Here is a 60,556-nt window from a genome sequence, read left to right as displayed (position 1 = left end):
TGTACTTCCACTAATTCAATAATCTCCCTTCTCTGCATTCTCTGACTGCATTCTGTAACTTTATAGCTCAGAAATGTGGCGCGATCTGTGACTGTGCCAGTGCTTTTACTTTGAGAGAGTGCCACCGACATGAAAAACAGACAGACGATGGACAGATGGGCAGTCTGAGTGTAAGAGAGCTTTTTTTCTGTATCTGTGTGTAGCCTGATCCGAACCCATTCCGCCCCTACAAACAGGCGCGGGAGGCCCGACCGCACCGCTATGCTAATCTGAAATGCTGCAATGCCAATAGTGCGGCATGGTGGGCTGCTCCTTACTCCTTCACGCCTGTGCATTGAACGTAGCACTGCTGGACCGCCGCCTGGGAAACAGATGGCAGAGAATAACACTGTCACCCACCCTGAACACTGACATCCTGGGCCAGGCCTCTGCCACGCACTTTGCTATCTGTCTGTATGTATCTCATCTGAAATCCCCCCTCCTTATCCTCGCAGAGCCACCTCCAGATTAGGAGATATTCATGAGTGAAACTGACTGGACAGCTGAGCCTCATTAGCCAAACATACGCTCCCCATTTTACGACGAGTCGGTTTGAGTGGCCCAGGCAGGTCTGATGGCTGCGTGTTGCTTTGGGTTGCGGACAGGGGGACAGATGACCAGTGAGCCCCCAAACGTGAGCTGGAATAGGATGAGGTGTCTCCTGATTCAGTGTCTGGATTAAACAATTAGACAATTAACTAGTTAAGAGGGGTCAAGTGGTCCTTGGATTAAGACCAATTGGAAATGCTGAATTACTTTAGATTAGAAAAAGATTACAAAGTGAACATAATGTTCTAACGCTGATTTACAACACGCTAAGCTTCCTAACGCTCACGCAAAGCTGACATTTGATAATGAAGCCGCAGCTCAGGTCAAGTGGCCAAAAAGATGTAGTAGTAGTAGCATTTATAATAAGGCTACATTCAAAGTTCCCATAAAACCACAGAAGATGTTTGTTTTTTAACATATATATCTCCTGCTGATCATCATCTATAGGCTACTATCCAGCACAGCAATAACAAAGTCAAATGTTTTCAGAATATGTTAAAATATTCAAAGAGTTGATAGCTCATCCTGCACTCGAGGGCATCTTCAGATTCTGTGCCCTATGAAATGCTTTCTCAAATTCTTATGTCCCTCCCTATGAGTTAGTTTCTGCTAGTTACCAAGTGGCACACATGACCTACAAGCTAGCTAGCACTCATCGGTCTTTACTGTTGTTCCTAATTGGGACTGTATGCAGCAACAACAGTCACCACTTGACCTCAGCTCAATCAAGTATTTACCGTCTCTCAGCTCTTTGTTTTTGTTTAGTATAATTCGGACCAAGCTCTAATTAGCATCATTTCCAGTTGCAGTGGTATGTTGTATTGAACCCAACCCAACATAACCAGAAGGGAGCTGATGAGTAGTGATCAGTGATTGAAGGAGCATACATCCCAATTTAACCAGATGTCTACGGTTGGCTCCCTTTGTCATGGGTCTAACTCTCGATTTTCCTCGCTTTCGTTTGGAGACTGTTTGTCTTCATCTGAGCGTTGAATTTGTTTCTTTTTCTTTGGATTTTCACTTATTTTTGAAGTTGTATCTGTAGTCATCGATCTTTTCTTTGTTTGTTCAGCCATAGTAGATTACCGTTCCTCGGAATGCTTACAGAAACCGGCAGTGCAGCCACTGAGCTCCGCCTACCCTCTCTGGCAGACCAACCACTGCTGGGTGATGGAAAACGCGTCACTAACTGGGCGCCGCTTGTGTTTTTTTTCCGCGAATGTCTCCACAGACACCCCGTCCATAAAAATACGATATACCGCAAATGCAAAGGCTGTCATCAGTGGGCCATAGGCTCAATCACCATTGTGTTACCTGATTCGGTGACAGATAGACACTTAAAAGACATTTATTTAAATGAAAAAGATCGAGATTCTTACTTTAAATCAAACCTGATATTGGACATGCTTTTGTCAGTTAGCCATGAATGCTAATGTTGCTCCATATCTGCTAGTTAAATGGTTGAAAATGAAAATGTTATCACAGCTTGTTCTCCCTGCCCCTAAGTAGCCAAAAATCAATTAGTGCAAATTTAAAGAACAGGATTGAAATTAAAACAAGATGTTGGATTTTCCAAAGGCAAAATAAAGTGTTTGGAGAGAAAAGGAACATTGATGAAATTTGTGATTGCTGTTCATCATCGTAGGAAACTGGGATTAATTACTCGCCGCCTGTACGTAGAATTAACACAGAAATAAATTGTGGCATGCTGGTAGGCAGGATTGAAACTTTGCCTAATGTTACTACAAACTTTAACAATGAATACAGGACTATAAAGTGATAAATGACCTCCGACATGCCAGCAAATGTACCATGTAACACAAAGGAGAAGAAACAGACTTTTACTGAAGTCACAAGGACAATTGTTCAGTCCGTTTTTTCCTCAGAGCGGTTTGAGGAACAATCTTTCCCTGAAACTCGCTCCTGTTCAAAGGCTTGTCAGCAGCATGGGTCCTTTTTAATATCAGCCTGCTAGCCCTCTCCGCGCCCCCCCACCAGCACTTCTAATCTGGTCGGGAGGAAGTGATTTGATCTCGGTGAAAAGCGAAGCATCTGAAAATCTTATAGATTGGGACGGGAAGTGCGGCTGTTTGACCTTGTGTGTTCATGCTGGTTTCGAGAGTGGGAGATGGTGACAGCAGGTGTTTTGCCTCCTGGCCCTCTTGATGTCCCGTGGCAGCACTTTCATCTGTCTGAGGCCACGGAGGCAAACACAGAGAGTTCTAGAGGAGAAAGTGACAGGATGTTTTCCTGGAAGTCAGGTTTATGGGCAGGAAAGCCTCAAGCTAATGCAAACAGTTCATCAAGGGATTATTTCAGTCGAAGGTAGGGTCATATTTTGCAATTATGGTCACCATTTCCATCGGTAATAATGACGCTCTACTGACCAAAGTAATTCCGAAGATTTTGATTGATTACTGCAAAGATTTGTAGAAAATAGAAGCAAGCAGAACATCTTACAGGTTGTAAAAAATTTGCCAGATTGTTATGACACTTAAACTACCTGACCAGTGTCTTAAATAGTCTTTTATTACTGTGCAGGAAACCGTGTGCGCACACAAAACTACGGCAAGTACAGAAGGTCAAAATTGAACCAGGATCTAAGTCAGTTAACTGTGATGGCGTTCTAACGTCTTTCAAGAGATTTGTGCTGCATTCCCAGATTTTAGCAATTCCCTTTTAATATCATTATTACCAATTATACCCAATAACACAGAATTAGTCCCTTTATAAACCTGATATCTGGCCAGTTCACCCAAATCACTAAAAGATGCAACACTTTCCTCTTTGTTGTTATTTGCTTTACTTTCTGCAACATAGACAGGCAGTAAAATCTGTTCACACTGAGGTCGTCGCTGTGTGTTAATTAAGGTCCGGTTTCTAATGTAAATAAGATTGTTTTCTGTTTCCACGGAAACCTTGAAAACAAAGACCCGAAACTACCCCTGGGTATGCGCACTGCGGACATAGGTGAGGACAGCAGACGAGCAGCGGACAAGCAGCCCTGCCTACTCCCTGAACAAAGTATCCAGAGCCATGTAGAGAGAGAGTGGAGGTCCAATATGCTCCATGATCCGCCATTGTGATGTCACAATGCTCTTTCTCTATGGCTGTGAAAGTACCGTCATTCAGTCACTCAGTCAGTCACATACAGACCCATGTGTAGGGCTGACCCCGGCAGTCAGCCAAAAATGTCTATGCAACAGTGTCAAACCTAAAACTAAAAGTGAAGCCCATCGGGACAGGCTAATTACGACCTCCACTGGAGTCGAAGCATGAGCAGGAGCTACTCATAAAAAAGTTAGCCTATTGCTCTTTGAATACAAACAACATTTGGTGAGTCGGAACATTCTAGGGACAATTTGGTTGGACTGACCCTTTCAATACAGCACAAATAATTTCAAGTATTGTTGAGAAGTTCTCTGATCAACAGAAAGATACTGTAAACACAATGTGGGCGTAATGAGTCACTACAAAATGATGGATTCTCCCAATGTTGCTCCACAGTCATTTGAGACAAATTTTATTCCACCAGTTAAAATATATGAAAATATTTCAGGCAACACTGAAAGTTTTAAAAAGTATAATGCGTCTTTAATTAGTTCCCATGTATAAATTAACACCTCTGAACCAGAGGGGGTCAAAGGAGTGTAACATGTCTTCTCATGCAGGTGACTCATATTCCCGGCTGCCGCTTCCACTTCTCAGTTGGCGTTTGAACCTTTTCAGACCCGCTCGAAGTGCAAAATGTCAGAACACCCCAGTGACATTTTCCATGTTTCATTTTCCTCTGGACCTTGACTGGAGTCCCTGCAGTGTCTGATATCTCTCGCCTCCCCTGTTTCTTTGTAAACTGTCACGCCACCGGTGACGCCGTCCTCACCTGAAAACCATCTCAAACCAGACCACCAATGATGCCCTTGACTCAAAACTGTTGTTCCCTGTACACAAAACGTTTGGGGAGTGTTGACTCAAGAGCTAATTTTACAAAGGAGTCTTCTCTGCCTTTATGGCAGGAAACTGGTCCCCTTTTTTTTTTCCACAGGTGGCTCCACATCTGGAGGCTCCAGCTGCAGGAGAGCGTGGATCCGGAGGAGCAGATGGATGGATGCTCTGTGGCTGGTGGAAGTCCTTATTACCGTCCACATCCTCCAAGAGGAGCCGGGCTATAAAGGCCATTAATCCTCGGCTGCTTCAGGGGTCGTATGTCACTTCTAGTCCATCACTCCCTCGTCTGCCACGCCACCTCTTTCACACACACACACACACACACACACACTCACACTCATGCAACGTCTAGAAGGCCCAGAGAGACAGATTTGTTGTGATGGCTCTGGGTTAGCCATGCGTGAGGAGCCAATTGGATGTTTTCATCACACGGAGAGGTGCACTGACAACAGACAGAGTGGTAACCTCAACAGGTCAGTCAAAGTGTCTCCTCAAATCAGGCAATGAGTATGTTGGAAACCAAAAGAATTGTATTTCCAAGTAACTGACATCTAGGAAACTATCTCAATATACTTTATTCCACATATAGCAAATGAGTTTTTCGTAACTTATTATCCACACAAAAAGAAAGGGAATTGTAGCCCTCTCTGCAGCAGAGAAAGGAAACAGCAGTTTTAACCTTTAAAGGAGAGCAAAACTTCTTCGACGTCAAGCCAAAAAAATTCATCAAAGTGTCACCATATCCTGTGGGAGTGAAAAACTGCAGCTCTTGAATGGTGCAAAGTGCGGATGTGGACTGGGCAAAGATAAGCGAGCAAGAATCGAGTCAGAACAGGAGAAAGTGTGTCATCCTTCCCACTAAAAGCTTACACAGATTTCACTGAAAGTGTTGCTAACACGAAACGCTACCTGATGATTAATTAGAAACACATGCGACTGATGGAAGTACGAGCTGAAATTTGTATGAAACATTATGAGCTCATGCCAAATTTATATAAAAAGGACAAAATGCAAATTATGGCCTTTTTAATGATTTAATTGTGATATTTCATTCAGTCAATAAAGGATACAGCTTGATCTACATACATGCTTGTTAACTACTATGTATCGCAACTTACGGACAATAAAAATGCTGTCCCTCCCTCAAACATTGATAAGCTAATCACAGCTTTGGAACCTAAACTACAGTAGACATGGCAGGCCTATCAACATTTAGATGTATCGACATGTAGAAGGGGTGCATATTTTGTTCTAATAACAAAATAATCTGACCCAACAGCATGTTTATCCGCTTTAACATGAGCTACAAACGTTAGCATGCCCAGCTAACTCCCTAAACTAGCTACAGTAGTAGGTAGTAAGCTAGCATTGCTTCCAAGACCTGAGAGCATTTCATGAGATAGCAAAGCTTCATTTTCTGGGGTTACCAGTTATGTTGAAGAAAGATAACTGACAACAAGCGCATAAAACTGAGAGGAAGCTAGCCCTGCATGCTATCCAAGTGTAGTGAAATGTTAGCAGCTTTGTCCTGCTAACAAACTTTGGGAGTTTACACCCATCGACCCCAGCACACATCTGACTAAATTGCTTAGCAGTCATCATCAAAGTCTTTTCTATAGTGATGTTAACAGTGAAAACAAAGCCTTCTGTTTTAAACATATGAACTGGTATTGTGTAAGCTAAGCAGCCAAACCAAATACGTGGTGTAATTAGCTCTGAACTGAAACACAAGAACAGTGCTGTTTCTTTCATTCCATTCCTTCCACATGGATCATAAACTCATACTGACTTCTTGCCTTTGTCATGCAGCTTTAGCCTCAGTCTTCTAGTATGAGCATGTGTAAGTCCCGCTTTAGTCAGCTGAAGACCTTAAAAAATGAGTTTTAACTGCTAGCTACAACTGATAAATAATGACAGCATCAGATGCAATTTAAGCTAGCAAAATCACTAGCTAGCTTTTCTTCCTCTGTCTCAGATCAAGAAGCTATTGATTTAAAAAATCGTGGGTGGTACATCTGCCTGGTTGTCATTTAAAACTGCACACGTACGATGTAAGAATGGAAACTAGACATGCCGTAACTACGGGGGGCAGACGGTCAATTACTTTACAATGGTGGCAACATAATGTTTCATGTTTTTGAGCAGATTTATAAGACTAATATCTGAACAACAAAACGGTCATGCCCAACCAGGTTAATTAACGCCATTACCGTACAACAATAGAAAACATCTTGAGCTACATTAGAAAATCCTGTTGTCCATTGTTAACCAGTCACTGTACAGCGACCATCAGTCCTCAAGCAGAAACAATCTGTCCCTGGGGATTTTGAAAGCCCAGGACACAGCAAAGTAGTGATGAGTGAACCAGCTGTCCTTTCTGCCTCTTAAGCCCCGTGTGGAAGTGCACACACGCACAGTTTACCTCTCATCTGCCTGTCTGCTTCCCAGATCTCCCGCTTGTTTAATGTGTGTCTGTTTCGGAGGGAACAGAGTAATCTTACTTCAATGTCAAACGCAGCACATCCACTCTTATCCAGCTCCCCTGTGTACGAGCTCCTGTCTTGGGAAACACGATACCAAGTCAAAACAGCAGAGCAGAGGTAAGTTATGGGCTGAAAGTGAACTGGGATTCCTTGGAAGTGCTCAGTGACACACAAGAAAAGATGTTGGCCCTCTATTTTCTTTTGCAACAGGCAGCTCTTGGCCTGTGAGGTCCACATAATTGGTTTTGTTTGAGTCATTTTTTACCCCAGTTTTCATCACAACTGTGGTTTAAGCGTCACTGCCACACTATGAGTCCTACATGTTGCAAAACAAAGTGTTTCAGAGACGGGAAAGTATTATCTCAAAAACTCCTCACTGTTGGCAGAGCACCACACCATGCACTCATCTGCACGTATTCTATGAATGAAACCTCACACTGACCTCCAGCTGTTACTACTGAAGGAAGCAGAAGTCATTTTAATCTACTAAAGATTCAGCTTACTGGGGAAAATTGAAGCAGAACTTGTGGCCTTCTTGACCCATTTGGCTGCATGACCTATTAGACTTCATGTCACGTGACTTGGATCAAAAATGTTCCACGTTTAAGTGAATTGGAAAAGTTTAAATAGCCTAACACTGTGTGGGTGTACGGTAAAAATGTTGTCAAAGTAAGACAACTTGTCCAAGTTCCAGAGTGTATAACAACACCCTAACCTCACTAACAGGGCCCACTTGTCTCATCCAGTCGAGGCAGATGGCTGTTCAACATGAGTCTGGTTCTGCTCGAGGTTTCTGCCTGTTAAAAGGAAGTTTTTCTGCCAATGTGCCGAATGTTGCTAAGTGCTACTCATGGTGATTCATGTTGGGCCTCTCTTTAAATAACAGAACAAAGAGTCGGTCTAGACCTGCTCTGTTTGTAAAGTGTCTTGAGATAACTCTGGTTATGATTTGGCACTATACAAATAAGATTTGATTGATTTGACTTGTATCTTTTTTTATACCTGAATCACTTTGAGGAACCACTTTTTACAGCGGGAGGACCACAATTAAAAAGCTTTCAAAAACAATTGCTGTTTTGGTCATTTCAGTTTTGACCGAACAAGTGCAAAAATAGAAAATTTATAATCAATTATACTTCAATTTCTTTCTTTGGAATTTTACTTTAATGACACAAGTTTTACCCAACACACTCACACAACTCCCCTCATGTGCTTCCCAGAACACAAAGTCTTATTATTTCTGTTAGATGTTTCACCCCCTCTCTCCCTGCATGTGGTTTGGTTATAGTTAAAGATTTTGTTCAGGAAGTTGAGTCCGAACATTAATGCAGGTCATAAATCAGCTGCTCACTGCTGGATTATGGAAGAACATTCTCTGAAGCAGGCGTTTGGAGCGTGTCCAACGCATGAACAAAGAGCTGCCTATCTCTCCCCCTGCTCGGGCAATGCACTTGTTAAACTCTGCTGGACGTTTGTCTTTCTTGGCTTCCTGCAGGCCGGTATCGCACTGCAACCAAAACTTTCGTCTTGCCTTTTAAATGCTGTTTCTGCCCCTTTCTCTCTCGCTCTCTCTCTTTATAATTTGCTGGTCACAGTCAGGAGTCAGCCAGCTGGGACCTGGTCAGTAATTGGAGTCTCTGCAGTGACTGGCTACAGCACGGCTCCAAACGATGCACAGGGGAGGCTTCCTAGGAAAACTCAATAAGCTCTTCACACTTAAGTGTACTCATCATTATGATTTTTCCACTGCGGTGAACAGTACACTACTTGTTGGCAACGTCTTAAAATAGGTACGAGAAAAGTAAGACTATAGAAGCATTGTTTGCCTCTGTTTGGTGTATTTCTTTCATCTCACCTCTATTTTAAATCGTCCTTCATTCATTTCCCACGGCTCGGCTTTGTTGTTTAAAATGGGTCAAGGTCCTTTCCATTCACAACATTGTCTTTCCCAGTCTGTCAGCCGTTACAGACGTTCAAAGAACATCAAAGAACAGAACACAATCAACTGCAACACAATACACATTATTTCTTCTGTTTTAACAATGGATTTATGATTTAGATAAACTATACGTGAAGGGAGAACATTAAGTATTGATTATGTTTATGTGAACACAGGATGGAGTTTCAAGCTAACAACTGAAGCATGGTGGATAAAGACATCAAACACAGCAGGTTGGTCAGTGGCCCAAAGCTTCAAAATATGACCACGAGTCGCACAGGGGCTGGAAAGATCCAAGCTGTCAGAGGGCAAGAGACGATGTACCCCCTGGACTGGACCAATCACAGGGCTGCTGTTGGTAACCATACAGTGTAATTTCTGGACGCTGTCCTCTAGTTTACGTCTTTGATGTGGCTTTTAAGTCAGGTGACGTCTTTAATAAATCAGGACAATGGATCGATCAAACAAACCCTTTGACTTTTATCCGGGAGACCGTTTGATTCTTTATAAATGAACATTTAAAACATGAGCTACATAATGTACTTACGTTATTTACGCCAAATACAGTGTGTTAGCTACATAACTAGCATACATACATTGGTATAACCCAAACCTTGTCTTTTTTCCTGAGCTTACCAAGTAGTTTTGTTACCTAAACATATCCACACTGCAACTGTTAAAGTAAAATGATAAGCAATCAAAATGCCAATAATGCTAGCAGCTAATGCTACTTATAGCTGGACTGATCTCCTGTTGCTAGAGCCAGGTGCTGTTTTATCGACTGGTACATGCTCCAGTAGAGTGTAAGGGATAAACCAAGGTTAGTTGGAGCACTTAGCACCTCCCTTAAACTTCATGAGACAGAAAACCCCCTTAATTATTCAAAAAGCATAAAATTCTAGCCAGTAAACTCCACCTCACATAACTGAACAAACAAGCTAAAGTCATGTTTTTTTCTTTTAACAGTTAAAGGTTGATGTTAAGTCTTAAATGTGTTCAAGGCTTAACTCAAACACACTGACTGCTTATAGTCTGACATCCTCTGCTTTGACGGGGATATCGACTGAGCTGCACTCCAGTAATAAAGGGCATTAAACTGCGATGCCCCCGACCACTTTAAAGATTATGTGCTTACTTCAGAGCCCACTGGGCACCGAAGTGAGAGCATAAACAAAGTGTTAATTGCAAAAAATGGATTCACTGCCAAGTCAGCGGTATGGCTGGGCTGCTGCTACTCCACAAAGGTCTGACCCCCTTCGGCTGACGCAGAAAACAGTCTGCAGATTTCATGTGAAGGAAAAAAAAAGATGAAAGGGAATTGAGTCCAAACTGCCTTTCAAACATTTATATTGTTCTGCCTCTGGAGATCTGTCAAAGCTGTGGAAAGTGAGCTGAGGCGTCCACTCTGCAGAGGAAACAGGTCCCTTCGGTGCAGGTACGGCTCTCAGGAGTGGGAGTATACGTTTCAACCTTAAGATGCTGCTTCTTATAACGCACGACAGCCAGACCGCATCATGAATCAAGGCCGGTCGCGATCATTTCCTGATTAAGAGCCCTGAAAATTCAGACCTCTCTCACACCTGGTGAAGCATGCTGAGAGCCCTGACACGCAGGCACTTGGGTGACACTGTGATGAATGAGCGAGTGATGAAACACAGAGGCTCCAACAAGCAGTGCCGCCGCCCCTCAGGAGGACAGAACGTATTACATTCACAGCCTCCAGCCTTGGACAGACGTCAACGTGATGTTGCAAAACTGCAGAGAGCGCTGCACATCGGTCGATTGAGTCTTGTTTCCTCCACTAGTGCTGACAGCTTCATGTTCATTATTAAGCAAGGCAGGTTGAATATGATATCGAAACCTCCTGCAAGAAAGTGCAACTGAGCTGCTGAAATTCAAGAAGCTTTCCCCGTCTGTCTGCGCTCTTTGGAGGGAAGGAAGCAGAGGAGCTGATTGGCTGCTGAGGGGCCCATGTCGCCTAATTAAAAAAGGAAGAGTGATGACTCGGCTCATCCTCTGTGAGTTATCGTTTCTGGGCGTCTCACTATGCGGTGACTCAGCGCTCCATGTCTTCCTCTAGATAGTGGCTCCCGCTTCCTGACAGGACAGTTCCTGTGCCACGCCGCCCACCCCACATCATCAAGACACTGAGGAGCAATACTTGTTATGAAACAGTCATGATGATGCAACACTGGGAGCAATGCTGCCTTAAGGAGTATAAACAAAACATTTGGCTGTGGATTGGCAGATATCTCCCCTCAGCTGAAGATTTAGAGCTCTGTGATTGAATCTTAGCCTGCGCAGGAAGAGGTGGGCGATTTCTGAGATGTTTGAGGTGCAAAAACAATGTTGCTTGTGCAAAATGTCCATAATTCACGTGCTGCTCTTGGTCCACATAAAGTTAAATGGGTTGGGAATGTATTTAAACAAGGAGGTCAACACAGTCACATTAATGCAGTCCACTGCTGCAGCACTGAACCGCAAAACCTGACATTAATCCTGAGGGTAATGTGGCCCTTCCTGTGGCTAATGAAATCTGAAGCTTTTAAACGGCTGCACCTAATGACACTCCCTGACAGTTTTTGAATTAAGCAGCCATGACTAGCGGGACTGGACTAAATAGCACACAGATGGCCGACACCAAAGTTTTGTCCACCCACCCCCATGGTTGTTTGCCCTTGGGCTGTTGCATGCCATGCCGTACCTGCTCGAGCATTAAAGGAGCAGAGGATTTCGACTTACACTTCAGGAACCTTAATTTAGCAGTAGTAGATATGAGTTGAAATGTAAGGGATGATTTGGGGTTGCATGTTAACCACAGTTTTAATACCTACAAACATGTTTCTACACAGCTTTTATTGTTATTTTTACATTAAAGGTACTTTGTGGATTAAGGCCTAAATAATGTCTATGTGTCTTTGCTACTTGCTTCTGTTTTCTTGGTACTTTTCTTGGCAACTATCAGTAGAAAAACTAAACAAACTGTGGCCTTTATACTTTCATGCATGCATGTGCATCTTGCATGTATACATGGGACAAAAACAAAATAGGGACCAGCTCATCAAAACATTGCTCCATAGTTTGGGATGCAGCTTGGACTTTTTGCAAATATTCGATATGTCAATATTTTCCAACCCTTTTTGCCGATTGCTGATTTCGATACCGACATATTAGGCACATGTTTTTTTCCCACCTAATTGCAGAGAACATCAAGTCTCCCCTGTAGTGGAATTAATATTATGCCTCCACTCTTATTGTAGTGGCCACTTCTTCACGCTTCATGCTTCAGGCTATGTATGTTTGATCACTCACGTTTCTGAGCGCACCTGAATGCAGCATCCCCTCCCGAAACACGGCAGTGAGGGAGACATGCCCGGACTTGTTTACTGCACCTACTACGGAGACATCAGTGATCGCAGACGGACTCTTTTTATCGTGTGTGTGTCCATGAATATGTAAGTTAGTTTTGCACTGATGTTTATGTCACACTCTGATAGCGTCGGCTTTGGCCTTGAGTGTATTTTCGGCGTGTTTGATGTTGTTAAGTCCGGTAAAATGACAAGAATGTGAGTTAACTGTTAGCTTGGCTCGAGTTTCTGTGACTTTTTAGTCTTTATTTGTATATTGTTGCTAACTTTGTGCAGGCAGTGTGAGCGCACACTCGCAACGAGTTAATGTTGTAGCACTACGTCAAGCTTTTTTAGGGAATAATTGAGCATTTAGGCAGAATTAAAGTGTTGTTTTATCAGCGGAAAATAGCGGCAGAAAAATGACACATCTGCCGATGCCGATATGAGATTTTCAAGCCATTATCTGCAGATACCGATTACATGCTGATAATATCGTGCATCCCTATCCATAGCACTACTAGTGATTAAAAACTGCATCGGTACCTTTAAGTTGCATGTTATAAATGGCATGTGTTTGATCTACAGAGGAGAGGAGTTGTCAACAGTTTAGTTAACCATTAGCATGGGTGATGAACATGCAGGCCAAAAGGAAGGGCCCTCTAAATACATTAGCTAAATCTAATCTGGATCATGTTAATGGATGTGTTATGAGAGTTAAAAACAGTTCTCCAATATTGCAGCCTTGGTTGGTCAGTGGTAGGCTGACTCCAGCTCTCTGACATACATGGGCTATGTTCCAAAAGCAATTCATTATAATGATTTACTGTGTCCCAATACATGTGTCTACAGCAGTATGGTAAAAATACTACAATGTCCGACCACATCAAGTCGTATTTTGCAATAATTCACGCCAGCCTGCTTTTTTTTGCTACAGTGACCCTGATCCTCTGAATTCAGATCCACTGAGCAAAACATTACAATATTCATCGCTGTATGGATTGCGCAGGATGTATGAGCAAAGGGTCAAAGTTCAAGGTGCAATCATATCACCGAATAAGTGCAAAACGCATACTTTATAAGAGCTACCGCAGTATGCACTATAGTAATAAAAGTATTTGATTTGGAACACAGCGTTGACCGATGTTTCACCTTCCTGTTTTCTTCTTCATCTTTTATGGCTTGCATAGATTACACAATAGCAAAACAATGGTGCCACAAGTGGTCAAAGATTCCACAGGTTACATTTAATTACCCGTTACCCATTTCTCTTCTAAAATAGACACCAAAGAGAGGTATTCTATTCCATCATTTCTCTTCAAAGCAAGTTTTCATGTGTCTGAATGAGGAAGAAACGGACATGTTTTGCAGTAAAGAATCCAAATTGAAATTCAATACAGAATATTCATCTGCTGCTACTTTGTTGATTTTCTTTGTTGATGTGCACATTCCTGATTCCAGTTGGAGAACTCAGCTTATCATAGATTAAATGATGTGAATTTTATCATGAAATACTTAACAGATTATACTACAGTTTAAAGATACCAGTATGTGTTCCCATCCTTTCAACAGATTGTTGTTTTGCTTCATCTCTTGTCATCATGCCAGGCAATCAGCCCTCTTCAACAGACATGACATCCAGCCAGACTTCTCTGAGGACAGTTGAGCTTGTCACAGCTGGGCGCAAACATGAAATTTGAAACCACATAATTGCTGATTTGATTGCTCCAAATATGTGACGCGCGCAATCTTCTCAAACCAAATAAATCAATTAATTTACAAACTGCCAACTGCAGAGAGAGCAGTCTCTGTTGGACTTTTTCTGAAGCGATGCCACGGTGAATAAACATCTGCAGAAAAACAGCTCAGACTCGCTTCTTTCATGTGCGACAAACAAACCATTCCAGCAACCCACAGAGGCGCACTGCAACTGCTGCCAAGGGAGGCGGAGTGTGAAAACCACTTTAAATGGGCTGAAAACGAGACACAAAACAAGAAAACAGAGCTTATTTCACACGTGGATGACACAGGAGAGGGACTTTTCCAGAAATCTCTAATGAAACCTTTTATTGGTTAGCTAAACAAAGATCCTCTGTGATTGAAAAGATATGGAAACATGCTATTAGTGGAAAACTATACCTCCTTCTCCAGAGGTCTCAGAACAACAGCACCACTTTCATTGCACTGTAAGCTTTAAAGTGACACCAAACATTGAGCATACCAGCTTTATCAGAGCTGAAGAGCCTCCCACAGCACTGAGCAGGCTCAGTGTCCAGATAATGAGCGAGCACCCAGGGGCCCGCACACTCATTTGATCACAAACACATCCCGACAAGCGGGGCCAAACGCTTCAGCCGCCTGCTCTCGTTTAGCATTGCCGTATCATTTAAAGCAGTTGGAGTGGTGATCAGAGAGGGGAATGTGCTGCACTGAGCATCATGCGCTGTTTTCCCAGGGTAACTGACTCAGGCGGGGCTGTCAGAGAGCCGTGGTGCTATTGCTGAAATCCAGACATGGATAAATACTGAACTACTCAACGACAAACAGTGCTCCAGAAGAGACGAGTTAAACAATGAGGGCAAACATGATGATATTATCGTAATGATTCCAGTGTGTTTCGCCCCTTTGTTTGTTTGTTAAAATTGAATTGTTCTGCAAATGTGACTGTTTTTAATGTATGACAGATTTCACAAACGTGCGGCACTTTCTTCTGAAGGGAGCACAAAGAGAAAACAGATTTTGAAATGAGTGAGTTCAAACAGTTGGTACACAGGTGGAAGAAATAATATGATGTACTGTAAGTGCTGGCGTTGTGGGACGTGGCTTGTCCTCAACTCTACAGATCTGGGTTTAATTCCCGGCTATAAACATCACGACAAATTCTGATGTGGGTGAAAGTTTAATCTGCTGAGGCCCTGCACCGAGGCTTTGCCAAAAGCTCAAACTGTTACCTAAAGACAACATAGAACCTAAAGTCTGAAAGATTTGCCTTGAATATACAAAATATTATGTATAAACTGTGTAACAGGTAATTTCCCAATATGTCTTGATATAATGTTCACGTGCCCCACTCTTATGAACCTTAGCACCAGACATGATTTTAATATTCTGCTCACCCCAGGAGAGACATCCTTTCTTTTACTTTCAAGAGAGGTCCAAGATAGACCAGCATGAGGTTAATAATACTCCTTAGCATGTTGTCTAAAGTTAAAACCGTTTGTGTTACAGTCCGTCAAGTTCCTTAAGGTTATGTTTTTGTTTTCCTCTTTATTAGATTGTCATTTCCTGTTTTATTTTGAAATGAGCGGATGCTGTATGCTGCTTTCGTGTGTGACTTCCTGTTTGGAACGATCTGCTCTGTTGAGCTTGATGCGTGTTTGAAGCGGCCTCCGTTAAAAATAGACCCGGCACGTATCTTTAGCGGAGCAGAGCGGAGACACGCTTCTGGGACGCGCCGGAGACGGACCGCGGCGTGTGCTGTGGAATCACTATCATTGACTTGAATGGGCGCGATCGACTCTGGAAGTCGCGGCGCACCTGGAACGCGCCGGAGATGGATCCTGTGGAATCAAAGGGTTAGACCCACCTGTGTCTTGTTTACTTTTGATTGTCTGTGTATATATTCCTCTCATTGCCAGTTTGTTGTATGTTTCTTTGTGTTGCCTTGTTCCAGTATTTATCTAGTGAGTGATTTATCTGTTTATACCCTTAGTCTGACTTTTGACTTTGCCTTTTCCTGCCCCTTTTGGATTACTGCTTGTGATTACCTGTGTATTTAACCCGGGGTCGGTTTCAGAAAGGAGGTTCAACAAACCCTCAGTCTAACCCCGGACTGTGGTTTGATTTACCCTGAGCTGAAAATCGCTGGCTTTTTGGTTTCAGAACAACTGACCTGAGTTAGTTCAATCAACCCTGAGTAGGTTCAGCCGGAGCTAAGTGTTTGCACGCTGCCAAAAAAAAGCCAGCATTAATGGAGCCCTGATAACACGATTCACCATGGCAACGGTACACCAGTAGAGCTCGAAAATCCTCATGCGAACGCTCAGTGAATACGAGCATGTTTTTGTTTGGTAAGAAATTGCTGCTCGAGTAAACGCGTAAGTTTGAACTGGTCTATTTATTTAATATCTAATCACGACTGGAAGTTAAAATGTATATTAATTTAGGAGCAATCCAGCGGGAGAAAAAAGTACATGGAAGCAGTTAAAAATAAAATACCAGAACATCATTCAAAGGTACGGCTTAGGCAGAACAGGCTCATGGCTGAACCTGACTTTGACACAGATTTGTCTTTTGATTATTTTATTATAAGTATAAAAGTTTTTTGCAAAGGGGTCAGAGCACCACAGAGACGCAACGTTTTGTTTAAATTGGTAACCGCTCAAGCATGAGGAAGTCGAATGAGGGTTTTATGCCCTAGAGGGAGGAGACAGAGCGAAACTCTGAGTTTCCTGAAGAAAACCTGCTCCGGACCGGGTTAGGTTCACAGACACAGTTACCATAGTAACCAACTCAGAGTTGAAGTTACCTCTCTTTCTGAAACGGCAAGCCCAAGGTTTCCCTCATTTCAGGGTAAAAAAAACCTGGGGTTTTCACTAAACTAAACGGACCCCTGGACTGGACATTAAACTTGTGTGAGTCGTTCATCACTTGTTTTTCCAGTGTTGTGATACACAAGTTAGCATCACTGATACTGGTTTTAAGCTGGTGAAGTAATTTAGCACGCAGTCAACTAACTCTCAGAAAGTAATTTGCAAGCTATAACGTTAGTGAGGAAGTAAGCTAAGGTTACCTTGCTAGCTGTAACTTAGCTAAACTAAACATAGTTGATTGTTCGAAACGTTAGCTAATAAAGTAATATGCAAACAAAACTAAGCATTACTAGAGAAATCAATCCAGAGTGTCTGGAAGTATAAGCTGACACTATCCTTGCTGCATTGGCTAACCAGCTATTTATTCGTGACTAAGCGAGTGTTGGCTTACAAAACCACAAGAAGGCCCCCCCAATAATTGAATCCACTGCCGATGCTAACATGAGTTCTCCTCCCGACATCTCTCGCATGAGCCAGAACAACTTTGTTAAACTAAAACTTTCTGTGCTTAATTCAGTTTTGTACACGGTGCATATGTTGATGTTAGCAGCATTAGCATAACTTTGCTAATGTTGCACACTGTTGTCCCTGCAGAGGAGCAAGGCTCGTGAGAGGTTGAACATCACATCCTTTGAATTTCCAGAAAGAAACAGTTGTGAGTCCTTTACATAGAAATCAGTCAGAGAAAGATAGTAATTTTTTTAGCCACCTGAATATCAGCTCACACATTTGTAATGCACAGCAAGAAACGATACATTGTGCAGCTATTTAAATGTATTGATAATCCATATAGTACCTTTAACTACCGATAAACTTGAACGGATTTCTTACACAGGGCAGGGAGAAATTCCATCACTGACGCTGAAAGTTCAATAGGGATCTTAATGGCCAGAATGATCAGAGGGATAGGAGACACTATTGCTGCTAACCCAGCCAGACTTCTCTAGGGACAGTCTCACTCGTCACAACGGGGCACAAACATGAAATTTGAAGTGGGCGGTGACTCACCCAATCACCACCCCAACCTCTGGACCTCACACCAAACTTTTAACCTGGTATTGGACTGTAATTGTCAGTTCCAAGAACATCATGTATGGATGTAATTTGTAGGTGTATTTGGCTGGCCAACCAGACTGCAGACACAAATGACTGTGATCAGAGTGCTGATGTAGGTGTCTTTGGGTTCATCTGTCTCACCAATAGAGAGCCTCGATGGTTTGATAGTTATGTCAAATGTCCTTGACATCTGAAACCCGAGCCATGAGAAAGAGACGCCAACTGACAGTACAGCCAGATCCATGACACGCCGCAGAGAAGTTCGAATACCAGCCTGGTCATCGGAGTCACGCTCAACTTTAGAACATCAAAGAGCTGCAGGCAAACATAGAAGAAGACAGCTCCTTCCAGATCCCAAACAAGTTTAATGTGCTGTTTACAAAGTGCATTCATCACGCCTGTACTTTTTCTTAACAAACTTTTTCCAATTAACTTTAGATTTGAACAGTTTAGAGAATTTGTTGTTGCTGTTCTACAATTTAGCGAACACAGTGAGTTTAAAGCTGGTCGCATCTGCGGGGAGTCTGAAATGAGCTGTGCGACAACCACAAAACATTTCTCATAATTACTTTCGATGGTTCCCTGAAGCGTCTGAATCAAAGTCGGTGATTTGAAATAATTTGCAATTTCTCCCCAAGGCATTTGTATCCTTTTTTTTTTTAGATGTCTTTCCTTCTTCTCGGAATAAAGCATCAACAAATGTTTTTGTGATTTGTTACAGTGAAAATGTGTTAATTGTATGTAGCTATGTGTTTACATCACAGCGCTAACAGGCTTGGCTCTGGTGTGAAAGACTCCGGCCTTCAAGTGTTGATAGGCCGAGTGGTCGTGTGTGTACATATGTTTTTGGGAGAGTTTATACTGAGGCATTAGCCATTTGTTGAGCTCTGTCAGATCTCATGCCAGAAAAACAATGTCTGGCAGTCAGTGAAACCAAATCGCAGGAACTGTTCAATTGACCCCAAACATAAGCTTAAGAGTTGAGAGAGAAAGAGTTAAGAAAACGTTATCCTTCTTCTTTAATGGAGCGCACGTCTGCTTTAGATTTATGGCCGTGTGCATTCATAGATAAAAATGATGTGAAATACAACTCCTTACGCCGAAGTTGCTACGTAACAGAGAGGGGTCAGGCGTTCCCTGTGAGGAGACGCGGCTCCTTCAGAGATGTCCATTCATCAAGCGCTGCCAACACGCCAAAAGTACAAAGGACGGCATATCCTTCGCCGGCTCCATTTCCCTTTTTGTTCGTCTTTCTTGTCTCTTTTCTTCTTTGAAACTCTCTTCACAGTCGAATTACACTTCTTTTTAAACGCCACAACACAAAGGTACGACGTTATTTCTTCTTTTTCTTGAATGCTACATTGACTTTGGTGGCAGAGAAGCATCACTAACTCTTTCACTTTCCCAATCTATGTGTCCATACCGCCCATAAATAATAATCCCGACTATTTCTGAAGTAAGCAAACCAAAAAGTGGAGAAAGAATTGAAGGAACATGAGCGTTCATTCAACTGTCAGGTGCTCGCGTCTGCATTTCATTGAGGTGCATATAAAAGCCTGTTTAATGGGTCTCAAAGCTCATGTCGAGAAATGCCCTTCATCTACCCCACAGAGGCAGGTGGGGACCGTGGTGACTCACATAAAACAGAAACAAATTACGCTCAGGATACTTGAAGTTCCAAGTACACCATAAAACATAATGTGTCATTAATGAAGTTGCCTTTTCTTGCCCTTTTTCTCTTTAGTTCATAACTACAGCAGCTGGGGAAATAGTCACCAGATCTGCTTAAACTTTATAGTCTGTGCGGCCATGAATAATTTACTTTGATTATCGGAAAAATAAAAAAGGGAAATTTTTCAAATGACGGATTGTGGAGCTTTTCTTCCCGGAAAGAGCAAAGAGAATTCATAATGGGGGGAAGGTGACAAGACATGAAAGAGAAATTTTACACATAGATAAGACACAAAAGAACAGTGACTTCAAAACATCGCCAGAGTTTCTCCACTTTGTTCTTCAGCCCTCACTCCTCTGTACTCGCTCACTTTATATAGGAGTCAGTGGTAGAAGAAGTTATTTTTCCGCTTATTTAAAGTGGCATTTCAAAGTCTGCCAGCCTTAAGAAGCAGCACGCCGTTACACTGTCTACAAGTAGGAAAAAATCGATCATAGTTGGAACAAGAGGCTTTATCGCTGCTTAATGTCCCAACTTTATCATCATAATGACTATTATGTTAATGATATATTACGCTGTTTAATGCTAACATGCTATAGTCATTTTCTCTGAGCATATGTTTGGTATTATGATTAAGTCTGTATCTTAGTCCAGTCTTCCATTATATATAAAGGAAGACAGCACAAGCACTAACTCATCTCATAACATGGTTTTACCCAACTTAGGCATCATTATCTAAGCTATCTTAGTAAATGTGATATATTTAACTTAAACCAGAAAACACTTGATGACTATCTATACCTTTATGTCCAAATATCCAAGGCTAGAGCTGAAATGACACCGTAGAAACAGAAGCTTATAATTGGGACCAACCATTGGACACTGGGAAGCATCGTTCAAAAGGAAAATTGGATCTGGTCCAAAACGTAATGGGCTGTTCTTTGACTGATGCTTCACTCTTCCACCAAGTTTCATGAAGATCACGTTGGTAGTTTTTCCGCTATCTTGCAGACAAACAGATAAACAAATGACACCAAAATGTTCGTCTCTTTGGGGGATGTTGTAAAGACACAGTCACACTGAAGTGGCATAGTGAAACTCATCTGTGCTTTGTGAAACTTTATGACGTGATAATGACTCTCAGGGCTAGTTGGTCAGATACTGTAGCCAACAAGCTGCCGCAACATTAGCCAGCCAGGCTACAATACTAAGTCTATTCCTGTCAGGGCCTGTTTACTTCCACTGGCATTTTTATCACAGGGTTTGTATTTCATTAAGACGTATTGAAGAAGAGAAAAACAATGAGTCAATACGTTGACAAAACTATTCAAAGGATCATTGTTCTTTGGTGGAAGACCATACTCATAGAGTGCAGGTTTAAATAAAATGAAATGGACCTGACTTATATGGCGCTTTTAGTCTTCCAACCACTCAAAGTGTTTTTGAATTTCACATTCACCCTTTGACACACTGATGGCTGCCATGCAGAGTGCAATTCTGCCCATCTGGATCTAACTCAGTATATTCACACACCTATGGGAGCGATCAGTTCCTTGCCCAAGGACACTGCAATGGGGGATTGAACCGCCAACCTTCAACCCACTCTTTTACTGAGCCACAGCCTCCCCATTAATGGTGCATACCAGCTAACATGCAGCTAACATGCAGCTAACATGCGTTCTTTATTTTGGATTCTTTGGGTCTCTGATTGCTCAAAGGTAATGAGTGCAAAGACAGCTTCCAATTGGCTGAATTCTAACTTCAAAATATTCTTGTTTTAGCCCTGATGGTGATATTCTATATTTTCTTATTGTAAACAAACCTCATGAAAGGACGCAGACCAACAATGAATTGATGCTACTACTGAAAGGTTATTTCCTGTGTGGCTAATGCCCGATATAGACCTCGATTGTGTTTCAAAAAACTAAAAAAAAACACACCAATGACCGACATCCTGGCCATTGTAGTTTATTTTGAATCAGTCCCACATAGACCAACATTAATACTCACTTGTGCACCAAATGGGCCCCAATAAATGGACTATTTATTTATGTTTTAGTAATATCTACCAAACACTACAGTGCGCACAGCTGCTTTATGAATTCACTGAGCATTTTGCAGAATATAAATGACATATTTATGACCCATTTTTTAAATGAATGTCTTCAATATATACAAATAAGCTCTTTGCTGAGAGACAGACACATGCAGGGAAGTCTGCTCACCTACACACTGCTGGTTTTGGTCTACACCCAAAAAGTATAGCATGTCCCCCGCCTAACAAGAAGATCATTTTTTCTCCCTTAATATGCAAAGCTGAGCAACACTGTGCTCCAAAATGTAATCAGATCATGTTCTCCATCGGGGGAAGTGTGGGATTTATTCTGGATTTATTGTGTTTCTGGGGAATGTGTCGACATACACGCGTTAAACGGTGAGGTGCAAAAATGAAAACATACTTCTATAGGGAAGGCCTTCAGGAGTTCAGCTTCTTCTCTTACAGGTAGAAAAGTGTGTTTTTGTAGCAGCTTAGAAGCTCCTTTCAAAGGAAGGCTTCTTCTTTTAAACATCCCTCAGCTTGTATCAAGGCGGAAGAAGTTGGTGAATCTCGTGAAAAGGTTCAGTGAGCCGGTTTCCGGCACACGTTGACGTTCGGCTCCGTCACTTCGGTAGCACAGACTCGGGCTTTGTGAGCTTTCAAAGACACCTCGTCTGTTTTCAGAGTCTGTCTTCTCCCCCCTGAAAACATTCCCTTATCTCTCATCTGTCAAGTCCCATTTCTCTGACTGACTTTATGACAGCGAGACCAAGCTGTGGCACGCTCAGTTTCTACCACTTAAAAAAACCTAACATCCATAAGAAACAAATCAGCCATTTCCAAACTGCATGCCTCTGCTCAGACAGATCAGACGTCTGATAACTGCAACAATATTAGAGGGAAAGGGAGCAGTTAGCCACTTTGGATGCAACAACAACACCATTTAGCTTGTTATGACTCCATTTGATGCTCTGTAACAATCAAGGAAGGGTGGATGATCATCATATCTTCTACATTGGATTACTCTTTTGAAGAATAGCGCACTCAGGGACCAGAAGATTGGTATATTTAAGTGCATGGGAGTGTGTGAAAAGCTGGCATGCGGCCACATCCCTGCGGAAATGTTAAAGGTGAGGAGTCAAATATAAGGAAGTTTCTGAGCTCTGAAGAGACATTCAACACTCGCAGTGAAACATAGAGCTGTGAGGGTGATGTCAGGAGCTGCGTTGGTATCACCTGCCACCTGGAGAAAAACCCTCTGTAGATTCTTATCTGTGATTGGACGGCAGACAGCGCAGACCGAATCAAAAGGCTTCCCTTATTTGTTGTTGCGGTATCTTTGGAGAATCTGGGTTTGACAGCCTCATGAGGGCGTGTGGCGTGTTTTGTGCACGCTCTCTGAGTGCGATCCTGGCCTCGCTGCAAACCAGAGTGACAAATGTACGATAAAATAGGAGACCGTTACATGATTTGCAGTCCTACTCTGTGATGTGAATGGACTTTATAAAATCCTGCGTCCTCCAGGTGCAACATCACAGGATAAAAATCTGCCCTCTGTGCCTGCAAATCCGCAGAGATAGAAGTCACCTGACAGGGATACCGTGATTAATAAAACTGCTGGTGAAAAGAGCTCCATGGAAATAAAAAGTAGCCTTTTTATCTCGGCGGGTAACAAAGCATCTTTCTCCGTTCCGCGGGCTGCTTTGTTTCCAAAGAATGACAAACCATATTGGACTGATTATAGGGCCACTGTATGAGAGTCACGCAACACTACGGCATGAAGTCCCCGGGGATCATTTGTCTGCTCGATTCAGCAGTGAAAACCCTTTGGAAGCTCACGATGAGAATGTCATCATTTCTATACAATTACAATGTTGAACATGAATCTGCCAAAGTAGAAAGAAGAAGGGGAAGAAGATGAGGAGTGAATTTGTACTCCTGTGATTACTGTTGTGTAAACTGCTCCTCTCTCTGAACCAGCGGGACTCTGATCTCAAGTGATTACTCGTGGCTGAGTTCAGAGCCTGTCCAACATTAGAGATAAACTCCAGCTGGAATTCAAATTAAGGCATAAACAGTCAGAATTTCTTCCCCAAAAAGACAGCAAGTAAAAACACACTATGTTATCTATATGAAAAAAATGTGTTTTGCAGGAACAGTTGAAGATGATTGCTCACTGCTACGTTTCCTGGCAGCAGCAGTTCTTTACGGTCTTTTAACGATTACTAGGAACTCTATTCATGCGAGTATGAAATTGCAGAAAATGTGCGTATGTGTGTGGCTGCTCCGAGGCATTTCGACAGAATGAGAAGCACGGACTGGCAGAAAATTGCTGCCCTATCTACCAGAGGGCTTTGGCGAGCACAGAACATTTCTCTGCTGAATTTGCAGAGCTGCTGATAATGTCACGATTAAAGGCAGATAAGTTAATCCACCAAGCCTCTGGTTCTTGACATTTCATGATATGAAGCGCAGGCCGCCTGAGGGCAGAATCGCATTTGTTTAAAGCTCCAGACGAGCAAAACACTGCTCAGATTCCCCGGCTTTGAAATGCCTTAATGAAGATGTCACACTTTCTTCTCTCGTTTGCTGATCTCTCCGGAGAAGCTAATTAGCAACCATGACCTGATCTCACATTGACATTCTGCATTCGCTCAAGCTGTTGACTGTGGCTCTTACGGAGGTTTGATTTGTTTACCGTTTTTAATAAAGGTGCGCTGAAGCTGATGGATGCTCTGGAAGCAGACGCGGAAGTGTGGCGTTCACTTTAGCACAACAACAACATGAGCGGCCTGCTACTGCTCATTCAATCATCAAAACAACAATACAAGCAAACATCCGCACACTTCGTTAGCATTTCAGAAATCAGGAGCTTTATATAGAAGCGGATGATAAACAGGAAGCACATTAATTGTGAATACAGTAAATAATGCAGCAAATCTGCTCTGAGATCAGGGGACTAATTTAACCACAGCGGCGGGGACAACTGTTGACAATTTCGGACTAATATTTGAAGGGAAAACTCAGAGGAAAGATACCTCTTCCATCATGTGTTACACTTATCCGAGGAATGTCTGCCTGTTTATTAAGAATATCAGGAAAAGCCGTCATCAGCGACCGAATCCAGACATACACCGCATTCCTTCATCAAACACTTCCTGTAAACAGCCAAGTGTTTCCTGTGTTGAGGCACATGTGGCTGTATTGCTGCCCTCTTTGACTGTTGTTGCCCGTGTCGGGTTGCCAGGTCCCGCTCCACATCCCTGGATGTGTTAAAAAAAAAAAAAAAAGGCAATCCTCCACCGGCTTACGCTCACGTCATGGCACACAGTCCACCGATACACTCGCAGGAAACACCATCTGTTACATTTTCATTGCAGGCTTTGCTTCAAGCTAAGACAATTAAAGCTAATAGAGTGCAAATGTTGGAGCCCGTACTGCCAACTTTACAATGTCTCACACATTCATATGCATGTCCAAAGGACATTTTAATGACTGGTAAATCCGCAGTCATAAATTACGGTGGGTAGCACCTGGACTCGTTCTGGATATTGCCCCAGTTTCAGTTTTGATACCTGCATTAACTGTTAATTTGAAATAGCTCTGCAGGCAGTTAGCCCACATTGCTTTGAAATTATTCCTGAATGTTTGACTAAATCGAATTTTGAATTACTCCTAACTACTAAGTGGGCTGGTAATGGCGCTATAATCCCCGCTATCTCTCGTTATGTACAATTGGAAAGAATTGGTCATGCTTTCTGTGAGTGATCAGTGAGCACCTTTGAGAAAACGCTGTGAACGGATTCTTTTAAAGGCACTTGGGAGAATTATCTTTGGGCTAAAAAAAGGACAGGCTTGGATAAGCATCTTTAGCCCCGGGGGCTTGGCCACCCCTGAGGTGAGAGGATTGCTTCACACGAAGTGAAGGCTTCAAGTGCTGCGTGTAAAAATGGAAGCTGCTCTTGTTGTTGGATCTCAAGTGGGTGGCACAGACATGTTGCCCCCTGGGACCCGGGGCCTTTGGGAGACAATGGGCGGGCTGTGTGAAGCGGGAGCTGCAGAGTTGAGGGTCACAGGGCCCCTCTTCTCAGGTCTACACCACTAAAGTGACTGTTTAGTGACAACACATAGAAAAAGGAGGTTGTGTGGAAGGCTGTGGTGTGGGGGGTTTGTGTCTGGAGGTTGTGTCCAAAGGCGGTCCATTCATCATGTGTCACTGCAGCTCTTTGGGGACTCTTCGGGGCCCACAGTGAACCGAGGCCATATCAACTATATTTCATATAAAACACCTTTATTATAAACCAATAGGTTCACTTGCATGTATTTCACCACTGTGGTTGATTTATTCGTTTCATTGAGGGATTGTTGGACCACATCTACGGAGTATAACATGTCGTAATCGGGTGGAGTTCACTGCTTCCTTCTCATATTATGTATGCAAAGTTTAAACATACAAAATTTATGGTCCGTCTCTAACAATTTCTTCTCAAGAGGGGATGTAGAAACTTGTCGCATTGATGTTGCTCTATGGCTTCGCGCGATAAGAAAACTTGTTGTGCCCGCGTACAGTTCTCACAATTCACAGCGAGAAATGCAACCTTTCCTGTTTATTGTGTGATAAACATATTAAATAAATAATTCATCTTATTTTATAGCCAAGCAGGGTGGTGGTTCTGTTGGGGCTTTTGTTCATGGAAAGAATATAATCTGTGTGCAACAAAATAAAACAAATGACTTCAGGCGCTGGTGGAACAAATAGTTCAAGCGATGTGATCGGGCAGAGTCTGATAAGTTTTTTCCTGCGGTTACTCCCGCTGTCACGGACACTGACTTCAAACAGCGGGAATGATTTAAGCTGTACCTTCAGCCAGAGGAGCGCTGCCAGAGCTACAGTGGGTAAAGAATAGAGTGAGGAAGAAAGGTCCATACAGCTGGCGGAGATACAAAAGCAGGAAAGCATGAACCTCATCTCACACCTTCCCTTCTTTCATCTACTTCCCCTAATAAGCTGGTATTTTGATTCCTGGACTCCTGGCAGGCTGCCCTGTTTGCAATTCAAAGAGTTTTCAACAAGAGCATCTGTTTGGGTATTATCATAAACCTGCACGCATCCCCCACCCTTCACCTCCCACCTCCCCCCTTTTCCTCCCTCCTCCCTCCCTTCGCTACCTCTCTCTGTCTCCTTCCTCCGCCGTGTGCACTTGCATGTTTGTGGAAAAGGGGTGGAGAAGGGTGGGTGGGTGGGAGCTTGGGCTTTTCCGTGACCCACAGAGTCAATGATACATAAGCCACATGACCAAGTGGACTCGCACACACACAGGGACACACACGCAGACAGACAGGCAGACCTGCGAGCGGACTTCCAGCACATTCACAGCTCCACTGAACTTGGCTCATGCTGCCTTTTCTCTGACAGAAGAAAAGAAGACACACACACACACGCACGCACACGCACACCTCCGTGGGAGAGCTCAGATAAAGACGTGCCTTCAGTCTTGGAGTGGCGCTGTCACACACTGATATACAAATACGCATTTAGACAAATACACAGGCACAGTCAGGGAGCCACACAAATTGACACACTCACTTCTAACACACACACACACACACAGGGGAGCAAACAGTCTCTCTCTCCTTCTTGCTCGCTCAGCTGCTCTCTCTCCCCTCTCTCTCTCTCTCTCTCTCTCTCCCTCCCTCCCATCCACACACACACACACACATACACACACACACACAAAACACACACACACACACCACTACAGTATATCAGCGAGTGACTAGCGGAGAGCCAGAGGGGAGTGCAGAAATGAATGTGAAGATCCTGACGCTGGTGATTGTGCTCTTGGTGTCTCTGCTGTGTTCTGCCAGTGCTGGTGAGTACAGGAGCGGCCAGCCTCGTCGCCGGTCCTCTCCCTCCGCTTTCCATTTCTCTCTCTGTTTGCCTGTTTGGCTCGTGCAGGCAGCTGTAGTTGATCAGTTACCCAGCATGGTTAGCCTTGTGTGGGCTCTAAAAGGCAGGAATATCAGCACCTGGCTGTATACAGTACTGCACTGCAGTGGTTATACTGTCTGCTATTGTACTAGCGTTGCTTTTATGGTAAACTTGCTTCTGGTTTCGAGCTTAGATTGATCATTTTCCTCCCTGCCTCACCTTGATGTAAGCTTCTTAGACTTAGAAATATTAGCAGGTTCTGGTTGTGCAGCTAGTCCTGAGTGATGGATACTGTGGATGTAAATGTGACTGTTGTGGCTGTTATGAAATGTAAGATATGCATGGCACATGTTCTGCAAGGTGGAGTGAATCTGATTAATTTATGGCTTCATGTATTCCATCTGACCCGAGTGCTATATGATTATTACATGACTGTGATTGTGCAGCAGGGCAACACAGCACCTATATATGCGTGCGTGCCTCCTGTGGTGATGATAATGAGGACTGTAATTGTTGTACGCATCGATGAGGGGAACACGGATCCCAGATGCACGGTTGGGTCTCCTGAGGGGCTCAGTCTTGATGCCTTGTCACAGTAAATTTCCGTAAAGTGCTGCTGCGTCTCTGGAGCCATTGTTGGACTAGATATCAGATCCAGTGTGGACCTAAAATGTCTAATAATTGGAACAAAAACATTGACTTGGGACAATTATACAGGGGCAGGGGTTTAGTCTCCCTGCTGGCTCGTGGGAGTAAAGGGGCTCTGAGAAATGTGGGGCTGGGGGGGTTTTAGTTTGGAGAGCGGTGGGCAGTCTGCAGATGTGATGCAGGTAACATTGTGGTGTGAAAAAACAACAGTTAGGCCTGTGTAAATGTCTGGACCATTCTTTGGATTATCACCTACCTACCAACTACAGAGGCTTGGAGGACACAGACACAGAAGCTGTGTTTATGTTAAATACATGTGGAAGAGATTATAAGATGTGCATAGGCTGTGATTGTAAGATGCTATATACACTACATCCAGGATGATAGGAGTATATACTGTGAGATGCTGTGAGGCTATATGTTGCTAGGTGCTGTATAGACAGTGATTGTAAGATGCTGTGTAGACTTTATGCTGTCCACTCTGTGTATCGATCCATGGCCACAGCACTCACAGTTCCCATGCTTCCCAGCACATTTACCACAGCGACATGCTATTTTTGTCCGAGGCTCTCAGCACATGAGTAAATGGGAAGCAATTATCTAGCATCATGGTCAGTGTCGTTTTTCACGCCCTGCGTGTGGCTAAGCATGTTCCACGCCTGAGAGCCCACCGTGCTACGCCAGCGATGGGGAAAACAAGGCTGCTGTGCCTCGGGGCTTTCATGGGAGCTTATCCTTCTCAACGTTGTTCAAGTCACGCCGCTTATGTGCCTCTCTGTCCCCTGGCTGCTACTGTAGTATGAGAGCTCCATTGACAGAGAGGGAAGGGAGGGAAAGGGAGTAAAAGAGGAGAGGAGATGCGGCGTTGATGATGGGTGTGGGGAGGGATGCTAGCTGGAGTGTGTCTGCGTAGCACAAGCCTCTGCTACAGTATGCGCTGTCGCGGGAAGGTGTCGGAAGAGGCTCTGCATGTAGGCAGTGGGTGTGAAGCCTTTCATCTTGAGACAAACGCTTTTCCAGTTCAGTGGGCTTCTTCTCTCATGCTCAGGCATCTGTGTGTGTGTACATGTGTGTCTGAGGAAGAAGAGAGTGAGACAGACAGAGCATGTGCGTGTGCACTTGCAGGAAGCGATGAATATTGGACTGGTATACAGTCGGGTGGGGAAGTGTGAGTCTTGATTGTATCTATGGATGTATTTGCATATAAGCAAGAACTCATTGTGCAACAGGCAATTCCCCTCAACAACCTAATGCTGCTTACAATATTCATTCAGTACGCTAAAAGAGCTGCTGTAGTTTTCTCTGTGTAATATTAGCATCCTTTAGCAGCGCACTTCAATTACCCATCCTTGAAAAGCACTCTGGCTCAAAAGTGGGCTCCAGCTTTAGACATGTGGTATCCATAATTCATCCGAAGGCCGATCACTCTTCCTGCTCCCTGTGTAACTCTTCAGACGGGTATATAAACAGTCCTTATTCTCAAAACATTCTTGTGTCTGTCACAGCCCCTTAAGAGGACATCAAAGCCTCATTTCATTTCCCTCCACCATTGAAACACCCTGCCAATCTTCACCCAGGGACGTACGGGATAAAAACAAAAGCAGCTGGCTCACACACACACACGCACATACACGTACCTACGCGCACGCACACACGGGAGGTGTAAATTGTGAGGCCTGCGTTGAACAGGTGAGCCAGTTCTGTGTGTGTTAGCGGGGCACGAGGCCCAGATCGGAGCCATTATCTGGCAGAGAAATCGTCTGCTTGGGATGGGATTTTATGAGAGCTGTCAGCAGTGCTATTATTCCGTATTAAACTTTGATGTATTGTTGGGGCTGGCTGCTCTGTGGTACCATCATGCATACATACTGTACTGGAACTAGCTCAGATGCTCATCCAAGTGTTACGCATCGAAGTACAGCCAAAAGGAGGAGGGCCACAGTGCACGCAGCCACTCATTAAGGCACCCAGAGGCATAAGACGCCGCCTAGCTAGGTCTGATTGTTTGGTTAACAACATCAAAAGATCTAAACCAAGCGTAACCAGGAAGCTTTAAATCATAATCCCAGGTTTTCTAATGTATGGAAGGTGTCTGTGCTTGTCGACGTGATTACGGCGGCCGTGGAGAGAACAAAAGCAGCTAAACTTTTCCAGATGTCGCGGCATAACATAATAACAGTGGGCAAACATTTGTGTCAAAGGGGGAGCAGTAGAAAGGTTATTACGGGATTACGGAGGATCGCAGGGCCTTTTCCTTTTTCCTTTTTCCTTAAGGCACAGGAGCTTGTGAGCGCCAGCTGGGTTTATGTCACACACACACAACACAAAACACACACACACACACACACGGAGGGTCAGATAAAAACGTTTTCAAGAAGAACCTGGATTTCCTCTTCATGCAGCAGTAGGGGGAAATAGAGCCAGCAGCCTGCAGCATCAGTGTAGTTCTGCAGACAAGACACACACACACTCAAAGACCCATGAGTTGTGTATGGGCATTAAGTAGACAGGGATTTGTCATCCTCCTGTTGATTTGGCTCATGTTAAGCCTCTGTTAGCATAAATAGTAGCAGTACAACTATCTTCTTATGATCCAGATAGATGTTTCAATGTTGCTTGGTTTTAGCGGTAGCCGTTACATAATGCAAGGTGATAAAAGTTAGTCTCTTTTGCCATCATGTTAATACTGTAGTATCAAACCATTTGAAATTTGTGAATGTATTTCGCCATATTCCTTTTATATAGCTTATATTGTAATAACGAGCAGCAAGGGGCGAATCAGCTGAGGAAAAGAGCTCCGGACGTGTCAACAAACTGGCTTGATGATATCCAACAGAATCACTCATTATCTCAGTTAAAGGTAGCCATGCAATGCGTGTCTGGTGCTTTTTAACAAACAACCACAGACAAGAAACCCATCAGTATCAGGGAGTGAAGGCCGTTTTAAATGGTGTGACTCCAAGGTAAGCAGTGGTGGGAACCATCTTGGAATTGTGCTTGAATAATGGCGGGTTTTCCAGCTACAATTCTTTGCATCGTTGTGATGAAGTACTCTGATTTGTCAGGCTGTTTAATTGGCTGTATTACCCCAAAACAGACTGTTATGAATGTCTTAATCAAAATATATAGTTATTATAATGATACATATTACAGGATTATAGGTTTTATCCTCAGTTAGGCTGTTTCAATGAGGAGGCTTTCTGTGATAACCCACTTCACATCTGTATAATATCACCCAACATGAGCTCGCTGAATGGTGCTCACAATTGCTCTGGAGTGGGTGGGAGTTGCGGAAGAGATTTAGTGAAAAATCATAACTCATTTGGTAGGGATATAAGGCTAACCTTTGGGCTAACGCTCCCTAGGGAGCTGAGCTGCTGGAAGACTTTGTGCATGTGTGACTGCTGGGCTGCTGTAATGTAATTCAGAACTCTTTGAATGAATAAATCTACTCACTTAGATCCTCCCTTGAGAGCAAATGCAGCAAAAGGGGAGAAAAAGTGTGGGCCGAGGGACAGACAAATGAAAGGGCGGACAGGAGGAGAGGCTATCTGGGAGCTGAGAGGTTGTGTAAGCTTTCTGTGGTGAGGGAAGTCACAGCTGGTGATCTAGTCTGACCGGCTTCATATGTGGAATAATGACGTTTCTCGGCTGTAAAGAAGGAGTCTGTTCGGCTAAATGTGCCAAATTACTTGTAAATTAAATTCTGACTCCATTCTGATTCCTTTTGTACATTTCTGCTGCAGCCCAGACCCCCCTTTGAGTTCTAGGGCACAACCTTGAGGTTTGGGTAGAGGGTTTTTTTTTCTGGGGGGGTCTTAAGTGGGGGTCTTGTGTTAACCAGACCTCAGTTGATCAGCAGACCCTATCCTCAGGCCCGGGGGCGCTCCTTACAACTTAATTAGAGCCAGATATTTTCAAAACCTGCTCTGTTTTCCACCAGTGTCCAATACTGAAGTGATTTATGAGTCTCTTTTTGAACATTAAGTGTTACATTTACAGCGGTAGTCCAGGCAGATCAGATTCCTGATCAAGATCTGAGCGGACAGTTTTATTAACGGGCTGCCAGACCGCAGAATAAATACTGCGGTCTCTAAGAACGCAGGTGCTTTAATTACTTTCATGCTCAATTTGTAGAAAGCAAGAATTGGAAAATATGACTTCTGTTGATTGCTTTAGAGACGTCATTTGTGGCAGAAATTCATACTTCAGCAGCTATAAAAGTATGCTGGAGAAGAAGTGAATCAAATAGATACGGTTTAGGGTATTGTCGCTATTAACGTCAAAGCTCTACAGGCGCCATCGTGGATCATAGATGTTGTGTGGCTGAAAGCGCAGCACAGCTGGCTGTTGTTAGGCTATTAGAAAAGGGATTCTCTGCCGTGAAGACGGCAGAAAGGATCGGGGCTATCATGGACGGTGTAGAGGGATTTAGTAGATCTCTGGTTCATTTAGCGATGCCCCCACTGGGATCAGCCTAAATCCCAAGCCTGAGGCAAAAAGGATGTCACTTCATTCTGACAGAAGTAGAGGAAGTTGTGGTGCACCTCATGTGGTTTGAAACTCTCATTCACCGTATGTTCTTGAAACGTATGAAATCATCAGATCGTTTCCGCGGGGCCCGTCTGTGACTACACAGAAATCATTCATTTATGAAACGCATGCATTATTCATCACAATAGCTCCGTCTTTGATCACAAGTGTTATTTTCCCTGGGAGACTATGTCACACGTACAGGTCCGCGCTTAAACGATGGTCAATGAAATAATCTGCCATTCACTAATACCATGAATCTCGCCTGGATCAGGACAGGGCCCCCTCGCTGCGTCCCTCTGTCTCACACACAACGCTGGGGAGAGGCCTCTCTGCTCTCAGGGCCCCTGAACATGAACAGATGTTTGTAGAATAGGGAGAGCAAAACGATATTAGGAATTCATAAACATGCTTCCACATCAGGCAAACAGTTCATCCTAACAGCTGATGAAAAGCCCGTAAACGCAGAGGGTCAATAAACAGTAAACTCCAGCTCACCTGCAGCACGGAGCAGCTGAACTTGTCAGTAAAAGCCCTCATGAATTTTACTTGTTCGCTAAATCCGTGAGGCGGGATCGCTTACTATGTTTCATTGCATAACGGAAAAGGTGCCTCTTACCTGCACACCATATGTTCAGTACATTGACAATAAAACTCAGACACTTTTCATGAGACGACATTTAAAGGTGAACCTCCCAATATGGGGGAATTACGGGCCATAATTCAGCTTCTGCTGTCAGAGGTGTCATGTTGATGTTGTCAGCATGTGTCATAGTTGTAAAAAAACTGCAGGTGATGATACCATATGTTGGGTTAATATCTCCGGTCTAGTGTCAGAGCTATTGTTTTCGTATCCTTTAGTGTGGCTGACACATCACACAGTCTGATGCAATGTTGCTGCCTTTTCCTTTAATAGTACCGTTTGTGCTATGGGAAGAAGTGATGGTCCCCTCAGGCATTAAAAGCTGCAGTGAACCCTGCGCAGTGACGTTTCTCTCCCTCTCTTTCTCCCACATCTCAGATGGGAGACGGCACGCAGGTTCACAGCAGGAGGGGTGGGGGGGGAGTGATGACACAGGAGAGGGAGGGGGCTGTGTTTCACATCTGATTAGCGTGCCCATGGAAACGGATGGTTGGAGGATCCCTTTGCCCTTGACATGCAATCTCTGGAGATCAGGGCAACGGTTGGTAGCCTTACCTACCAAGTGTACCTGCCACGCACAGAGAAACAGCCCGGATATAGCCGAGCATCTCTCTGGAGTTATTTTATGTTTGCTTCTCTGACTGCTCGTGTTCAGTAGGCTCGAACCTGCAGTAACCTTGTAGCCACAAATTCACCCCTTCAACTGGAGTGGGATTGTGAATTAACCAACAGGCAGTCAAGTGAGTGAGGGGAGTCAGTGGCTTCATTAGCCGCTGCCGGCCCTTTGAACTCGCAGCGCTCTGATCATAGCACAGACCGCAGTCTCACACCTCATCATTTCATACACTCTCTAATTCAGGAGCAGAGAAAGCACCGCACTTCACAGGCGGCTGACTGACTCAAAGGGACATCTGCAGAGAAAGCCAGGAACTAAAGGGGGGCATAGTTTGTTTTTAATTTGTTCTGAAGCGTCAGTGGGAGTGGGGGGTTGTTTTCAGAGCAGGGCGGACAAGGGGTTAAGTTTAAAAGCTGCAGTAATGGGAGCAACTTTTCATGCACTTTGGTTTCCTCACTGGAGTTTGTGTGGACAAAGCCAGCCTTTAACAAAGTCACAAGCCTAGCGTTATCACAGAACAACAATGCTGCATATCAAACAGTCCCGGACAGAAATAAAAGATGGAGCTCACGACCAAAACAAACCCCCCCCCCTCCCTTAGAGGAGCACTCGGAGGCCACAGGCCCACAGAGGAGGCTCAAAACACCAGACACACTCCGATTGCTGAATCCATCCTGTGTGCAGTGAAATTTGTAAATTGAGAACCTGCTCAATATCAGCTGACAATGTCACTCTTTTTGCTCTAAACTGAGCGCCTTTCATGGTGGCTGCCATGGTAACGTGGTCTGAAAGTCGGCAAGCAATTGGTACCAGTTTCTGCCAAGGCCCAGACTTACTGGTAGGCATGCGATAAGCAGCATTTCCGACTCTAAATGTTGGATTGTGAGAGCTGAACAACAAGGGACTGCCTCCTCGGTTAGGCACCGTTCCATATGTGCAGGATGAATGTGTGGGGAGGCTATCAGACAGCTAGCAAATCCCCAGAATGATGCTGTAGCATAGCTGGGGCTTAATGTTTGGCTGCTATCTGCCACAATTACCATATCTCACCCTTGGCTAAATAGTCCTGATCCCCTAATGTGCTTATGCAGCGGGAAGCATCTCTGCCCGTGACTTGTCTGTCTGGCTGTGTGGGTTAGTATGTCTGTGGTAATGGCATGCTATAGAGGGGTCGTTAGCTAAAGCTGCTTTAAGTGAATGAAGGAGGGAGGCACACGATGGAGACAGCAGGCCTGCTCCTCCAACGTCATGGTAATAACCATGGCTACACACACCAGGGTATTTATTCTTCCTCTCTCCCACTAACACAAATATTTTTCTGTAACTCATGAGAATTACACACAAACACTGTACGCTCAACTTCCTCCCATGTAGATACAAAAATGCTGTTATCTTTATATGACTGTGCATGTTTAGACAACACTGTAAAGGGTTGTCTGCGGGTTACTTTTGTAATCCAATCCAACCTTAGATTGGAATATGCTGTTCGGGAAAGTATGAACAGATTTTATGGTTTGTTATTTTGACTTGAAAAGAGGGCAGGCCGAGACTTTGGAGTCAGATTTAGTTAAATCATTGTGCTGTGACAATTTCAGACCAATTAAAAAATGCCAATTAGTCTAATTATGGGGTGTTATGATTGGCACAACCCAAAAACCATCTGGATGCTACAACCAATCAGAGCAACCAAACTTGTGAATGTAGCGGTAGGCTGCTAGGCTCGGAAGCTAGCTCTTACATCCAATAAATGTGCTTATTGTTTTGGCCTTTTTATGCCTTTTATTGAGAGGACAGTGGATGGTGACAGAAACAGAAGTAGGAGTGGTGGGAGGACACTACTCAAGGGGCCGTCGGTGGGAGCAGGACTGTAGCCTCTGCACACAGGACGCGGGACATAACTGCTGAGCTAAACCGAAAGCTAAATATAATGCACAGACATTTGGCACGGCATGACAAAGTAGGTCACATTTGTATGCAATAAGAACTAAGCTCCAGTTTGTTTAACCATAACATGATAGTGGATTCACACCGTTCCACATCAATGGCAGCCATCTTGGTTGTTTACAAAAATGACTCAATGGCGCTTAAACCAATCCCATATTGGATAAACAGTTGTGATTGGCCTGACCTGAATCAATGGAAATCAGCCTGAATGGGAGAGGGTCCAAACTCATCTGCCAGAGCGACTAAGACGTGAGCTCACAGATTTGTCATTTCTGAGGTTGTTGATGCCAAAATATGAAGTCGATTCACACTGTGGGCGCATCGGGTAGATGCCTCTCCTCTCTTTTCCAAACAGACCAATGACTCTCGCAGCAGTTTGTTTTCACATCAGAACCGTTCGTACAAACTGCCCCGGGCGAGATTCATGACGCAGAGGTGTCAGATAAGTGATGAAGGGACAACAGAGAAGAGATGCGATGTTTTGGAGCCAACCGAGAAAATGGATCAATGAGATTTCGCACAATTGCTTCATAATCAGTGTGACTGTGAGTGATGAGCAAGACGAGTAAACAAACAGATAAGATTCAAGAGGACAGCAAATCAATTCGCAGTGACACAAAGAAAATTAAACACAGCGAGGATTAAATTTGGGTGGCCATGCTTGGCTGTGCACGTTTGCATTTAATGAAACAGTTTAAACCATGAATACAGGCCGCTGCTTACTTGTTGCTTTAGCTGAACACAGGCCGGTGTAGTTTGATCCGTTAGGTCCTGGTGGCAGGAAAACCATTATGCAGGGCCTGCATTTACAAGTGCAGACATTTGTTATGTGGTCGTTTTGGCAAGCGATACACACAAATCAGCTTTACAACTATTAATAAGCAGCTCTGGCCCATTTGCCATGCTCTCTGTGTTCCTGCATTGACACACAGCGCTGTGATATACCGTTTGCTCCTGCCAGCCGTGAGGGCAGCTGATGAACTTGGCATTAAACCAGAGGACGGCCATTTCTCTTCTCTGACTGGATGGACAAGTGCTGGAAGATGTATTTCTCTCCAGGCTCCACTGATGGGCTCTTGCAGAATCAACAGGGATAAGCTGTCAGTATTCCTCACCGCTGGGCCATAAAAAGACGGAGAGCCGGGCCATTTAGAAAAGACAACATACCAGATATCACCTGAGGAGGTGGTGGGGAAACTGGGGCGGGGGATTAGGGAGCAGCCGACAAACTATTCATCATTAGTCTGGAGAATGGCCAGTTTGTGATCCTGTCAACTACTCTCTCTGAATGACCACTTTTACCTCTCATCCTCTACCTCGGGAGTAACATTCAAGCATTATTCAATCATTTTATTGGCACCCAAACAACTCTGCAGGAGAAGACCTGGCATGTTGCGTGACAGCAAAATCCTCCTGTTCTCCATGTGCTGAAAAGCAGTTACAATAGTTAGCTAGCTACCTTCAATGTGTATGTATGAATGTATCCCTTTTAAATTTTGGCACCCATGTCAGTCGGTTTAGCTCCAAAATGAACCCCTTTCCAAACTTCTAGACTCTACTTCGCTCCGTTCACCTTTTTAAGGAGGCACGGGCAACGCAAGCGGAAGCAACAGCAGTAACCAGGCATTCCTGAAATTCCCCCTTTATTAAACTTTAATTAGGGAATTACCTGGTGGGGGAAGACGTGTTGAGATTTGGTGGAAAGAGGGCAAAGCCGGGGCTCCAAGGTCATCAGAAGTAGAGATAAGACACTTGGTAATGTGCGACATGTTTTCCTGCCATGTTACTGTTTTTACCAGCTGAACATAAACATGGTTTATCTCATGGGAAAAGATCAAATGGGATACTACAGAGACTGGATCCAATTTGGGAGCAATGAGATGGTTGAGATATCTTTGTTTAGGGAGATGAAATATGCATTAAACAATTTAAACTAGCCACGGGAACAATCAAGAGGTCTTACCCTGATGCAACAGATGCTGCAGATGTTGTCATATCTGTCACACAGAGATGCTGTCTCTACAGGCTGCAAGAGTTAATCTATACTGCCATGTTATCACTGGGGTCCGGCTTATTTTTAGCAGCTTTCATTACACGTTTCTATCCTTCAGCTGGATTGGATGGGTTGAGATTTGTCAGGAGAATCCAGAGATGTTCTCCCTTCAAACCCCAGTGCCGAGCCGACAGCTTGCTTTGGCAGGAGACATCTAAATTGTCTCATTATGGACCTGGGTTATGACAGCCTGAGCCACCCGGAGAGGATCTCCAGATGAGTTGTGTGAGCCGAGGTACAATTACTTTACCATCTTGCATTGCCGCGCGCGTGTGTGTGTGTGTGTGTGTTTGTGCCGTGCGACTCCATGCATGTGTTTGCAGCACCTTTTGAACCAGCCCATCGCTCTGTGTACCGCAGCTATCACTGAGACATTTAAGGTGTCAGTATGCTTTAAAATAAGTGCTTGTCAAATGGTCGAGTTAGAGTTCAGTATCTGAAAGCCCCTTACCAACATCTTTCCAGCAGCGGAAGTGGGGAGAGGGTTGCATCTGACAATTTATGTAACCTGTATCCGACAATCACTCTCACTTTAGGTAGAAATCGGTTGGGTTTGCAGATTGAGAACTGTTCTTACTTGTGGAACTTGTGTCTACAATAATTCAAAGGAAATACTAATTGAAAGTTGTCAAGTTTTTCATCCCACCTTCGACTGTGACCCTTCGAAACAGCTAAAACCATTTCTTCCTGAGGAAGTTATCAGATAAAAGTTTGTTTTCGAGGCAAACCGATACCTTAAACAGCAAAGACTGGGCCTTGTGTTTCTGTGTGTTCTGCGTCTAAACAGTTTGTCAGCGGTTAAAGGAAGCAGGGCCCCTAAAAAAATCTACTCCAACAGGGAGTGTATTAACATTAAACCCCCTGGATTTGAAAGAAATGAGCTGAATGCCTTCAGAATGTGTCGACGTCCTTCTTTCACTGTGTATCTGGAACAATAACAAAAGGATAATGCGCAGATTAGTGCTCCTGGGGGCAAAGATGGGCTTTAGATGCGGAAATATGCAGCAGAGACTTTCCCTGCTGCAAATGAATTAGCCTACTGTTCGCCCACAAATATACTGTGTAATGTGCTTGCGGAAGGAGATTAGTGTGGAAATGGAACTTGAGATGTCTGGCGTTTCAGGGATATACATCGAAAACATTCAACGTGCCGTCTAGCTCTGCCTTTGCAGTTCTCCATTATTTAAACCTGAAAGCTAGAGACCTTTTTTTTTTCGATGGAGAGTTGTTCTTTTGAAAATGTCTCCAATATGCCACAGCTGAAGGTCAACAATTGCCTTCCTTCTAATGGCGTTTTGAATTCTGCTCTTGAAGAAAGCTGCCCTTTATTCAAGCAAATTGATCTCGCCTCTTAGAAGCGGCTGAGTGTTTTGAACGCAGGAGACAAGTTTTAGAGTTTTTAACGTTTCAATCAAGCGACGTCCTCGGGGCCACAGCTGCGTCTTGTTCATATAACAGCCCTTGGTATCACCACTCCATGCAATATCTAAATACACAAACTGATGAAAGGAATCTAAAGGAACCGAGGTGTCTGGTCTCGCTGTGGCTTTTGTAAGCTGCTCGTCCTCAGTTTACCGTCTGCTTTCACGAACCTCTGCAGACGACTGGCTGACTTATCTTAAGCCGTGTCCTCACCCGAGCCCTCGCGAAGCCGAGAAAGGCCGTTTTCCTGGGAATTCTAAAAATGGTGCCAGTGTCTCCGAGGAGAGGGGGCAGGAATGTCATGACCCCATGTGAGTGATGCTGATCAGCTTTTTGACGGGAAATAGCCAATGGGCATTCACGGCTTCTTTGAGAAACGGGGTTAGTTTGGCTCTGAAAGAGGCTTAGAAATGCAGACGGGACGGCAGAACGTAGTATTAACTTTCAAAATGAAAAAGGTTCATTGTCAAAGGGTTTCACCAGTGACATGAGGTGCATCTACGTTTGACTCGGCTTCTTATATTTCATGTTTTAAATCTGATTCTTGGAGGTTTTCAAATGTTATGAACGTCAAGTATTAAATGACTCTTTAATCACATCTACACACACATTTCAGTAAAAGTAACTACATCTTTTATGAGATGAATGAAGGGTAATGTACTTTAAATTGCCTCTCTGAATAAAGAATGAATCACTATAAAATAAATGACTTGTCACAGAGATATTTAACCACTCTGACATGCCCAAAATAAAACTCCTGCTCTGCTTTCACTAAGATTTTATTGGACTATATAACTGGATGTAGTGTCAGAGACCACCCTTGTTAAATATGCCATTAAAAGTAAAGGTATTAATGCAAAATATTCTGAAACAAATCTCTGGATCTCCAATCGGAGGTCTGTGAGTTAGCTATAGGGTGAAAGGTCAAAGGCACACTTGAGGTGGACCTAACCATTTGGAAAAGAGGGGCTTAAGGGGATCAGGCCACACTTATTGGGAGATGACTGAGAACATCTGGGACCACTCTCCAACACACGTGTGCTCACACACACCTTCACACACACGTTCTCTGAGAGACACAGCCCTATGAAACCCATCTCTAATCTTGGATCAAACCCTGCGACAGGATGCACCTCCACAATGTCAGGCGGTTTGTAATCTTTAGGGAGAGTGACAGAGACATGAGACACGAGGGTTTGGGTTTCCTCGCTTCAGCCGGGGCTTCATCTATCTGCTGTTGTGTGGTTCCAACATACTGACTTGATGGAGTAAAATGCTGGGTGGGCTTTCAGAGGCCCACACACACACTTATCTATACATGTCTCTTGTTTCCTCATCCATTACCACTGTGATCCCTGTTTGGATCTTGCTGCACATTTTCCGCATGCATTGATGGATATATTTCAAAATGTGATACTCTCCGTGAGAAGATGCGGTGAAGTATGGTTTACTGGAGAGGTAATTTTTGGGGATCTAATAGGCCTCTCCTCTTTGTGTCTCCTCCAGGTCCCATGGCCTCCACGGAGCATGGCAGAGAGCTGGAAGATGCGCCTACGGTGAGAAAAATGGTCCAGCAGAACCCTGCGAGGGGCGGTCAGACCCACAGACCGGCCGGCTGGAAGAGGAGACACCAACGGCCACGTCTTTCCCACAAGGGGCCCATGCCGTTCTAGAGCAAGGTGAGCTTGAGGCAGTCTGGGGTGAAAAGACGCTCGTTTGGCAAAGCATGCCATTAAACCTGTGATAAAATGGTCAGTTTGACACAGTAAAAAGGTTCTACCATCTGGGGATTCCTGTGAAAAAGTGTCTGTCTTTGCTACATTGGTCCAACTTTCTGTCAAGTCAGAGCTTCGTGAGCAAAAGAACCTCTCGATACATTAAACCCTAACTGCTGAGTAGTGAGGAAATACTCATAGAGGCTTTTTAATAGGAATATGATGTCGAGTCCTAAAATACTTTGTTGGCAGTTTAGATGTTATCAATGACAAATAGAAAACTCTTACAGGAACACTTAAAACCCTGTTAAAGTCCACCGCAGTTAGACTCAACTCAAACCTAAGGATATTATTGTTGGCACTGAGATTGTTTGACCCTGGACTCTCAATGTGCATGCTTTCATAGTTCAATAGAGGTTGCTCTTAGGCTACGTCATATATTTCCTCATATGGGAGACAGAGAAACCCAACCTTTGCGTCAATACAGCTAACAAACATCACTTCTCTCCAGCTGATTAAGGGAATTAAAACCCTTTTCCGTAAAGATAACACTTTGCAGAGTTGGGTTTCCTAACGGCACCACTTCTCTCGCAGTGGATGTTTAGCTAGCTGTCAAGTCAAACAAGGCTTTGTGTGAAATCTCTTTCATCCACAATCAGAGATAATATTTTTCTTATCACCTTTTTCAGAGTTAGATTTTCTATTCTGAACCAAAACAAACTCTTCTGTATCGCAGATAAAACAGCTTCATTGAGAAACTAAAACACACCATGACTAATTAAAACATTATCAAATTTACAGTCCTAACAGATTAAACCTCTCTGCACTTTCTAATGTAAGCACAGCTCTGTGACTGGGAGGCGATGGCAGAGCGATTATGTCCCTGCGTTAAGAAGAGCCGGGACCATTCGCACGTCACTGTGCAAGACAGGGAAACTCGACAAGACACAATATCCCTGCAGGAGGTGCCGACCATGCCGCACTGACCTGCAGAGGGTCGCCGTAAATTAGCCATAGAGAGGAGAGGCTGCAGCCGGAGAGTGTCACGGCATGGTTAATCAGTTTTAAAGAAAAGGGATCAAAGCTATAGAAGATTGGAAGTTCTTTCATCCGAAGAAGTCAGACATTTTTTTACTATCCATAGCAAATTTTTGATCATTTCTGTTTTCAAAGGGTTAAAATTCTTTTGAGCTCACTCCTGCTTTCAATACGGGACTCCAAAGGCTCAGCACAAAGGTGATAACAATGAGTAAGGACCGAGCCGGGGCAGGCTGCCCTTGAAGGACAACATGAGTCTTCCGATTCTCCTCGGTGTGCCAGTAAAAAGTGAGAATCCTCTCTGCGAGTTAAGTGGTCAGAGCGGTTTAGTGTTCGGTGCCAGAGTGCCGGCCACACAGTGCAGGGAGCTTCAGGAAGTTGTGAAGCTCTGTAAAAGTGAACGGCTCAGTGAGTCACAATGCTGTCTCCCTGCAAACACCACTTAAACCAACATGCTGAAGATTTCCTTTTTTTTTGTTGGCTTCCCACTTCAGCTCTTTTTATCCTCGCTAAAGTTCATAGTTCAATCTAATTCAAGGGTTACTTCAGATACAATGCCAATTTACCCCAACCTGTGGGGATTAGGCTGTCAGTTAGCAGCTTTTTAATGACAACGCTACCAACCTCAATGCTACCAACCTCAACGGAATAAAAGATCCAAAGAGATAAAGGCAGAACCTCGTCTCAGTTTAGACCCAGTTTGTTCATTTTGCCTTGGAGTTAAGACCGGATACCTCACGTCAATCCATCCTACAGCCTCCTAACTTCCTCACGTGTCCTGCTTTCCTCCTCGCTTTGAGCTGATGATGGGAAAAGCACCTCTGGCAGCAGCTGGAGATGCATTTTGTTTGATCAAAGCTAGAGTTCAACTGAGACATCCAGCTGAGGACTGTTGAGAGTCATAGGCAGACGGACTCTATGCGGATATGTCGTTACTGGACTTAACTTAATTACTGCGCTGCTGCAGAAGAGATTAAGAGCCATGATGGACTTGACAGTGTCCATCCGCCAAAGCTTTGCCATTTAGCAACATCTCCTCAGTTCAGTGTCCAAAGCAGCTCATCCTTTACTCCCTAAGACACCTGAGGCAGAGTTTGACTCTTCATTATTACATGTTCCAGATGTGAGCGACTCTGGGAAGAAAGATGGCGACCCCGGTCATCCTCTTTGAGCATCTGAGTAGACTCAAATCCGAAATTGCTATTACATCTCTTGGATCTAAGCCGCGCCAGTGACAGTCTAAAGGACGACAGGATATTGCAGATTTTAAGCCGCGGGCAATTTATGAAAACCCCTCGAGACCCTGAGTGTGAGAGAGCTCCGTGAATGAGTCTTCCACAGGGTTTTTTTTTCATGAAAACAATGTAGAGCAGGTCTGCAACTCCTCCAGTACAGTCACTGTGTTATGTGGTATGACATCAAGGGGCTGAGATCATCCCACAGACCCAAGAGCATAAACAACAACAACAACAATACAACTCAATGGAGATAAGATATACCGTACGTCGGATCTCGGGGCATTACATTACCACAGAAATATGCCATCTTGAAACAAGAGCAGGCTTTTATCACTGACTGAACATTGTTGTCATGCTGCAAAGCTTACCGCACTACTCATCCCAAATCTTGGGAAAATATCACAGAGCAGGAGAAGATAAAAGGCCAGGAAAGATAAAAGATTTCCTCATTGTTAAGGAGTGTTTCAAAGCCCCGAGCAGAGCATAATGTTGTGCTTGTTTTCCACAGCAAAATATGTAATTGTTTTTTCTTACTTCCTGCTGCACTTTTGTATGAAAAGGGCATGAAATCTGGTTGGAACATGTCCGGGGTAACCTTTTCCGTCGCTGTTTTTCTAGTGGTTCAAGTGCAAGATAACACAGAGATACAACATGGGGAAAGCTCTTGCAGAAGCTCCCTGAGGGGCATCCTTACTGGAGAGGAAATTGAAATGTCTGCAGGACTTTTGGGAAACAAAAAACACACTCTAATGGCAGTCTTTATTTTTTCTGTTTTGCAGGCACTGCTTTGAGCGCCCTCCCCAGGTTCTGATTTCTATGCTCTTCCTTTGCCTTGGGGGGCCTTGCGACGAAGGGCCTAAGCTTGCCCAGCCTGAAGAGTGATGTCCATAGCACCTGCTGGTTCTTCAAGCAACTCTGTCCACAAAAAAAATCAGGACAAGCCGCTCACCCTCAGCTCTAGGAGGAAATGGGGGCAGGGAAAAGGGGGTGGGGGGGTATGGAGCCCGAGCTATCAGACTCTATTTCTCTGTCTCTCTCTTTCTCTTTCCTTCACTCCCTCACTACTTATCTATCTCTGTCTTCTTCCCAAGTGTTTTTTTCCACCCTATCATTTGCTTAATAGAGCCCAAACATAGCGATCTCCCTGAGTGTCTCACACACTTTGCATGACATGTGGTGGAGAGGGAGCCCGGTCAAAACAATCTGAGTCTTAAAGCATCTGCCGCTTCTCCACGGTGTGTTATTCCCATCTCTCAGATCCAAGGTTACTGCAGCCGCCGATTTCATTGCTGTGTAGCTACTTAACGGCTTTACTAGTTAGGAGGGCGCTGATTATACGGAAGGGCAGTGTCAGGTTTAATAGTTGACATTAGCAATTATTAAGTTCACTCATGAAACTCTGGATTTCTGCTGCAAAAAGAGACTAAAGGTTAAAAATGGAAGAGCAAGAGCGTCACATTTGAACGACATTAAAACCATCGCTTGATTTTCATTATTAATGGTGCTTTGTACCTCTTACTGACAGTACGTCCACATGCAAAGTAACGTTGGACTGAAAAGAGAGCACATGTTGTAAAAACAATCTATTTAAGTGACAGAATATTCCTTCATTTACTTTAATCCAAAGCTATTCTGGTGTTTCTGAACTCATTAACACCTTAGAGGGGTTTACTGACGCGCTCAAGGTTACTGTAACATGTCCCACCTTGGATGAGTCCTTTGACCCCAAATCCCAATCCCAATCCTGTCCCCAATCCCCCAGCCTTCTCTCCACACTGCTGCCCCGCGCAGCTGCTCTTACACGACTGTTAACTGGCAGGGGCGGTCTGCTCCACCGACGGGCCGCCTCGCCTTTTAATGAAGTGCCAAATAATAACCTTCTCCACAATGCTGCCAGGAAGGAAGGAAACAAAGGTTAGGGAGACACACATTACCTCTTGTTTGAAGTCTTGATACACTGACATATTATGCATTTTAAATTTCTGCAAAGAGAAATCCCACAGCGAGGAGGAAAGTTAAATTAGACCAAAAAGTAAAACAGCTTCAAAGCAAATGTCAGCTCAGTTAATATGCCACCATGATCAGCCTACCACTAGTGCTCCGGCTGTTTAAACATTCAGCATAAGGCTGGTTTGACCCTCTGACCGACATCTCTCACTAATGAAATGCTATGCCTTTCCATCATACTGGAATATATTACTGTTTATTTTTATGTTTAAGTAGTTTTATTTCTTTTTTCTCAGGGTGCTGTGATAGAGGCTTGTACTAGAGCAGTCTATTTTGTGCGTTTATTTAACAGAACACAAACATACAATACATTTAAAGCTTATATGAGCATATTTTCGTATGATGTATCTTTTACTCTCCCTCTATGTATTCACCGATATATCCATGTATCCAGATTCAGCCCTTTCTCGTCGCCATCCTCTCCCTACGTTATGTTGGGTACAGTTGCCTTTCTAGTCGGCCCGTCCACAGCACAGGTGGTCGCGGCTTTGATCATTACGCTCATTAAATCCTCGAGTTAATCTTTCTCAGATGGATCTCCCCAAGGCTGACCGGGGCCACTTAGTCTGAGCTCATTGTTAAATTGGCTTAGACTGAAACCACACCCTCCCTCCCTCCCTCCCACGTTTTCCAACCCTCAACCCCCTGCTGATTCAGTGTGTAACCATGTAACATATCAGGACTGTAACCTGTAGAGCAGCCACCTTGCAATCGTTTGTTGTTTATTAGGTGTGTCGAGCAACTTCCTAGTTGTGTTTTCATTCAGATTTTATCTGCGTTCAATCCGCTGCGATTCAATCAGCAAACACTCCTATTTCAAGTCAGCCTCGACCACAAAAGCAACCAGCAGGTTAACCTAGATTTCCAACACCTTTTCCCTCTCGCCATGTCTCATGCAAATATTATAATACAATGCAGAGTCTTCTCAGACCCAGCATGAGAAGCTTTTATTAAGAGCGCATCTAAAATCACAGTGGTAATCCAACCAGCCAAGATCACCTTGATTAAAAATGTATTAAATCCTAGGGCACTGTGAAGAGTAATAATTTCAGTTCCACCATTATTTTTTCATACCCTCTCAGACAGAGATGTAGATTTCATTAATGCTCCTCGGGAGTGAGACAGCTTTGCTCAGGATGTCTCATGTATTATTGGGGAAGACAGTAGGAAGATATGAGCTGGGGATGGAAGTTCAAAGCCGCAGGAGTTGGGAATGCTGGAAGTAGACTGGGTCATGACAAAGGGGTTCAAATCAATATTTCCCCATCTCAGAAGTTATCGTTACGGAGCCGAGCAACGTCTGTATCCGCACTGTTCTTCATGAATGTATCCTCACCATCTGCACCAGCCATGCTGCCCTTTCAGAGACCAGAGCAAACCAATGTTTATGTAAAGTACTCTTTTTAATCTTGGTCTGGTTATCAGTTGAATCCAAAAAATCAAAAGCCAAATATCCCGCTGATCCAAAGCCTCCGGTGTCAACAAGTCCCAACTAAATAGACGTGGCTTTGCTCCGAGACTTCTCTGTATGGGTTCGCAAGGCTGCACTTTTGCAATTCCATTATGCTGCTGGAAAAATACACCCTGAAAACAAGAGTCTCTTGATATGGAATGGTTTTCCAGTGTATTGTGACAATTTTTTTGTCTGATTCTTGTCTAGCTGGTTGTCCAAAGCTTACTTTTTGAATACAGTGTGAAAAGCTGTATCTTTTGTGGATGTAACAAAATAGAAAAGTAGTCTGCAGCACAATATGTCGTGGACACGTGAAAGCTTTCAGGCGTTCTTTTCTTGTAGATGATAGCCCACAGTCCTCCCCTGCACATCAGGTTAATGGGCCTTGTGGTGTGGAAGGACAAGCACGTCCAGGCTCAAACTGAAATGGTAAACCAATACATTATGCTCGGGGAGCAAAACCATTTTCCTTAATGGTCTTTTCCAGCAAGGCTTACACAAGAGAAACGATTCCTATCCTCTCAATGTTTCCCCTCCAGTTCCTCTTCTCTGTGACCATCACAAGGCCTGAGTAATGTTCCTATGCACTTGTTAGCATGTTTTCCTGGTAGAAAAATGTTTGTTCTCAGAACTTGCCCCTTTGTGTTTAGTTCTTTTTGTCCAACTGCATTTGGCTGGGAGTGTGTAAGGAGCGGGGATGAGCAGAGAGACAGATCTGTGTTGCTGGTGGAGAAGCTAGCGGCAGGTTTTTAAATTTAGCTTATTGAGCTCTGTTTCCCAATAGCTACGACACCACCCCCATACGAAATGATGAACACAAGGTTTTTATGTTTTTGTATCCTATTGTCATTCAGTTCTCTACCAGATAAAAATTCCTTTAAAATGACACCGAACCAAACATTTCCCTCATTGCGGAAATGGCAACACATTCCATGATTTTACCTTGTGAATCCCCTCAAACTGCATCACGTTGGCCTTCGCGTGGGTGTCTGCAGGATCAAGTGGCTGATATTCAATCCAATGCATTCACACATTTCCACCGGCTGGGCAATCCAAAGGATAACTAGATTTTGTCTCCCGTGGGAAATGACTAAGATCTGTCATTATCCAGGAGCCTCAAAATGAGACTTCCTACACCCAGAATAGCACAGGCCCCGCCTGCCTCGATTGCGACACATTCTCCATCCATGTAACCGCTGTGTTCAAGATCAGCTACATGAGAACAATCTGAGGAGAGATGCAGTCTGTAGGTTTACGCCATCGCAACAGTGTTACTAGGTCTGAAGCAGAAACCATTTAAAAGACAATGTATTACTCCTGAAACTTATATTCTGTTATGGTGTGTGCTCATATTACTCACCAGGCCAAATGTACAGTCCCTGTCTCTGTTTTGATGTTGAACTGGGCAAAAATAAATGACATAAATAAATAAATAAAACAAGTGTATCAGAAATGGTTGAAATACTGTGTACATATTTGAACTTTTGGTTTCTAATTTATAAAAGATAAGCTTTAGCTCTTGGAGTACTTATTTTATTTTTTCCTTTCATGCGTAGCTTTGTGTTTTTATTTTCTATTTCTGTAAAGTGTGTAAATATATCTTTATGATAATAAGTAATATTAAAATCTTATTTTAAGAAAAACTACGTGTCATGTCTTTTTTGATCGACATTAATAAGAATTCATTTACAGCTCAGGTCGACAGCCGTGCTTGTTGGGCTGTACTCGGGCATGGAGGTGCTTATCGCTAAGTTGCTAACGTCATAATCACTGCCTTGGCATGGATATTTGCTAATAAGCAGCTCTAAAAACAAAGTACACTGGCTTGATAATGGTGCTAAATAAAGCTAAGAGGTCAACAATGTTGTTACAATTCATACTCGGGGGACTTATTATATCTGTACCAAATAACATGTCAATCCATCGTGTACTTGAAGAGACATTTAACAAAAAACCACAGATGTTAAACTCATAGCGGTGCTAAAGGAAACGTCAGGGGATCAACAAAATCAATGCACTTCACCCTCTGGGAAAACTTATGGCCAAACTGAACTGGACATGTGAAAACTTTTAAAGTGAAATACAGTATAAGATGATTACCATACTCAAAAGGAATTGATCACTCTGGGAACCATCTACTCAATTTAATCCTTCTGATTGTTGTCAAAATATTTCACTAAAAGGATGCTTGAGGAAAAGTCAGGGGTTCACCAAAACCACTCCAACCTTTGGGGATAAAATTTTCCGTCAATAATCAGTTAGTTATATATCTCAGTTTAAACCAAAAGTGTGGAACCAAACGTTAAACCCACATCACCATCCCGTAAATATGTTAACTTTGTCTCAGTAGTCATTATTAAGATACTCAACAACAGACTTAATGCAAAGTTTACCTGTTCTAACAGAGTGAAACGTGAGGTTGGCATCAGCAAAACTTCACTTGGCAGAAACATTTGTCATCCTTTATGTTCCCAGCAGCGAGTCCCACTGAAATCAACAAGCCGACTCATATTTGTTCAGCTGGGATGCCTCTAATCAGACAAAATCAGCCTCCTCATTACTCAACAGAAGTGCTCACCTACTGTTTACTCTCCTTATTTCACTCTCTTTTCTTCACACCGGGCCTGTGTATTTTAAATTTGCGTGGCTTAACCTGGCCTGAGACTCTGTAAAAGACATGAAAAACAAGTTTACCTGACTGCCATGGCCATTAACCTTTACCTTCAGCTGAATCTTGTGTGGAAATTCAGTACGCACACCTTTGGAAATGTAAATCAACTCCTCATCCATTAAGGAACACTTCACCAGTGACAGGTTGCCTTTCCAGAGCTTATAGTGCATACTAAGCAAGCTGCACATTAATGCATCACAGCTGCTGAGCATGCATGGAGACTATGGATATGTCTAGATGGACTGATATTCAGCGTGCATATATACATGTCATATCTGCACACAAAGGAGGCTCCTACACTCCTTCCTGCTGCATAATCAGGAAAGAATTCATTGGAGGGAAACGCACACAAGTCTACATTTATATGTCCGATTTTTGGGACACGTAAACCTCAAGAATCTCTGAGCCTTATCGTTTTCATTATGTGTCAATTTCTGCGCTTATCTTAAGCAACATACGATGTGCTTACTTTATATTTTAAAGAAATTATGCGTTTGAAAACATCCTACATTCTTCTTATATTGTGTTTCTAAAAGCGCCTCTGTGTAGCAATGTGTTGAAATGTTCTGGGCCTTGCATGGGAGCCACTCTTCCCCCCCTAAACCCCCACAGGGACCACTCAGGGAAGTGTCTGGTTAACGCACCGAGCTGACATGTCATGATAGACAAGACGTGCACCCCTGAGCCCCAGCAGCCCCCAAAAGACGCCCAAGGTTATATCATCAAGCCCGGGTCAGCTGTATAATTGGGCTCGGGGTCACCGGGAGGATATGGAGCGTGACAATGAGGCTATAGAGTTACAGTTTGTGGCCGGGCAAGCCAGGGCCGCCGCTGGGGCAAAAAAAACTGCGAGGCCAGACGTCCCCTTTAAAGAGTTCAAGGTCCATCTGTGAGAGCGACTCCAGCCCTGCTCACTGTCACTGCTGGTATGTGTGTCACTGCCCGCCAGCCACTAGTGCACTGCTGGGAGTTGGAGTGGGTGGAGGAGACGTTGGGTGTATTGGGTTTGCTGGAAGAGGAAAAATAAAACTTTCAGAATGATGAGTGAGGTAATGAGGATAATGAGGGTTAGACACAATATTTGACGACATCCCTTCAGCGACAGAAAAACAAGTTAACAGATCAGAAGTACGTGGTGTTCTGGTTCTATACATGCATATATGTATACCACAGAAACAGACCATATCAGTAACATCTGGACTGCTCTTGGCACACAGACCCAGAATCAACTCTTACCACATCATAAAAGAAAAAGCTTTACTGCACTTGGCGCTCACACAATACCACCAACAAAGCCCACAGAGCCGCTGACAAACCCACAGTGATGGATATTATCCAGCTCACTGCTGTCGCTCCACCTGGACTCCACAGACTCAAATTATACAGAACATGCAGACGGTGATTGCAAATTAAGCGCACATGTACGGAGCAGGTGTTGCAAAAGTTTGGATAACATTTATATTACTTTTATCAGTGTTTTTGCTGTTGTTATGGGGCAACAAGGTGATAATTCAAAGGGTGTGTGCACGCTGTGTTAGAGCCAAGAAAGTACTGAGCATTCCTTTCTTTCAACACGAATATGCAACTGAAAAACATTTTCCAGTATAAAGTCAGTGTTGTGTTGCAGGCTGTATGTAATGATAACTGTAATGTGAATTTTAAAGGACCAGTATGTAATAATAAGATGGATCTATCGGCATGCATTGAATATTAAATGAATAATAACTCATTTCTGTACACGCTTGGGGGGGTTGTTCAGATGGTTGCGACCTCATTGCTTAATGCCACCAAGCATAACGTACTTGTCTTTGAAAGAACCAATTGATTGTAGGTCCAATTTAGTTACTGTAATTTTAAAAGCACTTTTTAATTCATAACTCTTAATTAGTGGGGATGCTGATTCAGTATTCACACTATTGTCATTTTTAATACAAAGTTCTTTAGGGGGCAATTTTAAGCAATTATTAGACAACAGGAGAGACATAAGGTACATGGACTGTACTTATATAGCGCTTTTCCAGCCTTCCGACCACTCAGAGCGCTTTTACACTACATGTCGCACTCACATTCACACACTGACGGCAAAGGCCTAAATGCCAATCTCCAGTCAGATCTATGCACCCGATGGCTATGCCTTCAGGATCAATTTGCAGTTCAGTGTCTTGCCCAAGGGCACTTTGACATGTGACTCTAGCAGTCAGGGATTCGATCCCTATTACAGGAAATGAGGGGAGCGTGACGGGGGACGTGAATGACATTCAACAAAGCTGGCCAGAGAGACGAGACGTTGCAGTTCATAGTTGTTGTCTTAACTCGTGTATGTAGAGTTAGGACTAAATATCGATACGGCAATATATCGTCATCCTGACTCATGCAACATAATTGTCGATAAGCTGGCACCAAATATTGTTATTTTAATTTACAAATATTTGGCGCTCTAAATAGATTTCCCTGTGATTTGGACTTCTTGTGGTGGCGCTTATGACATGAATGACGAAGAATAAGTTAACCAGATATCATGATGTATCATTATATGATTGTCTTGCAATATATCAATAGTCGTAGAATCACTGTATTGTGATATTATCGTTATCGTGGGCCGCGTATCGTATCATGTGTTACCCTGCGATTCTAATCCCCACTCTTGAGCAGTCCGTATGATCTCTGTTTATCATTGCATTCAAAAGTTGAATTATACTTAATGGCAAAAGCTCATTATTGGGGTAAAAATGATGAATGTAGTGGTTAAAGGTTAGCTATAACTGAGGGATTCTGACTATTATTTCCTATCAGCTATTAGCTAAACTATAGAGTTTACTGTTGGTCAGTTTTTGACCGCTTACAGCTACAAACAATAACAAAATTAACAGATCAATTATTGAGTGACAGACTTGTCAATCTTCTGTTCATTTTAAACCACATAAATAAGAAATTCTCACCAACTTTTTAAACTTCATAATGGCACAGAACGATCCTACCACCAACAATGTGGACAACTGGACTCAGGGAGGCTATAGAGACGAGACATTTGACGTTTTAAGGAAGTCACAGTGGTGCACTCTGGCTCAGACCCTGCGTATGTGCTTGTCAGAGAAAGTTAATGCTGCATCTGCTTCTGAAGTGTGGACCATAAAAAGTCCTTACTGCAGACCGAGCCTGGAGCCAGGTAAGAAGCAGGAACAACAGTGTGTAATGCACCTCAGCTGTGTTAACAACAGCAGCTCTGCAGTGGCGTCGGATCACTGGAGTGGTCATAAAAACAAAGCCAGCACAAACACAGGGCGGCTGGTATGCAAAACTTGGAAGGGGGTGACATATAGAAGAAGAAAAAAAGTGGCTGCAGGAGGTTTTTCTTAGCTGTGCATGTGTTTGACTGTATTTTTATCTTCAACTAAAACATGAAAAGGAAAACTTGACAACAGTGAATTTGCACCTTACTTGAACTTAAGACCCTTGTCAATGAGCCAAGACTTCCTTCAGGATTATTCTATGCACCGCGCGGCTTAGCCACATTAGCTTTAGCTCACAGGCCAGGAACAAAGTGAGTGCACCAGCCCGTGGGCTAATGTAATGAGGGTCATAACTTTCCCATCATTAGAACGTTACACATTGATGACGGATGGACCTAGGATATAAAGTGTTAACTTCCTTAAGCCGCTCCTCAAGTGTCCTCTTTCGGGGCCAAGAGGACACTTCCTCTCCTCTTACACTGAGAAATGTCGGCATGTCTCCAAGAAGTTCTTTGTTAACGGTGGTTACACGAGCGTGACGGGGTTGTCCATGTGGAGGTATGACTAATACTACTGCTGCACTCATATATGAGGTTGGTAAACAAGAAACCCTTAATAATTTATGTGGCCTTATTAAGCTCTGTGAAGGCATTCTGTTGTTGTTAAGAGCTGAAACTTTTTATTGAGCAATTACTCTGCAGGAATGTGCTCTATTGTTTGGCTGCTTGTGACATTAAAACTTCCTCATGCCTGCCTACATGTTCTATTTTTAACTACATAGGATGTAAACAATTTCAAACAATCTAAAGTGCCCAGTTGTCCTCGAGCGTTTCTTTGATATGCCTATCTTTAATCACACTACATACATGTGTACGTAGCCTGCTCTGAGACAGGAAGTAAGAGAGCAGATCATACGTTGGTCAACCAAACGGACATGCTTATCAACTGTGTGCATGGCTCAGATTATCTGATAACACGTCCTGGACTTTGATGAGATCCACTCAAGGTCACGTCAGTAAAGCCCACTCCTCTTCTCCCCTAACCCAAAGCATTTAAAGAAACAATTTGCTGCTGATCCAGGGATCCGTGCGGCGTTATTATCTTGTTAGGGCCAGTTAAGAGGCCGTGTCTCCGAGGGCTGAGCTGACCCTGTCAGGAAGGCGTCACTTCGCTCTGTGGGCTGCCACGCAACCACAAAGGCGTTAACGGTCTTTTCCACACGGACACTCAAAGACACAAACACTCACACAAAGACAGACAACAACAGGAGTCACTTCACTGCCCTCAAGGTATTTCCCTGATCTGGTGAGGGGCTCAAAGTCTGCTGAAAGACAACGGATGTTTCTGTCTGCCTGCTGAGGATATCTAAAAAGCTATTATTAAGTTACCAAGATTAACGCTGTTAACAAATCAAAGTTTATCATTTGTGTTTCTATCATTTAGTACAGTTGTATTGTTGGTCTTTTGATTTCCATAGTCGATAGTTACTCTGATGTTTACCACGTCATGCAGAAGGTTAAATGTCACAGTCTGTGGCAAATTACTTTAATTAAAGACAACTGAATTTAACTACTTCTTAGTTTAATGATGGCTGAGTAAAGATGATGCACATGAACAAGTATGGAGTTGTTAATTAACTAAACTAAATAGTTAGAAGACAGAAGTTAGTGCTTAATACTCTCAATTAAATTCATGATCAGCTGGTGAAACAGGTCGCAGCTCTTTGTTCACAACAATTCTCAAGTTAATGACGGTGAATATTAATCAATGTTAGGAGTTTTATAATGGAAGAATTTTGACGTCACAGAAGACATTTTTTACTGCGTTTACTCTCTCTGCCAGGAATTTGGCGAAACAACTCAAACAACAACGATGATTCAGAGAACTGTGGTCGTCATGCTGTTACTAACTTTCCCTTCCACTTTAAGCAGCCAAGAGAAAAACAGAACTGATTGCATCGGGGAGCTGGTACCAAGCCATTCAAAGGGGAAGACAATGATGTCGTGACACACACTGACCTATAATTGCCAACAGCAGAGTGCTGAGGGGCAGTGATTGGCTGGCTTTTAGGGCCCTGTGGCCTTAGAGGATGAGAGCCATCATGCAATTGCCCAGGATCAGCAAATCACTGTCAGATGCCCACTGGCTAGACCACTCCAAACCAGAGCTATTTTTCCATCAGCATCAGAGGGCATACAGAAAACGATATAATCAAAACGGGTGAAACGAAACAGACAGAATCCTTTAGGCGTGTTTCAACAAGAAGTCAGAAGAAGTGAATTAAGAGTTAGAATGAGATCGACGTGGATTAGAAAGTAACACAATGAACGAAAAGGGATACGTGACTCATGCGTTTCTTTCATGAAGTAACACAGAAAAACGCTGGGTTTCTACATGTCTAATACATTTCTAATCTGCCAACACAAATTAGTTGAACTCCATTCAAACCATAATTGCAGATTTCCTTAAATCACTGCCAAAGCTGCCCAGTTTACCAAGCTTTTGAAGATGCTCTAGAAAACTGTTCCCATTAGCCCGTCAGCCCGTTTCTGATGTCTTAATGCAGGTCAGCTCACAGACCTGCAGCTGCACACAGAAAGACAGACCAGGAGGAGGCGGGTGTTGTGGGGGGGGGGTTTGTGGAATAAAACCCAGCATCAGCAGCTCTGCCTCTGCCTCCTTTCTTATCTGCTCGCACAGCCAGTGGAGAAGCACACAGACACAGCACTCTCAGACACAGCCAAGCTTTCCTGGCATCTCTCCCCCCTCTACGGAGAGATGAGTTTGTCCTCCCATCTACACCTCTGTGTGAAGCCCAACACACATAAAGCAGCAGCAGCAGCCGCGAGCACATTTAATTGGCCGGCTGTCTGAGTGGTCAGAGCTACTAATTACTTCAGAAGCGGCAGACAGCAGTTTTCCGACAGCAGCTCGAGCCATATAGGAGTAAACACGAGAAGTGTGCAGGAGAGTGCAAGCATGAGCCATATGCAAATATCAGTGAATTGTCCTTGCCCCTACATCCCCACTGGAGCGAATCTGCACTTTCCCTTTTCTCCTTCAGGATGTTAATTGATTAAAAATTCAACATATGCTAATACAAAGCTTGTGAGTGAGGCGCCGCTTGCAGGCAATAGATGCAGTCGAGTCCCCACAGTAAATCAAAGTGATGTCTTATCAACTAATTATCTCCTCTGAATTGTTTATCAAACACAAACCCTGAAGACTTTCATCCTCCTGTGGAACTTTCTGTGTGTGTTCAGGTACTTTGTTTATGTGTGTGTCTGTAGGTGACATCTCTGGCTAACATTGCGTGTAAGTCCAGTAAACACAAACATCAGCAATATACAAAGCACACTGACCGTGGATGCCACGGGGAGACACAGTGGAGATGAGTCAGGAGGGCCGGAGGGTGGAGGAAATGATGGAGGGCCAAGAGGTTAATGCTGAAAAGAGCAAACGTTGCTTTTATATAAGATACAATTTTTATAACGGTTGAATGCACTTCTATGACTTCTATGAAGGTAATGACATATAATTAAGTCATAATTTCTCTACTGTACTTAAAATATGCAACACTTACTCCTGAAGAAGTTGGACAGCCCCATTGAGATTAAGGTACTGACAAAAGACATCCACAGGCAAAGATATTGTGCATCAGTCTACCTACTTATTTTATGCATTCAGTTGACTTACGGGCATCAATCCTTCTAATGAGGGTCATTTTAAAACACTTACGACATTTGAAAGTATTCAAAAACTCTTCCAAACCCATTAGAGAGAAAATAATTATCCATAAAAGACATGTTTTTCTGCTTTATAATACAAACAAATATGGTGGCCAGGGCTAATGTGTTTACTTAGGCAGCCACCTTTGGAGAAAAACTGAATATTCCAATTATCCAGTTAGTTAGAAGAGTCTTTAAGGACTCTGCAAAAACTTTTCAACTGGTATATGAATTGTAAAACATCCCTAAGTTAGCTAACTATGACTAGCTATACTTCATGAAAGAGGCACAAACTGCTAACTGTGCTAATGATCTGAATTCTTAATATCTAAGTGAGCTAAAGTAAACGTAGCATAATATTTAGTCAGATTGGTTTACTTACAAAAGTAAGAATCATACAAACAATATATTGTAAAGGTATAATTCAAAGCAACCAAAAATGTTTGTAGTGGTTGGAAGGTTAAAAGAAGGAAACTCACGCTATTAGCTGTTAGCATGTAGCCTGTTAAGCCAACTGATGTTAGCTAGTTGGTGTTTCACTCTGACAGCTACTGTTAAAGGCATACATTGATTATACAAAGGCAACACTGGGTTACTGAAACACATACCCTGTATTATTACTATTATTATTATGTAGTGTCCGGGTATTTCTTGGTAAGTGAGGATATTCCTTTTTGTTCACACGCTGCTGTTTGCCTTGGTTGTCTTAATTCAGAGATGTCAATGTTATCGCTCAGTGGCAGACTTACTTACTTGGGAATTAAAGGCCATCATTTCAGTAGGATCCGTCTCATATAGCTGACGACCTGTGCAGAAGAGAGAGGGGTGTAAGAATGACATCCAGAAACACAGTAGGCGGTCGTAATTGTATGCTAACCTTTTATGCTAACTTGGCATTTTTATAAAACAGGATTCTGGTTAAAAATAGCAGGGTTTTTTTGTTCAACCATATAATTTTGGATATTATTAGCGTAACTTGGCTTTATGCGACCAAAGCTACTGAAGCTTGAACTTATTTAGCAGCTTCATAAATTGGAAGAAAACTGTTACAGTAGAGATAAGTGAACTAAACAACTTTTGTGGGGTGAATGTCAGGTGACGTGGTGGCTAAGAACTGGAGAGATCGTATGAAAGCAATGTTTGTGATCACGGTTGTAAAAGTGAAACTAATTTAATGAGAGCCTAATCTTGTTCTCCTAAATAATCATCTTACTTGTTTGCAGCTCCCTAAAATATATCCATGAACTCACTGAACTGACTGTGGAGGACAAACTATCTTTGGTCTTAGGTAAATAGATTTCAGATTACATTTTTGTACCACAAACCTTACCAAACAAGCATGATGATGAGCATGCCAAATCAAATAGTTGTAAATTGTACCAGAGTGTTTATACGTGGGAGTGAGTGGTGAGAGCAGCTGCCTTACAGATGCAAGATCTGTTTTTGTGTGGCTATATTGACATAGTTTATACAGCATTAATAATCAGACTGTCAAGTGAAATCATGACATGTTGAATTAAAACATATAAAGCTAAATTATTCTACCAATGTGATGACTATTGTACACTGACCAACACAAAGACATGATCATCAGAGATCACACATACGGTCACGATGTGTGATCCAAGAACACGTGACCCCTGCATATAAATCTTACAGCCTACTATAAAATTCAAACTGTCAACTAGCTGTTGTATACAGGTAATGACATCAGTTTAGTTAGTTAGCGATGGGATAAATGTATTTCATGACTGGCTCTGGGTGTTTGGTAAACACAGCACCGACATCCAGCCAGAACGTGTTCCTACTTTTCCTGGAGAACATCTTCCTGCAACATGAGAGAGTACAAGGATCAAACCACAGCTGAACAATCACACGTCAGAAGAACACAGCGGGGGAAGGCAAAGTGGCATCCAGAGTACACGCTGACTGATAAGGACGACAGTGGATTTGGGATGACTTGATTACTTAGATGTCAAAAGGTCAGACGTGTGGGCGTCGACACACATTAGGCAACACACAAACCACTAAAAGGTAAACAAGAACAACTCAGGAGTCTTCTTCTGATGATGTTTCCCTCTAATATCATGCTACATATTAACATTAGGCTATTTCGCGGGATGTGTTAAACATTATTTACATTTAAATACAGAAGAGAGCTCAGTAGAGCTGAACCCACACGGGGCCGTCCCTTCAGCAGCTACTCGACTCATGTAAACATGACCTCTGTTAGACTAACAACAGCCTGAAATTGTTTTAAAAGTAATCCCATTCATGGAGGGACTCGCTATTAAACCAGACCAGGCACTTTGAAAATCCCCAAGTATGTGTGCACCAAACACATGGCTTAGCAGAGATGGACAGAAATTCAGTGGCACATTCTCAACTTAAAGATAAATCATTGGCCTGTGTGGCTCAGCGGGCTGCAGTTGTACACCATGTGTTCCTGTCATCACAGGTTCAAAACCAGCTCATGACCTCTGCTAGACATCATCTGTTTCCTTCCCGAATTTCCTGTCATGTTCCACTGAGTGCTATCTAGTGAAGCAGAGGTTTCCTGAGCGGATAATACTGATGTCAAAGCTCTCTGTCTGTAACCATCTGACAAAATAACAGTAATTTATTAATCCCAATGTACGTCTATGTTAAATTTAATTTGACTGTGTAGGAGTTGACTGTTTTCATATCAGTGCTCATTATGCTAAACGTCTCTCTCTCTGTCAGTCACCTGATGAAATGAAAGTCGCCTCCAGAATGTAATGCCCAAGAAAAAACATGTCAGCTTACAAGCTTTATTGTCACATTCATGTCGTCTTATTCAGGGAGTTATTGTTCTGTAGAAGAGCGGTTAATTTCAGGCAACACTGGCTGAGAAAAGGTTGGAAATTTCAGAACAACGATTTGGTTTTGCCGAGTACATTATGAAGTAAACGTAATTGCTGCCTTGATTAGGATCACTGGCAATGTTTTCTGAATATGTATTATATTCCTCTAATGCACTCATAGGGAGGTGGTCTCGATGGCTTGTGGATTTGGAAACAGATGACTATGACACCTGAGACAAGGGAACGGATCCTTAGTTTCTTATGCAGTGAGGTTTTTGGAATAAAAATGCTTTAGATAAAGTTAGATTAAAGAATGATAGGTTAGTGAATAGTCGTGGTTTCGATTGAATGTTCAAAAAACGTTTTCAGTATTAGGCTAAACCTTCTCCTTAATGTTTATCTTACCTCAAGCAACAAAACATAAGGCATGCTTTTGTTGATTCAGGCAGATATTGTATTTCAAGTGGATATTATAGGAAAAATATATATATAAATACAGTATGTGGTCTGTATGAACATTTTGCAACTTAGCATTAACGTTCTGTGAAAGGTTTCCAAATCGTCCAAATAATACAAAACCAAGACTTGTACTTGTAGGCACAACTTTGATTTAGGATAAATGCTAATGTCAGCATGCTAATAGGCTCATAATGACAATGCTAACTTTTGTTCAAAGTAGGTATACCTATTTTATGTATATTTAATAGTGTAGTATGTCTGTAAACCATCTTAGTTTGGCTTATTAGCATGCTAAAGTTTTCAGTTTGGACCACATGCTGCCTTCAGATGAATATTTAGCTTGTGGTTAGGACATGAGAAGTCATGTAAAATACATGCTCGGCATTTAAGTGGTTTATCCAGAGAATAAGTCTGCTGAGGCGGCAACATGGAGGCCAAACCACTCACCAGAGAGCGAGCTGTCTTAATGTAGTTAACGCAAAGGCATAATGTCAGAGGAACAAGATGAGGCCGTATGGAATATCAATATTCTCCTCAGGCACATCATACAATTACAAAGAACAATTCTATGTGGCTCGAATAACATATTTCTGTCCACCCACAAAATTGGGGGTAATCATATGAACTCTTCTAGTGAACACTGTAAACATGGCCTGATTTGAAGGTGCCTGGACGGACTGTCGAACTGAAAGACAAACCAACATTGTCTTCCATACATGCAAGAACGATGATGCTAAC

The 60,556-nt window shown here is 43.2% G+C and overlaps 1 protein-coding gene across 1 annotated transcript; it reads left to right on the top strand.

The window, feature by feature from the left end:
• The first annotated feature begins 26,998 nt into the window (after positions 1-26,998).
• apln (apelin) lies at positions 26,999-44,411 on the top strand. Its single transcript, XM_069670485.1, has 3 exons — positions 26,999-27,536; positions 40,961-41,133; positions 44,225-44,411. The coding sequence occupies exons 1-2, from the start codon at positions 27,470-27,472 to the stop codon at positions 41,125-41,127; spliced, it is 234 nt and encodes a 77-aa protein (XP_069526586.1). The 5' UTR covers positions 26,999-27,469; the 3' UTR covers positions 41,128-41,133; positions 44,225-44,411.
• The last annotated feature ends 16,145 nt before the right edge of the window (positions 44,412-60,556 follow it).

Source organism: Semicossyphus pulcher, unplaced genomic scaffold (assembly GCF_022749685.1).
Source record: "Semicossyphus pulcher isolate SPU_LCO1_2020_fin unplaced genomic scaffold, fSemPul1.0.p SCAF_2, whole genome shotgun sequence".
NCBI classification, from domain to species: Eukaryota; Metazoa; Chordata; class Actinopteri; order Labriformes; family Labridae; genus Semicossyphus; species Semicossyphus pulcher.
Note: the sequence above shows the minus strand (reverse complement) of the source record. Positions and strands in the feature narration are given on the sequence as shown.

Coding starts and splice junctions, on each gene's coding strand:
- apln (XM_069670485.1), top strand. CDS start 27,470: ATGAATGTGAAGATCCTGACGCTGGTGATTGTGCTCTTGGTGTCTCTG. Junction 27,537..40,960: donor GCTGTGTTCTGCCAGTGCTG/GTGAGTACAGGA, acceptor TGTCTCCTCCAG/GTCCCATGGCCTCCACGGAG.